Below are 72,089 nucleotides of genomic sequence, written 5' to 3' on the forward strand. Positions count from 1 at the left end.
AGTATCAGGGTGGCCTTGCTGGTGGGGTCTTCTTAGGGAAGATTTCTCTGACCAGTGACTCAATGGTGCCCCTCCACCACGTATCACATTCTGCTGTTGTATTTTCCCATAGCACGTAATCAGTACCGGAAATTATTGTTCTTTACTTATGTGTTTCCTTGTTGACTGCCTGTCTCCCTTTTGCATGTAGGCCTCCAAAGCCCAGGAATCCCGTCTGTCTTGTTTACCTCTGTATCCTGCACCTAGTAGAGTGTGTGGCACAGGGAAAGCATGCAAGATAATATTTGTTGACTGACTGACTGACTGATTGATTCAATGAATGAAGTCCTGACTGAAGGATGTAAAAACGCAAGAGCTAAAAGTGTTTTAAGAATGAGATCTGATCCTATGTGAAATTCTCTGCTTGACCTTCATGCAGCCTTAAAAGAGACTCAGAACCCAGGCTGGATAACTGAATCGGCTTTAGCTAATGGGCTTAAATCAACTCAGGCAAAACCAGATTTGTCCACAGGAGAATTTGGACCAAATCAGATTTGGTAGGACATTTTGCAACTACATCATGGGACGATATTTCAGCTCTTTATTTATCTTTTGTCAATTTGGTCTGTTTTTCCAAAATGTTTACTTTTTTTCTTTCTACTTTTTAGATTTTACATAACTTTTGGCTTACTCTCTACAGAAACATAACATAAACATCCAACATTGAAAAAAATTATCGAGAAAATCAGATTTCCTTGAGTTCTATGCATGAATTTAGAAACACACTTAAATATGCAGCTCAGTCATTCAATGGATAGCAAACATCTCATTTCTATCAGGCCCTGTGCTGGGCATTGGAAAATACCTTGGTGAACACGTCCCTACCCTCAGACTTCTGGGAGAAATAGATGTAAAACAGACCCCCCCCCCCCAAAAAAGTCAAGTTTTGATAGGCATTATTGAAGGACATAAACAAGGAGCCGAGATGGGCAAGCCCATTTTCATTAGGGTGATAAAGAAGGCCTTTTTGAAGAAATAAAACGTAGGAAATGATCAGAAGGAGCTACCTTTTGTAGGGTAGGGGAAAATGTATTCCAGAGTGAAGATACCACATATGCAGTATCACTGAGGTAGGAAAGGGCTCAGCTTGTTTCAAGAACTGAAAGAAAAGTGTGACTGGATCACGGTGAGTGAAGAAGACAAGGCACAAGGACCACCTGGTCACCGGGGCTTCACAGGCCATGGTAATGAGTTTGGCAGGGGTTTCACAAAGGGGAATGATGCCGTCTGACTTATGCCTACAGAAGATTTCTCTAGCTTCTGTGTAGAGAATGGATTGTTGTAGGGCAAGTGTAAAAGAAGGGAGACCTGAGAGAAGGCTGTAGGAATGCACGTGGGAAGCGATGGTGGTCTGGACTGGTCCTGGCAATGGAGGTAGGGAGCGGACGAGAGGCTGGAGTTACAGTTTGGCAGTAGGAGGAGTTATTGGGGAATTTGATGCAGGAACTGAGAGTACGTAGGCATATCAGTCAGTCTCCAACCGAGAAAACAGACATCATTCTGGGTATTTCAAACAGAGGGAGCTCAACTTAAGGAATCCGTTACAAGTGTTGGAAAGATTAGAGGAATGATAAGGGGGGAAGGTGTGGTAACCTGGAGTAAGCGTCTGCAGGAAGTCAGGACCAGTCCTAATGCTGGAGGGGAGAAAGGGAGGCGGCGATGGCCTCTGACACCGCAAAGCTGCTCCTGCTGTGGGAACTGGCCACTGCCCCAGCCACCGATACTGTTGCTGGAGCCCCTAGCTGCCGGTCACGGCCACAGCCACTGCCAGAAGCTTTTAACAAAGGGGAGGGTGCCTCTCCATCATTTCCTCCAGTTTCCTACCAGTGCTTCCCACTGGCAGCATCTAACTTGGCCAGCTGGCAAGGGGGCTGGGAAATGCAATTCACAGGACCCCAGCCACCTCCAGCAGAGCGCTGTGCAGAATGGCGGGAATGGTCCTTGGTACCCCACAAGCCAATGACCAGCACATGGAAGAATTAAAGATTTGTTTTATGTAGGAAAAACATTCCTTTATCCTTTACAAATATATATCTCATTGTTTTTACAAAAACAGTATGTGCCCATTAAAGTTAGAAACTACAGGCAAATAATAGAACATAACAAAACTTTCATGTTCCCACTTAACTCAGAAATAATTATTAATAACATCTTGGTCTCAGTCTCTTTTTCTCTCTCAAAAAGCGACTCTTACTCTACGTTCAGTTTTATAACCTGCACTAAACTTATGCAATAAACATTTGCTGGACACTTAACTTTGTTCCAACTAGCTCCCAGTGTTGTTTATGTTTTACTCACATTTTCCTATTATAAAATATAAAAAAGGAATTATTGCCTGAAAACAAATTTGCAATTTAAGAAAACAGCTCATGAAGCATACGATTGTAACCTCCAATTTGACTATTATGAGATTATTCACTTAGGTAGAGGAAACTAATTACTTTTAACAGAAGGTGAAATGCCAGGTCTTTTCTCATCCTGTTCATTTCCTCTGTTGGGGAGAAGACAACAGAATTTCCGAGATGGAAAAGTGCAGTCTGGAGAGGGAGAGGCGCATGGCCGGACTACCCTAGAACTGTCCTGCTACCCATCTGTCCAGTCCTCTGGAGTGTACAGAGGGGTGACACTGAGCCAGGGTGTCTTTAAGAGCAGACGCCATTTATGACAGCTACAGGATGACAGTTTCTCTGGTCACCTGTTAGAATGCTTCTCAGTACTAGTTGCTGAAAACCATGACTTGAATTGGTTTTTAAAATGAGGAAATGGGGGTGCCTGGGTGGCTCAGTCTTAAGCGTCTGCCTTCGGCTCAGGTCATGATCCCAGGGTCCTGGGATCGAGCCCCGCATCGTGCTCCCTGCTCCACGGGAAGCCTGCTTCTCCCTCTCCCACTGCCCCTGCTTGTGTTCCCTCTCTCGCTGTCTCTGTCAAATAAATGAATAAAACTAAAAAATAAATAAATAAAATGAGGAAATGTGTTATCTCACATTCTCACATAACTAGAAGTCCAGAGGTAGGACAGATTCCCGGAACAGTAAGATAAGCCACTCACTGATGTCATCAAGGTCCCAAGTTCTTTCAACACTAGGTTCCGCCTTCCTCGGTGTTGGCTTCATCCTGACACTGGCACCCTTCACGGTGACTAGATGGCTGCCAGAGGCCACAGAGCTGCCTGTTGCTTTTCTCCACATTCAGCATAAAGAAAAACAGAGACATCTCCTTCCAATATAAATTCTTTTCGGTTCAAGCCGACCAGTGGTTCTCAATACTGCTACACATTAAAGTCATCAGGACTGCTTTATTATTTATTTATTGCTATTATTTCATTTTAATTGATTGATTTTTAAATTAATTTATTGTTTAGTAATTGGTGATGGTGATGATGATGTATTATTTATATACTTGCTATTTTACTTTTTTAAACTGCTGGATACCTACACCTTATTGCTGGAAATAATGACTTATTAGTCTGGGGTGGGCCCTGGCTGGAGGTAGTTTTTAGGAGCTCCCAAGTGAGTCCGATGTATAGCCAGGGCGGAGAACCACGGGATTAGGCTGGTTAAGGTCACCTGCCCACCCCTTGCACTAACAGTTGCCAGGGTGATGTCAGGAATAGATTGGCTTAGAAAAGTGAATCTCAAAGTGTGACCCAGATGAGCAGAAGCAACTACTGGGAACCTGTCGGAGATACAAAGTATTGAGCCCCACCCAGACCTACTGAATCAGAAACTCTGGGGGTGGGGCCCAGTAATCTGGGCTTTAGCAAGATTTGACAGGTGATTCTGATGGATGCTGATGTTTGAGACACATGGCCTTAGACCAATCAGGCTTCTTCTCTGGAGCTAGGGAGGAGATAAATATGTGAACAAAATCAAGGTCTGTTAGAACAGTGAGCCCCAGGTCACGGGAGCCTTTAGTACTCCCTCCGTTCATAGTCAGGAAGAGGGAGGAGAGGGGAGGGATTAGTGACCTGAACCCCAGAGACCCCTGGTTGTACAGAGAGGGTTTCTCAATGCCGCCACCAAGGCTCAGCCACCACAATGGGCTGGTAGGATGGGAAGAAGACATGTTCTATTGGTATCTGTTCCTGCAGTTTCTGCAGGAGCCCAAGGGCTGAAAAGACTGTTTTGGTCTATACTTTCCTGAAAACACTGTGGACTCATTTCAACCACTGTACAGTCTCAACAGGATCCTGGAAAAGGAAAAGGCCATTAGGTAAAAACACAGGAAGTCTGAATACAGTAAGGACTTTTGTTAAAAATAACGTATCGATATTGGTTCATAAATTGTGACAATATACCATATCTGTACTAAATCAGGTATTAATAGGGGAAACTGGGCATGGGGCATATGGGAACTCTCTATAAATCTTCACAACTTTCCTGTAAATCTAAAACTACTCTAAAATACAAAGGTTTTAAAACCACAATATATTAAGGGATACCTGGGTGGCTTAGTCAGTTAAGCATCTGCCTTTGCCTTGGGTCATGATCTCAGGGTCCTGGGATCGAGTCCTGCATCGGGCTCCTTGCTCAGTGGGGAGTCTGCTCCTCCCTCTGCCTGCCGCTCCCCCTGCTTGTGCCCTCTTTCTCTTTGACAAATAAATACAAATCTTAAAAAAAATACGATACATTAAGCTGTGAAATTCTAATAGATGAAAACACTTTTGGAAAAGGCTTTATGAAATTAAGCATAAAACAGTCTTTAAAATACTCCATATTAATATAAACTTGACCCTGCTGTATTTTTATGATCAGTGTCATGTTTTTAGCCAGAGCAAATGCTTTTAAAACATTTTCAGCTTAAGCAGGAGTTGAATTGGAAAATACTAATGAAGATTCCTGATATTTCACACTTCCCAGAATCTGCACATGGCCTGAATTATCAAAGAACAAATGAGAGAGGCTTAAGCTTGTCCATATGTTAGAACAATTAAGAACCCATATAGGGACGCCTCCACTTGATTTCGGCTCAGGTCATAATCTCAGGGTTGTGAGATCGAGCCTGTGTCGGGCTCTGCAATGAGTGTGGAGCTGCTTAAGATTCTTTCTCCCTCAGCCCCTACCCCCCTCTAAAAAAAAAAAAAAAAAAAAACCCCAAACAAACAAAACAAAACAAAACAAAACAAAAAGCACATATAGAAAGTCGCTTTCTTTGCCATCCCCCAGACCTGGAAAATAGTAGGATGGCTTGATTCACGGAATGGGACATAATCATATGCATCTTTCTTTAAATCCAATTCATAGCAGGGAGCTGGAGCATAAATTCCCTTCAGGCATTCTCCTCTTGTTTCACTAGCTCCATTTAAATTAAATGCACTTTCTGTGTCCTGAAGGGTAAGCCACGCAACCCAGTGGACTGAGGTGTGGCTTATTACCAAGGACTACTTGACTACTGTCAGCAGACTGTGTATCACTGGATTTATGTGGGATTCCTGGAAACAATGGGCCATAGCTGGTGGAGTGGGGCAAGGAGCAAATCTTAATTTGTAGTTTGGAGGTTTGAAAGATTACTCTTAATGCAGTTGACTAATTTATGGTAAGTTTTGCTTATCTCCCTTCTGTACCAAATATCAGTAAGGGAACCAATAATTAAAATTGTCATTGCAGAGTGTTATAATTAAGAGTTATAAAAAAAAAAGAGTATTTAAGGGCGAAAACATTGCTATGCCAAGCAAGTGGCCCAAAATGATTTTTCCCCTGATTTTACTGCATTGGAATCTCTCCGATTTTGTCCGGTGCGGTTATACTCTCTTACTTTGTGACTTGGACAAGTTCCTTAGGCTCTCTATGTCTCATTTTCATCATCTTCACGATATGGAATAATAATAGTAGTACCTATTTCTTGATGGTGTCATCAGAATTAAGGGAAGTAATATTTGTAACACTTCAACACAGTGCCTGGAATGTGGTAAATGTTACAAGTAAGATAGCCCTTGCCCGCTTTCAAGTCATTCAGTGTAAGGATCAACGTCTTGATGTGTCATGGCAAAAACACAAGGAAGAATATTCGGGTAGCAGCTAGGAGAGAGGGAACATCAGGCACGGCAGGACACTGAAAGGGCAGAAGAAATGTAGACAGTGTTCATCAGAGATTAAAAAAAAAGGAGGAGGACAACCGGGTGGCTCAGTTAAGTGTCCGACTCTTGATTAAGTCATGATCTCAGGGTTGTGAGACTGAGCCCCATGTCGAGCTCCACACTGGGTGTAAAGCCTGTTTAAGTTTCTCTCCCTTCCTCTTTCTCTGCCCCTTCCCGCTGCCTCTCTCTCCCTCTCTAAAAAAAAGAAAGAAAGAAAAAAAAAGGATGTGATGGACCTCTCCCACTCTTCCGTATTGTTGGTGGGAATGTAAAATGGTGCAGGTGCTGTGGAAAATAGTTTGGTGGCTCCTCAGGAAGTTAAACATAGGATTACCATATGACCCAGCAATTTCACTCCTGGATATATACCCCAAAGAATTGAAAGCAGGTACTCAAATACTTACATTTTTATGCTTATAACAGCATTACTCAAAGTAACCCAAAGGTGGAAACAACCCAAATGTCCACTAGCTTATGAATGGGTAAACACAAGTGGTATATCCATACAATAGAGTATCATTCAGCCATAAAAAGGAATAAAGTACTGATACACGGTACAACAGGGATGAACCTGGAAAACACGCCAAGTGAAAGAAGTCAGTCACAAAAGGTCCCATATCCTGTGGTTCCACTTATGGGGACTATCCAGATTGGAAGCAGACTGGTGGTGGTCAGGGGCTGGGAGGAGGTGGGAATTGGGAGGGTAACTGCTTAGCGTGTACAGGGTTTTCATGTGGAGTGATGAAAATGTTTCGGCACTAGACAGAGGCCGTGGTTGCACAACATACGAATATACTAAGTGCCACTGAATTGTTCCCTTTAAATGAGTGAATTTTATGTTTTGTCACTTTTACCTCATTAAAAAAAAATACATAAGAGGATGAGAGGGAGCGCTCTCTTTGTTCTAGCTGAGAAGACAAGAGGCATTCTAGGTTTCCTCTCCCACTTACCAGAGACTCCTTACTTAAGAGCTGATGTCCAACCCCTTGGGGCCTTGGTTGTCTCATCTGTAGGAAAATGAAGTTGGACTGAGTGACCACTAGGATCCCTTTCAGTTCACACGTGAAGGCAAAGAAATTCAACATGCTTCTTTCTCCCTGACTCAACCACATGGTTGAAAATGACGGCATCTCTACCGCACATGTACTCTGGAAGACAATATCATTGTAATTAAATGACATGGACATTAATTTGTTTTAGTTATGAATATAAAAAGCATCTTAATATTATTCTAATGCCACAAATTAATGGGTAAATAACGAAAACACATGTACTTTAACACTTAGCTTGGGGTTTGCCAGTCTGAGGCTCAGCCTCCGAGTCTGCACGCGGCTCCAGCCAGTCTGCTCCCCTCTGTGTAATCACACACTGTGTTTTTTGCCAGGCACAGTATCTCGGGCTCCTTTGCCAAGTGCGGTGCTGGCAGCCCCAAATGGATCGGGGTTGGGGGCGGGGAGGCTTGATTAATAGGTGCCCTTGCGGAGCAGGAAGGGTGGCGAGGGATTGAACACCCTTCTAAACTGCGCACATTGTGCAACCAAATCATCTAGAACAGTTGAAGGCTGTCAGTCACTAGAACTTGTTTATAGACTCTTGTTCTAGTTACAACCAGACTAGTTACAGCTTTAAAACTATTGAAACATTAGTTGCCTAGTAAGCCTAATTTACCCAGTCCTGGGATTTAAAGTCCTGGGTCGATATGTTCATTCTGGGAGATGGGTACGCAATTTTCTGTATTTTGCTGACTGCCACTTCCCCCACCTGCTACTGCAGATTTCCAGCCCTCTGTAAGTTCCCTCCTAATTACTACTCTGAGTGTCAGGTGTATCTGCAGAGAAGTTTTAGCTAGAAAAATTTCAGCCAGCTACCAAGGATTATCTGTCATTTCCTCCTTTTTCCATTCAGGGTATCAGCTTCTAAAGTCTACAACAGACCCCAAAGCTGCAAACACTACAAGCCACAGCCTAACAGGACCCATATTCAGGCCACCTCAGACCACATCTCTCCTGGTTACCCCAGTATCCATAATGCCCCTGGAGGAGATCACTGAATGGGCCAGAGCAGTTCCTGGCTACGTGGGCGATCCGGCAGAAGTGGGAGAAGGGCCTTCCTCCCTTTCGGTATGGCATCTCCATTTCCCTCTTTGCCACAGATGAACAGTCGGTCCTTCAGCTTTCGCTTTAGGTCTCCTGCTCCCAGGACTTGAACATCTACCGTGGCTGGATGGGGAGACAAAGCCAAGAGACAAATACCCTGCAGAATGCCCAACTGCCTCCTTCACTGGCCTCCACGGTTTTGTTCTGGACCAGGCTCATCTGCCAGACACTCTTCCAGTGGCTTCTCTTTGGGGACATTCCCCAGGTCCTCAAGCAAATGGACCCTTCTGTAGCCTTTCAGACAAGTCCAGACATGCCCCCAAACCCTCGTGGAGGTTGCCATGGCTCAGGGTTACACACCAGGTTCCTAGTAACTGTTTATCAGGCACATATTAGGTGCCAGGGACTGGGGGGGGGGGGCAGGAGGATGGGCCCCTGTCATCATGAAGCTGCTGTGGAAATTTGGACAACAGCTCCTTGAGGCTGGCCAAGTCAAGACTTCACCCCATTTGGTGCAGCTCCTGTTGAAGGGTCATGCTAACAGTACCAACTAATCACCATCCTGACAGAGAAACTCCTCTCAGGATAACAGAAGTTTCACCAAAGGTTTCTTATTGACCGCTCCTCCGGAACATTCCTCAGGTTCTTGCTCCACCAAGTGCCCCTGTCTGCTTCTTTCCATCACGTAGCAGCAGCGCCTTTCCTATTCTACTCTTTGTTCTTGGCTAGGATTTCACTGTTTCTTCCTTTCCTATTTCTCCCCTAGCATGCAGAGTGGAGAGGACTATTGGAAGGAGAATAAAAGTGAAAAAGCTGTAGAGGATGTGTACAAATACACAGTACCTGTAAAATTTGTACATTCTTTTGTTCCATTTAAATGAAGAACCTGAATGCAATCTAATGTAAAATTTAGAATATGGAAGTGACTTTGCATGTAATTTAGGAATCTTTTTTCCCTGATTCTAATCTCTGGTGTTCAGTAGGAAAGGGAATGAAAAAACTCCATAAATCGGTCAGCTTACCTTTGGATAACTAAAAAGTCTTTTAGGTGGTGTCCATCCCTCCTATGTAAGTGTAATTTCTTGTAGAAAAAGTGAGATCGGAGACCTAGCATTTAGTCTGTCTTTTGGCGGATTATACCTAGATGGCTGTTACATGAGCATGTGATTAATTCTGAAGGCAAACTTTCAGAACACCCTTTTTGAGTAAGAAGCTCGAAAGAGAAGTCGATGAAAACATCCAGCAAAAAAAAATACAGCATTTTCAGGTTATTTCAGGATATTCAGTCAGATAATATCCTGCATTTCTTCACTGTGCATATCTACTTCTCTCCCTCTCCCTCCCCGCCCCCCCATCGAAAAGACACAGGGCTTTGGGGACACAGGGGTTAGGGAAATGTTTAATTTTAGTTAAAACTGGATTTCTCCCAGTCTCTCAGTGGCTTGAGTCTCCTGACCTGGGTCAAACAGCAGAGGCAAGGGGAATAAGGAAAGGCACCAGGTAAAGCTAGAACGAGATCACTGTTGAATACACATACTTGTTACGGAGTCTGTTACTCTGTTCAAGAGGTGACCAGCCCAGAACGTGGCCGGAAACCGTGCTAATTTCATTTACATTTTCAGAGTTGAGATCCAGGTTTTCAAGTTTGTGATGGTATTTTATGCCAAACATATGCAAATCGATCTCAGTCTAAAAATTCCGTATGTTCTCCAGCCTCTCCTCTAGTCACAAACAACCGAGGCTGGCGCCGGGCAGCGGTAGCCGGGCAGCGGTAGCCGGGCAGCGGGGGACGGGCCCGGGAAGGGCAGTCCCGGAGGCGGGCCCGGGGCGGGGCCTGGGCGGGGCCCGTGACGCGCCGAGTCGGCCGGCTTGGAGGCCGGACCTCATCCTCTCCCCGCCTGGGGCCGCCGCGGCACCAGGGGTGGGTCGGCATCTCCAAAAGGGGCCCTTCGACTCCACGCTGGGCCAGTCCGGCGCCGGGTCGTGGAGCCCCGCGCAGCTCCCACTGGTCTCTGAAGGGATCCCTCCTCCCAGAGTTTCGCGCAACTTTCCCCTCTCCCTGGCGCGGCGGCGGCGGCGGCGGCTCGGGGACCGTGGCCGCCGCAGGTAGCTGAACCCCGGGCCACGCTCTCCGCGCCTCGGCTGCGCGCGCGCGTCGGTCGCTCCGGGTCTCCGTGCACGCTGGGGATCCCCGGGCTCGGCTCTGAGGGCGAGATGCCTCTGGGACACATCATGAGGCTGGATCTGGAGAAAATCGCCCTGGAGTACATCGTGCCCTGTCTGCACGAGGTGGGCTTCTGCTACCTGGACAACTTCCTCGGCGAGGTGGTGGGCGACTGCGTCCTGGAACGCGTCAAGCAGCTGCACTGCAACGGGGCCCTGCGGGACGGCCAGTTGGCGGGGCCGCGCGCCGGCGTCTCCAAGCGGCACCTGCGGGGCGATCAGATCACGTGGATCGGGGGCAACGAGGAGGGCTGCGAGGCCATCAGCTTCCTCCTGTCCCTCATCGACAGGCTTGTCCTGTACTGCGGGAGCCGGCTGGGCAAATACTACGTCAAGGAAAGGTCCAAGGTAGGACGCGCGCGGGCTGCCCGCCGCCGCTGTAGCCCGCGGGGACTGGGGACTTTCGGAGCCCGTTGTCTGTTGCCTTCGCAGGGCTGCAAGTGAACTTTAGTTTTTCACCGAGAGCGAGCAGTCGGTCTGGCTCCCCCTCCTCCACCCCTCCTCCGAGCGAAAATCCATGCTAAGGGACTCAGGTGTATCGTTACGATGACCTTCTGTTAACTGAAATAATGGGTCTGGTGGGTCAAACCGGACAAGCTGTGGGTTTGTTTGTTTGTTTTTTTTTTTGGTCTGAATTTAATACGTGAAGGTTCTCAAAGGTCCAGATGAGGGACAGGTTATTCAAAACACTGCGTATGATCTGAGACACGTGTGAATTCATATTAAATGGCCACTTTAAAGGCACCTACTATTGTACTTCATTGTGTTCAGAGGGTATTCCTAAAAAAAAAAAAAAAAAGGCACTGCTCAAGAATTCTGGAGACAGTTGTGATTTTTCGGTGTGGCATTTGGTGTGTGGAGTTTGACAGGTGAGAAGAAAGTTTGACCTGTGAAAGAGTAAAGCTGCTTTTCACTTTTGAGTGAGTGGTGCCCTTGGCTTGTTGCACCCAGGACACTAGGAGATCACCCACTTGATTAGAAGATTCTCTGCTGCTGGGTGCTGAGCCCTACACCACCACCTTCCCTTTCCTAACTATCAGATCCACTCAAAACAACTAGTTAAGCGATGGGGAGAAGGAAGTCAAGTACCTCTGGGAAGAGACCATGTTTTTGTTCACACAGCCAGAAGTGACTCCCTGGGTGGTAATTTATCTTGGAAACATTTACAGGTACACTGGCAGAACTATGGGAACGTGAAGTACAGCCATGCAGGTCCATGTACATTACTTTGGGATAGTCTGGCTACTCAGTCTTCTCTACAAATGATAATCCAGTGCTTTTCCCGTGGCAGTTCTGAGTGATTTGCCCTTTTATTGCGCACTGGTCAAGGTGCACGGGGAGCTGTAGAGAACTTTAACACAGTGAGGCACAGCGTGCTAGCATGAGAAGAAAGGGGCACCATTCTTAACCACATGTGTAGTATTTCTCAGTTCAAGATGGACCCTTTGATAAAACGTACCATTATCGTCTCATTTGTCTCGTAGACTGAGGGGACATTTTTAATAAAGGGTGAAGACTGGCATGTGTAGGAAGGAAGAGGTTGGAGTGGGGGAACAGAGTAGGGGAGAAAACACATTGCTGTATTCCTTTCAAGCCAGGAGGACAGGAATAGAATGAGAGCACTTATTAATCAGACACAAAGTAAATCTTGAGAGAAAATGCTGCTTTCTAAATTTTGATTTGGGGAAAATTCAGTTACCTGGACTCTGTAGAAGGTTGATGTTGAAGTGTTTCTTTACTCTTTTATCATTTGGGTGATTAGAAAGCCATTTGTCTTGGTTAGTTTTGTTTTTGTACTGAGTGACCTTGCCTCCTGGGGTGGGAATGGTGGGGGGGGGGGTGAAGGGCTAGCCTCAGTGTTACCTAAGTGCTTGTTGCTTCAGTCTGGAAGAGCAGATGACTTCTTATCAGTTTTTCAAGTTTCATTTCAACTCAGGTGCTAAGAATTTTACCCCCCGGCATTCTGGGAAGTAATTTGCTCAGAGGGAGGTCAGAATTAATTGGTAGAAAGATGTCACTAACAAATTTGAAAGTTAAGGATTTGTATTTACCTGTGACTTAAAGGACTGTCCGTGGTAGGGTTGTAGGCTAGGATTTGACTCGACAAATTGAATGAGAAACACTGTGTACGTCTGGGTAAGGAAAAAGAAAGATCTCTAGATCTAAAGATTCTTCAGTTATAGATTATCTTCTGGATAGAACAAATAACTTCTCAGTTAACCCTTTCAGAGGGTCACTGAATTGAAAAGAGAAATTCATCTTTCGTCCATAACCTAGATCTCCAGCTTTTCTTTGGTTGTCTTGGCACAAAGCTCTTCATTCCTGTCCTTTAGAAAAATCATCTCTAGGTTGGGATATTCCGTGGCCAACTGGAGCCGAATGTAAACCAGGCTTGACCAAACAATTATTAGAGTCAAAAAATAAAAAGTTTGATTTGCTTGTTACATAGTTCTCCTTAGCTTTGTGCCCTTGGGTCTTATTAAAGCATCTACATGATGTACATTAGTTTCACATTAATTTAACTTTCTTCTCTTCCCTCAACTGAGTGCCTTACTCTGTGCTGCTTCCCAGAGTAGTGATATAAACCCAGTTTCCTGCTGCATCCTCCAAGCAGGTGTTCAGTAGAAACTAAATTTTTAAAAGGTAGAATGTGTACATTTATTTTCAAATTTTATTTATGATGTATTATTATGGAAAATTTCAAACATGTATATGAGGTACAGAGGTTGGTGTAATGAGTTATGCTCCTATGACCCATTTTCAACGATCGCCAATTTATACATTTGTTTTAGACCAGTTGTTTTTTAGATATTTCTTGGGGTTATCCTAATTAAATACTTTTTTTCCTTGGACTTTTAAAGGTCATTGAATAATGCAAGAATGCCCTTTATCTCAGTGAAGCAAAAGCAAAGGCATGGGGAATAAAATAGAAATATATATGTTGGACCTAAAGTTGAAACCGTGGAAGAGAATGGAAAGAAATATTAAAGGCTTCTCCCTTTCTGCCAAAAAAAAGTTGTTACCAGTCAGAATTTATCTTCCTTCACTTTGTTGGAGAAAAATCCAAGGGTGCTGGAGACCCTCTGGGGAAGTGGTTTCCTAAAATGCACAGCAGCATGGCGCCCCCTAACTTCAAGCATGGTCATTGCTTCCAGGCTATCAAGAGATTTCTTATCTATTACTGCCTTTTGGAGAATTTAGACCATATCCAAGATAAACATTGGTCATAATTTGCTCCTTTTGCTTTGGCTGCCTAGATCTTGGAAATGGCTGTTTTCCAGAGAACGTGTAATTTATGGAGCCGAATGTTCTTCCTGCTTGAAGCATCTCAGTGTAGGCTCACTATTTAGTAACTTTAACAATAGTAACTACTTTTTATTGAGCAGTTTGCCTGGTCTGGCCCTGTGCTAAGCACTTTATAAACACTGTCTATCTGATTTAGTCTTCAGAATCAGAAACTTCAGCAAATTGAGTGATTGAATTGTTCCCCCAAGGTCACAAAGTGAGTGGTAAGCAGCAGTTTATCTTAGGTGTTAGGGGCTTAGGCTTGGGCTCAGGAACTTTGTGGCCTCAGGTAAGTTGCTTACTTTTCACCAAGTGTAAAACGAGGGGTAATAATACCTTAAAGCTTTTTTGGGGGAAGGAGCATTAAATAAGATAACGCACATAAAATTCTTAGCGGAATTCTGTGCCCCCGTGAATGTTATGAGGCTGTAAGCGGAAGATTTAGAATTCTAACCCAGTTCTGTCTGACTCCAGAGTTTGGGTTCTTGACTATTCTCTTTTCCGTCCTTGGATTTGCTCAGTGGCGTTCGCTCTGTGTGGGGGTACTGTGCAGGGGCTGGGGATACCAAGGTAAACAGGCATAATCTCTGCCTCATAGAGCTTCCATTGCCATGTACTTTCGAATGGTAGGATCCTGTAGTTCCCACTCGATTAATTCCCAAGCTTACAACAGCAAAAAGACAAAACCCAAACATTGAAGAGGAAAGTGAAGCGCTGGGCTAATGTTTTCCTACTGTTATTTGCAGGAAAAGTATTTGCTAACAAGGTTGGTTGTGAGGATCCCTGACCAGAGTAGTTCTGGACAGTGGGGTCACGGGAGTTGTACTGTGAACAGATAGATCAGCCCGCCTGAAGCAGCACAGACAAAAGATGCCTCAGCAGTAAGTTATGAGTAAAAGAAAATGGGTTGCAAGGTGGTGGGTGAGCAGTAACAGTTGTAGCCCACCCTTCTCATGTGATATCGGGAATATCTTTTACTCGAGGGAGCTTATCATGGCTGCAAGCTACTTTAAGCAAAAATGGCATAATACACTCAAAGATCAGGATATGTCTCAGGACCCAAGTGCAGGAAATGCGATCAGGGTTCGCAGAAGACTGGGGCCATGAACCAGGAACCCGAAAGTCCGAAGGACAGCTGGTGTGTTAGTTGTTTTCTGCGGAGCTTTATGGCCCTCATCTTTGCTTCTCTGCATGTGCCCTTAATTTCTGCCCCAACCTACTTACCATCTAGCTTTGGCTGCTTCTCCGTGCATATGGCTCAAGATGGCTGCCTCACAATGGCCACCCAGCCTCAGTTGAGACATAGAGAGACTCAACTAACATTCCAGAATCCCTGTTTTCATTCTCTGGAGTAAAGTCTGATGGTTTCACCTTGGTCCAGGGGACCTGTCAGCCTGGGTTGGGGGTGGTAGTGGGAGTGTAGAATCCTATGAAACCATAGTTGCCGGGGCCAACGAAAGGTCCCGTTCTTAAAGAGCACGGTGTTTGAGGACTAGACACCGTACACGGTGTCTCTGTAATTAAGATCTTAAAAATCTATCTGTGAAGAAGATATTTTAGGGGGACGAGTCACTGAGTTTGAAGCACTGGAATATCTTCTTGTAAGGATGTGAGGAATTTCTAGAAAAGGTTTTATATTTCAAAATAACTTAGCTCCTGGAGGAAGGACATTAATTCAAGGAAATAATTTATAGGATACAACCTCAGTGACAGGGAAGCAAGTTTCCCCACTGGGTGAGCTTTCATAATGTTCTTGGTCGATTTTGTTGAATGACACATGCGAGCAAGGAAAAGACAGTAGGGGTGTGTGTGTGTGTGTGTGTGTGTGTGTGTGTGTGTGTGTGTGTGTGTGTGTGTGTGTGTGTGTGTATGTGTTTACCTTGTAATTTCTTTTGCTCAATTTTGGGCCCCTGGCCACTCCACCACATCTTATCTGCTTGCAGTGATGTGACAAATCAGCAGGTATCAGTTTATTTATCCACAAATCATTAAATGCCTTGCACTGCGGTGGACCTGTACACGGACAGGCAAAGGGAGGTGGAAAGTGATTATAAAACCACCTAGAGAAGAAGTATGCTGAAAACAGAGTGGGGTGATATAGTTGTCACCAACTTTGCTTTCTCTTTTTCTGGTTAAACAGTCCCCCTGTACACTGATTTGTCACTTTTTGTTTTCTCCTCTTTGGGCTTTCAACAATTTCTCTGTTTACTTAAAGTGAGAAGTGACCAAAAATACACAGACCTTTAATAATACAGGAGTTTAGAGCTGGAAAGGTATGAGAAATCACACCTATCCAGTCCGTCAGTCACTCAGCAGGTAAGGTGTTTTTGTATTTGGAGAGATGAGGTCTTATGCAAGCCCTCAGAGAAGGGATCGGGATGTGTCTCGGGCCTGAGCAAAGAAAGGTACTTTAGAGAGGGGCTTGCTTCATGAGTCAGGTAGGCTAGGAGACAGGGTTGTTAGGTTAATTCAGTCACATCAGCATGTGATTTGGGAATTTTAAGTATAGTGATGACTTAAAAATGATAAACACCCTTAGGTGGAATTATGTGCGTTCGACTTTTGGGTGTCATGAATTATTTCCCTTTCTGACCTTGCTCAGCTCAAGCAAAATTTGTAAATTCCTTCCTGTATCCTGACTCTGGCTAGAAAAATTTCAAATTTGTAAATAACAAGCAGCCTCGCATGTTACTATTCCATTCCGTAAACACACCATGTATGGAAGATTTCTCTGCCGAAGCTCCAAGGTGGGGTGGAGTTTAACCCATAATGAGCAGAGCACGTATGAGAAGCATCTCCAAGCACTCCAGCATCGTGCCCTTCAGGATAAAACGTAGAGGACCTTGCCTGTGGGCCACGTTTACTCAGTTTGGCAAGACCTCTGCCTCTGACACACCTTTGTGGCCTTGGGTACATTAAGTGACATTTTGACCCAAGTCTGTTGAGCACCCAGGAAGCAGCTTGCAGCTTTAGCACTATGGAGAAGGTTATTCATTCTTTGTTAATTATTACAGCAACAGATTTGACCATTTCTTTGTAGTAGCACTTTGTAGTTGTTAAGTAATATTGCTCTAAGAAATGGGTGTCATTTTTCTCTAGTGTTTGTCAAATGCTGACGTTCTGACAGTAATGATAGTTCAGATGTATTCTGCTGGGCAACTGCCAGGGGTGCCCAGCGGGTAGTGGAATCCAGAGGCACTGGAATTGTAAATGCGACAGACAAATCATTTTATGATGCCAGACTAAGGAATTCAGTTTTGGCTGGTGGCCAGGAGCCGTTGATTTGGCTCAGATTCAGAGCCGTGTGTCTGTTTGCCAAGCGAGATTAGTTAGCTTGGTTCATTATACATAGAATTTATACCCCGTTTCCCTCGATTATCTTAATCTCAAACCAGGGTGGCACTTACCTTAATTTTGTATCTTCTTTTGATGGTGATTTGTGGGTTATATTCGTATTCTTGGTTTGGTGAACTGGGAGTGACTGAGGGTTTTATTTTTCACCCCCTCCCCCAACTCGATCCCAGATTTACGGACATGTGGGTGTATGGTCATATGATGTGGGCTTTCAGATCTGGGACTGGATTCATTCAGTACCTCCTTACTGAGCGTCCCTCATTTTTGTGCCATGTGAATACCTCCTTATTAGGCCATGCCAGGTTTTTATCCTTCAGGAGATATAGTGATCGATGTTTCTCAAGTTCTGGAATAATTGTGTCTATTTCATACTAAATATTCTTTTTCCTCCCAAAATGAGGCCAAAATGCTATTACCATGTAAAACAAGTTCCAAGCTACAAAGGATCAAAGACTATGATGGTAGTCTCGGGTTTTTTTTTCACTGGGAAGAAAACAAAACGACAAACTCAATTCCAGGTGTCAGTGACATCTATTTCTGGTTCTGCTGGGGGAGCTTGAAGCTGTTTTGAAGTGTTCAGGATAATACTCTTTTGAGCATTGCTTGAAAGTAGTAAGGACATACCATTTTAAACAGTTCGCTCTTCTTCGGGAGCTTGCTCTGTGTTCTCCCTACACAACACGTAGAACAAAGATTTCTTCCTGTGCCCCTCCCTCCATGCCCCCTCCTATTTCTCCCCATCTTTCTAGTTAAATCTGAGGGACTATTACTCAGAGAGCTCCATACCCCCACACAGAACTGACAGGGAGTCTTTTTTTGTGTGTGTGCTTTTGGGTGTTTTTGGATGGCTTCTTTCGGATTCATACTGTTTTGCAGGTTAATTTGAATGACCGGAGTGGGTGGATAAGCAAAACCTTTTTATTTATATTTTTATTCTTAATTTTAATTATTTATTTCTTTTAAGATTTTATTTTTTAAGGAATCGCTACACCCAACGTGGGGCTCAAACTCACAACCCCAAGATCAGGAGTCCCATGCTCTACTGACTGAGCCAGCGTTTTAAAACCCAAAACATTGAACACTCTGGCAGGAACATGCAATATTATTGGTTCAAATTTGGCCTGTTTTGGACTGTTTTGGATTTTTGTTTTGGTTTTGTTTTAGGTTGACTGTGGAACCTCAGGTTTGTCTTTTTTTTTTTTTTCTTTTTCTTTAACTAAATTTTGTTTTGCTTTCATAGTAGGTAGGACTCCCTGCGGAGGGAATTATTTTAAAGAGACTTATTTTAACCGTAAATCACCTGCCTTTGTTTCCTGTTCTCCCTGTGATCCATTTTAATGTGATTTTGCCAGACTGTAAGTAGTCCAAAACCCAACACTAATCATGTTGTCTCCATGCTTTCAGCAGACCCAACCATGCTCTCACCCCAGTGTCTACCGTACGTGCTGTGAACTTCTTACCATGTCATTTAAGGTCTTCCATGTCTGACCCCATTTGACCCCATCTGACCTACACTTAATCTCCTGCTGACCGACTTCCCTTCCCTCCCACTCCCTGAAATGCTGGAAGCTGATTTGCCAGGCACACTGAGCTTCCCTATTGTCTTCTGCTTTTCAGAATCCATCTTAGTGCCTTCTGCTTCCCAGAACTCTGTGGGTAGCTCAGTCCATGCCTCCCTGCTACATATAGACGTACCTGTATTTACTTACTTACTTAGTTACCTTACCCTCCATTTACTTATAAATGCAGAGACTCTTAAGCTTGATACATACTTTTAGTGCCTCAGAATAGTCTCTTACAATTCATAGGTGCCTGACTTAATTTCATCTTCAAAAGGAACTTTGATTTCAAAGGCTGTCAGGGTGTCAAAAAAGCTATAAATATTTTGTTAGGTGAAAAAAAGATTTCGCAGTGTGGCCCCTAATTTGATGTCAAAGTGTTTAAATATTTTATTATATTAACATGCTATGAAGGAGCCTCGCAAAGACAAGACTTTGGCTTTATGAGGTTTTTTTTCCTCCGTTGTGAAATTTTATTCTTGGCCCCAGAAAATACCCAAGGCACGCCTGGATCCTGGCAGCTCATACCTACGGGGCTGGTGCCGGGAAGCAAGAAAATCCAGGACCGTGAGCTTGGAGCCCTGGCTTCTGATCCTGGCTCTGGCAAGTGGTGTCTCAGGACCTCCATCTCCGTTTCTGCATGCATGAGATAGATTTTTATTTTTATATTTTAATTTAATTTAGTTGGTACCAACCACTAGGCCCTAGGATGGGCAGATTACATTTTAGTTCATCTCGCCGTGATCTGGGGCAAGTCTGTTTTCTGAGCCTTGCTTTCCTCATCTATACCATGGATGTGATACTATTTCTCTGCCTCCGGGATTATAGGGAATTAAATGAAAATTGAGACTGAATTTCCATCTGAGAGGGCAAATAGGTGCTCTCAGTGCTTCTTATTTGATTCCCGAAGAGACTCCTACCCGCGGTCACACTCCAGCGCTGACATGACAGTAATCCTCAGCAATGCCCCAGAGTTACAATTGGAATGTTCCCTGCCAGCTTTAGGAATCACACTGCCAAGCCTGTGCCAGAAACTGCCTGAGGAATCCCTGCTGTGCCCACCACCTCCTCCGTCTACCCACCAGCCTCCCCAGATTAACCAGCGCCTGTGACTAATGACTCTCCACCTGCTACCATCTAGGGTGAGGCGTTGCCCAAAAACTCTTGGTTTTTGCCACGGAATCGTCATGGTTCGCAAAGTGGGGTTGTTGGACCAGCTGCATCGGCATTGTCTAGAAACTTGCCATAAATGCAAGTTCTTGGGCCTCTCCCCAGACCTTGTTAATCAGAAGCTCATGAGTCCTCCAGGTGATTCTCACACATGCTAAAGTTTGAGAAACACTGAGTGTAATGAGTAAGGAGGCGGGGGGAGGGTGCTATAGCTTCCTACACTTTCCCTGTTAGTAAGAAAATCAGAGTTCAATCGTTTGCTCAGATCTGAGTTTATTCGTTGCTACAACGAAAACATACAAGCACGTGAAGTTTATTTGGGAGATTTTTTGAGAAAAACCCACTACCTGTTAACATGTTAAGACACTTTTTTCTGTTATTTGTAGCAGTAAACTTAAATTTTCTAGAGCCAGCTTTGGAGCGCGGTTTGGATCTGATTCCCTCCTGTTCACGTTAAATGGAGAGGGGGAAGGAAGAATCTTTGTTAATGACCTCATGAGGGTATTGCCGCCCTCCGTGGGCCCAAGAGTCTCGCGAGAAGTGTGAGCTGAAGGCACCAGGAGGAAGGAGACAGGATCCTCGTGATTTTGGATGAGCACAAACTGGAAGCACAGACTGCTTTGGTTATGTGTTAACTGTCGTGCGCTCCCCATGAATCCCACACAGAAGCCCAAGGTGGTGTCTGGCCCTCTGGGGTCGGATGGCTGCCCCATGGGAGACCTGAGAAGGCCGAGGTGAGGAGCTCTTTCCGGGTGGGGAGGAACGCTGACAACCAAATCCATCGTGGTGGGAAGTCAAGGGTAGGACCTGGAGAAGGGCGGAGAGTAGCTACCGCTTGGCCCTTTCTTCCGCCCGGAGTGTATCTGGTGAGTCAGGAGAGTCATCTGAGAATCAACCTTTTTGCTTTATCTTGGAGCTAAAGCGGTTGCTCTGGAAATAAGAGCACCTGTTTCAGTTAACAAATGCTTCCTGATACTTTAGAAGCAGTGTTTAGTAGTGGAAAGACCATGCTTAGTTCTGTAACGTTCCATGAGTTACTTCGGGTTTCTCACCCTATGTTTGTGAAATGGGGCTTTGTATATTCCTTGGAAGAACATGGGGACACAAATTAATGATCCCTGTCCCCCAGATTCAGAGCCAGCCACTCCTTTATTTCTAGTCCCCTTGCCGCTCCCCCAAATAGTTTCTACTTTGCTCTCAGAGGAGCCTTTTACTTTCTACTCCTCGAAGTTTCCCCTCTGCATCCCACTCCTCCCCTAGGCCTCAGTGGGTCTGTATCCAGTGTATTCTAGTTAACGTGCTTTTCAGAAAGTTCTGTATACAGTGGATTCCAGTTGACACGCTACTACTGGAGTTGTCTCCTGAGCAAGCTTTGCTTGTGAGTAAGGACAGCTTATCTCATCTCTGGCATTCCTTTGCATTTACCAGGTGCCGCTCCTTTGACAAAAACACTTTTGTATTTCCTTTAAAATGTTTTCTCCCTTGGTCATTTATCTTCTGACTTTGAAACAAGTGTGAAAACCTTGGCTGGAGCTAACAAGGAAAGGTCCCAAGACGCCGATTTCCTCCCATAGAACCTGGGCCTGGGAAGAGCAGCCTGGGGATGACCTGGGCTAATTGTTGAGCAATTGTATCCAAAGCAGATGTGGGTTGTGCTGGGGCTGCGGAGAGTTTAGAGTGGGGGTGAGTTTGCTGTGGGAGTAGCTGAAGCAAAGACCATGTGGACAGCTGGTACTTTGCACCAGGAATGAGTCAGGCTCCTTTGCCCTGTGCTTTTGTTAACACCGCCCCCCCCCCACCCCAAACCATCTTGGAGCTTTCGTTCACAGACTCAATACCAAGCACCCTCCTTTTTCATATTTTTGTCTTTTTTTTTTTTTTTTTTGCCCTTTACAGTTTTCTATGATTAGGGAAAGGGTGCTAGGCAAGGGTGAGAGGGATTCAGATACTTAAAGTAGAACCTAAGATCTTTGTTCCCCCCAAAATGGATGACTTGGTTCATGGTAGACATTAGGTAGGTGGTGCTGATGAAGCATGACTTGATGATGGAGGCCTCACACTCTGCAGCCAGACAAACTGGTTTCGAAAAGGCAGGGGACCGAACCTCCTGGTGCCTCAGTTTCCCCATCTGTAAAATAGACATAAGGATGTCTCCTGCCATATGGGGTTATTTATGAATATTGAATGAGGGGGGCTATTCAGGAAACACATAGAACAGTGTCAGGCACGTAGTAAGCACTATACAAATGTTTGTTCAGTAAATCAGTGTGTCTCCTGAATGTCATAGGTTCTCATTCCAACTGATTTGCTGTGTGTCATTTCTTTCATTGAGCAGATAGATTTTTCCAGGTGCTGAAGGGCACATGTAAATATAAGATCTGGCTTCCTAGAAAGTTCTCTATTTTTTCCAGCATAGTTGCCGTGTCCCTAGGGAATTGCTGGTAAAGTGCCTGGTTTTTCTTAGCTTTAAGAAGATTGTTGCATTTTTCATGTGTTTTGACTGGTAACTTTTTTTTATTACCCGTTTATAAAATCTTGTCTTACCAATTATATTTGAGTTATGGATTCCCTTAACATATTTGAGGATTCATGGCAGATGAGAACTTAAGGACAGCCATATTTAATTTTCTGACAGTCCTGCAACCGCAAACATTCTTGTTTTCCTCTTATTCTCAGAGCCTTTCTGAGAACTGCAGGTGAAGTTTTGTTTTTCTGAGAAGGCTGTTTCTCACAACAAAAGAAGTTAAATACTGTGAGTCCCTACCCCCATATTGCCTTAAGGATTACCCATGAATTTGTTTTTCTATACAAAGACGGTAACTTGGAGGTTCCAGGGTTTTAATGACTTTTCCTGAGAACTTGTGAGCAGGGAGACTCGAGCTGCTGCTCACCTTCCCCATAATCAGGAAACGAAATGGGATGGTATGTGGAAAGCACCACCCCAAGTGCCACCTGGCCGCATAGGTCCTCAGGAAATGGCAGCTGATACAGTAAGGAGAAAGGCGTTGGAAAGGTTACTGTTAAAGGCCCCTCTTAATGTCCTTCACCCTGAGTCTGGCTGACTTTTGCTGATTTCATAAGTGCAAGGAAGCACTTATTCAAAACATTTCTCTGGTGACTCGGGTAGTGCCGGGGGAGGGCTGTCCTGTGCCGGTTCCCTCGGCAGTCTGCCCTGCTGTGTGCTCGGGTGTGGGCTGGCTGCCACCCTCACGCAGCGCACGTAGCCCTGTCACTCAGCCGGCACCCTGCTGGCGGGGAGCCAGGCCTCGCGGGAAGGGCCGCCTTTCCAAACCCAAACAGCCTGTATTGATATGTCGATGTTTCCTGGCCTGTTTACTGTGCTTAATTGCAGAGCTCTGGCTGAATCCTCTCCAAGGAGAGGAATTAACCACAATTCAGAAAGGAATGACAATAGTTTCTTAAATTCTTGGCCTCGCAGAGTTTCAGTGGCTTCTCCTGGGAGGGTGATTCACTCAAGTTCATGCACGAAGTGCAGGATTCCCTGGAATAGAATCTTGATCTAGTGCAGTCAGACTTTACAGTGAATCCCCTGTGATTTTATGCAGGCATGTGTGTGTGTGTGTATGCACGCGCGCATATTTTTGAGGTGGGGGTGGCAGCCTAACTCTTTAATGAAGAATTTCAAGGGGCTTTGGCATCTGGTAAAACTGCCATCACTGAGCTAGGAGAACTAAATCGAAGGTTCTAGAGTCTGGGTAGTTGGTGGTGGTTTGGATGATCCCAGAGCTAGGACCAAATTCATAGTAGAGCAGAACAAGGGCACGGATGGAAAAGTCTACTTGGGGACAGGTTTTCAAGTGAAGATGGTAAATTCCTATCCCCACAGGCACGATGCTGTCACCTGACCGGAAAGGGGTGGAGAGATCCCCATCACCAGAGCAACTGAGAATTGGTTAGACCTTCTTACTTTTATTTTCAGAATTACCAAAACTCTTGCATTTCAACAAAATTCATTCATGGGGGGGTATGATGATTATTGCTCTAAACTGAAAGTGAGGTTTTGTGTCGCAGTGCCCTGGGTTTGGGAAGAGGCTTTTTTTTTTTTTTTTTTTAAGTAGTCTCCACAACCAGCGTGGAGCCCAACGTGGGATTTGAACTCAGGACCCTGAGATCAAGATGTGAGCTGAGACCAAGAGCCAGATGCTTAACTGACTGAGCCACCCAGGCGCTCCAGGAAGAAGTATTTTTAGTGTGGATTTAGAACAAATGAGGAAGGCAGAAGTGGTTCTCAGTGTAGAAATAGAATAGCAGAAAACATTTTAATGAATAACTTGAGGCTTGTTGAAAGGATTACTTACCTTACAGTTGTAATTTGTCTGGTGTTCTGACTCCCCTGAATTGTCGGATACTGAAACTTTGGGAAGGAGAACATGGTAGTTGGCCAAGGCTCACGTTATTGCTCACCAAAAGTATATTTCCTATATTTTCCTCATTTTGTTACATCAGTCTTTAACTAGAAGCACTAGGCAGAAGGAGAAAGGTAGGTTTGCTCTTAACCAACAGGATAGATAACAAGCAAGATGCCAAGGTAACTCGTGACAGTTTGCAGAGTTTCCTACTTCTCTAAAGTGCCTACGTTATCTACAACTAATGTCTTCATGCCAACCTGGATGAAGTTAGAGTGAATGTAGAAGTTTCTAAAGCAGTTTTTATGTTTATGAGCGGTTCATCATCACCTTGAGAGCTTGCTTTTTTTGGTTCAGTTTCAGATGAAGGATGGGACTGACAGCGGTGTGAACTTTGCAGAGTGACATTTTCTGGAAACTCTTGTATTTCTTCTAAAGTCTTTACACATCGGGTTCTCCGTGTAGTTAATTGTCTCATGGTGGAGAGAGGAAGGACCCTGTCCAGAGCCGACACGGCGGGAAGGCTGGAGGAGGCCCATGGAATGTGGATGCCACTGAAGGATGAGGCCGTGCCATTGGACAGGATGCATCTGAGCCAGGCGAGGAGAGATGGGGGAGTGCCCACCTGGCGCTCAGGAACTGTCCCAGAGTAGCTTGACTGCTTAGGAGACCACAGACGGTGACCTCAGAGTAGAGCCTGTTGTATTTTTTAGTGGCCCTGGTTAAAAAAATGGGATAAAACCTGTTCAGGAGAGTTTGCATGCACATCTGGTTCCGTTGCCTGTCTCTCTCCTAAGGTCTGCAGATTTGGAACACCGGGCCTTTGTTACAAAGGACAGCAGACTCCCTGCTTGTAGGCAGCAGAGCGCACTCACCGGAGTTCTGACACATCTATTCCTGATTGGCTTTAATCATTTATGTTCCTTGGAAGCACCAAAAGCTGTTTGAGTTAGCCAGTCCTGGATTTGAAGCTACAGAGCACTTAAGTAGAGTCCGGTCCCTGAAGAGGAGACATTCAGAAGCCCTGGCTGAGGGGAATAGCTTAATATATATAGCTAAAGAAGCAGCGTTTGGTGTATGCCAGGCCTTGCACTCAGCATTTTACACGACTTAACTCCTTCAGTCCTCATAAGCCCATTTTACAGATGAGAAAACAGAGGTATGAAGAGGTTAAGTACAGGCTATCCTGTATTTAGGTTGCATTTTATTCAAAGTATGCTTGTGCTCAAGATCATTCATAATTCGAAGCAAATCCTTACAAAGACTGACTGGTCCACTGAGTGGACCAAAATACGGGTTTGACCGTCACTCAACCAGGTAGCTTTGAAGTTATGCTATTCTTGACACATTTCTTTAAAATGGATTCACATTGATTGCAAATTAAAATGAGTTGATTAATATTTTTAATTTGCTAAATTAAATTTTACGTAAAAGGCCCCTTTATAACTTGTTTAAGACCAAGTCATACTAGTGAATCTGACTCCAAAGTCATGAACGATGTGAAATACGTTTCTATCAAAATCTAGATCATTGTTATTAGGGAGGTGGTTAGTCTAACTGGAGGCTGGATGGGTCAGGTGTGCCCCCTTCCCACCTGGGGGTCTGAAGTGATCATCATCGCTGGATGGACAGTGGAGGTTGCCGATGGCACTTTTTGAAACTGGTTTATACATGCAGTCAAGCTGTGGCTGCTTTCAGTCAAGAGCATTCTGTGTAGGCATTGGAATGGAAATCTTCAGCTTTCCTTTTCCAACGTTACCTTTGGGATTGTTGAGATATGGTTTCTTAAGCCAGCTCAGTGATAACTCCAATAGAACCACTGTTTTTGATTCTACCTGTGGTTTTGGGGGAACAGATTTTGTTACTTGGATTTGGCTATTAAAATTCTGTGTATCTGTGTGCATCTTCAAAGAATGCATAGACAGTCCCTGCCTGAATGTGGCCACCTAGATGTCTAGAGCACCTAGCTCTGCTCTAGAGCTAGCCTGGGAGGGGTTCACCCCTCCGCTCATTTCCTTTTGCCACAGAGCTCTAGAAAGGCCTCCAGGGGTGGTGGGAGGGGGGACTGTGGGGTGGGGGCACAGCAGCGTCAGAGGAAGAAATGGTGGATGCCTTTATATATTATAAATCCCTTCCCAGGCTTGATGAGGCTTAGATAGCCCTGCAGTCGAACCGCTCCGTTTCTGGGGTTTGTTTCTGTCCTCTGCACAAATTGGCACAGAAATGCATGACTGGTTGTTGAAGGGAGTGTTGCTTCTCAACACATCCTTAGCCTCCTGGTTCTAGACTGTGTCAGAGACCAACAAATAGTTGGGAATGTGCCCAAGCCTAAGACCTATCTCCTATGGCTCTTGTCCAGAAAACACTGATAAAATTGGCCTGTGTAGTTTCGACGGGCCCACCGAGGCCCACAATAATTTCCTTCCATTGTTTCAGATTTGATGCTGTGGCTTCAGAAACCAGGAGAGAGGGTGAAGATTGGCTCTGGCCAGAAAAATTCCCTCTGTTGCCCTCCCCTAAGCAGTTAGATACTTTGCTGACACTTAGGAGTTTTGTGCTAATAAGTCCCTGGGAGGTGCTAGCTCTTTTTCTGCGTGTGTGTTTTGTAGATGCAGGTATTCGTAAAGGAGGTACTACTGTGAGTTTGTATCTACTTTTTTCAGTATTTACTGCAAACTGAATTCTGTGGCAGACAGGTGCTTCATAATGCCCTGAAGAACCCTGTTGCTCCTTCTGGGGTTGCTGCTTAGCTAGAGTCTCAGACCTTTGGAGGCCCTCCAACCTGTGCCCCTCCTTCTAGAAAAAAAACTAGGCCTGGGATCACACAATTCGTTGCTGAGGGAACCAGATGGCAGGCATCCAGACCACTGACCTTTTCCGTAGAGTAGGACTGTTTAAGAATATAAGATTATATAGTATGGATGGGGCACTGTGCTTTTCAGGGCCTCACAGTGGGGGGAGGTTGAGAGGGTAGGGAATCTAGCCTATAAATGTTTGTGGCTTAAGTGACTTTCATTATTGGCTCAGTGGTGGCTCTTACAATCCTAATAGCTGCTCCCAGGGATGAGTAATTCCCTAGTCAGTATAGGTGACTTCATTTATCTCTTCTTCCCAGCCAGGCCCATCATTTCCGCCTGCTACCAGTCAGCTTTCTTCAAGCCATCCTTTGCTTGGTGGTCCCATCATTTGTTAAATCTTGATTGCAGTGGCCTCAACATTCCACTTTCTGGACGAGGTTCGGGCCAACAGCCTCACTTCAGCTCCAAGATACGACATTGCATTGACATTGTTAGATGCTCAGAGGCGGGTTGCGGGGATTGATAGCCACATGAGGGATACGGTGATTTAAGAGTTACGATCATTGTTAAAGCCAGGTTGCTGTTGAGCCTGATTGTTCTAGTATGCCGTGTGCGTGAAGCCTTTGAAGCTCCGTGCTTTGTTCATGTTTTCATGCTGCTGCTGGGAGTGACTTGGCGGCCACAGTGTTGAAGCTGATTCGTTGAGCCACTAATGCCTTAGTTTGAGCCTCTACCTGACTGATGGTTTTACCAGCGAAACAGCCCTGCCCTTTATGAGGGAAAATACCAACTGGATCACTAAGTGTATGTTTGAAGATAGGTTTTTAAAAATGACAGAAATCTTGGGGCGCCTGGGTGGCTCAGTCGGTTATGCCTTCAGCTCAGGTCATGATCTCAGGGTCCTGGGAATGAGCCCCGCATCGGGTTCCCTGCTCGGCGGGGAGTCTGCTTGAGATTCTGTCTCTCCCTCTGCTCCTCCCCCCGACTTGTGCTGTCTCTCTGAAATAAATCTTTAAAATAAAATGACTAGAGACCGGACACCTGGGTGGCTCAGTCAGTTAAGCGTTTGCCTTCGGCTCAGGTCATGACCCCAGGGTCCTGGGATCGAGCCCCATGTCAGGCTCCCTGCTCAGCGGGAAGCCTGCTTCTCCCTCTCCCACTCCCCCTGCTTGTGTTCCCTCTCTCGCTGTCTCTGTCAAATAAGTAAATAAAATCTTAAAGAAATGACAGAGACCTCTTATCCTTTAGAGGACAGAGCCATTTGCTTATTTATTCACTTAATCAAATTTTTAACAGACACCTTCCATGTGGCAGGCACTGTTTTAGGCACTAAGATTGCCTCAGCCAACAAAATAGGAAAAATACCCCTTTCCTCATCTTATGTTGTCAATTCCAGTATCTTCCCTGCATACGCCTCATCCCTATGAGAATATTTGAGAAATAAGGCAGTGTCCTGTGAAGAGAACTAGCTTTTGCATTTTGCCCCTTGTTTTCTATTCCTTGCTATAATTTTCCCATGGAACAATTAGAGGTTTGATACCTGCTTAATAGTAATTCTCTAATAGTAATTTTTAGTAGGATTTGTTTTTATGGCTTTCTACTTTATTCCTCCACCTGGCTGTTACAGGTAGTGCCTGGGCAAAGGAAGAGAACTTCAGGTTATTGCCTGATGGGATAGTTATCAGTAGGCAAGACGATGAGCATTGTGAAACATACCTAGATGTGTCTGTGGCTTCCTCTATGAATTGGACCTGATTGTGCTGCCTGTGGTAACAAATTGGGGCACAGTTTCCTTCCTTCCGACTGACCTTTCCCTTTTCTTCCTGTCCTAAGTATTTTATTGAGCAAGCCTGATCTTTTCCGCCTTTGTGATTGGTTCCTATCTCTTTGTCAATGCACGGATCTTTAGCCATTGTTCTAAGACAGCTGGTGATTCGGTGATTGAGGAGCACTTATTATACCAGGCATAATCCCTAAACTCCATTACCCAGTGAGTCTGATTTTGTGGGTCTAGGATGGGAACCCAGAATCTGCTTTTTCAAAGAGGATTGGAGAAAAGCAGGGCATCCTCATGATGATGTAGCTGGGTTACTGTCTGAAATGTTCTAGAACTGTGGGAATATTGCTGAACCACTTTCCACTTGGGCTGAGCCATAAGGTATGACTTGGCTGTTAATCTTACACCACGACGGTGAGTCTCGATTTATGTACTGTCCATGCAATTAAGAAGCCCGTGGCCGCCTGTAAATGTCACATAGCACCCAAAGAAACTGCATTACTCAGCTGTTCCCCGGTGGGAGAAGATGGTCTCGGCTTTGTTTAACCAGCTTTCTTGGGATTTCTCCATAGGCAATGGTGGCTTGCTACCCAGGAAATGGGACGGGTTATGTTCGACATGTGGACAACCCCAACGGCGATGGCCGCTGCATCACCTGCATCTACTATCTGAACAAGAATTGGGACGCCAAGGTACTCTGGCATAAAGGGAGTAGAACGTGGGGCTAGAAACTCTAGGGGAAATAATTCAGATGACTTAGAGGAGGGTTTGGAATTCATAATTCCCACGGATGAATTTTGTCTACTTCACCATTTCCTTTTTGTCTCCTACTATGGTGTTAGTACTTAAGTTGATCAGACGAAAATAATGGATGTGAAATTAATCTGGTGGGGGCAGCGGGGGTGGGGGGCAGTAGGGAGGGTCATTACTAGGTTGTGGGAAGGGTGGTTGATAAAGAGAAGGTAATTTATTTTAGGAATGGGGATAAATTTTTTGGGGGGGATCTAATCCAGAGCTGGTAGGACTTTCAGTGCACAGTAAGATACATACTTCTTCCTTCCAGCAGCAATGTTGTGAGAGAATTCCACAAAAATAGAACTAACTGTAGGATATAAAACCGGCCCCAAGTGAGGTTTCCCACACAGTTCTCTTGGGGTGATATGTCTCATTGGTGGCCGCTTGCCATGGCTCACCATGGTTTGTGAATGTCAAAGGCTTTCTGGCTTATTTTTGTATTTTTGAACATATAGATAGAGATATGAAGTCTGGTTCCACGCTTACAGACATTTGTCTGGAATTTGTATGCTTTCTGAAACTTAAGGATGATTTAGGAGTCAGAAGTCAGAGAACTTTTCAAGCTCATTTGGCATTTGAACCTTCTGCATCTCCATTTTCTGTTCATTGGGGCAGATACCGGTCATCCGAAAGCACAAGGATATTTTATCTGGTGTCAGGGAAACAAAACCTGGGAAACCAGTGAGTCAGATGTCTCTTCTCCCTATTTGGTAACATGATTGGAATACATCCCTTAGTTGTCTTTTAAAATCTTGAAAGGTAGTGTTATAGGCAAGAGAGTAAAGTTATCAGGTCAGTGATAGTAAATCATGAAGTATGAAATCATGCAACAAATATTTGAGTGCCTGTTAATGCCAGGCATTGTGCTGTGCAGAAGCATTGATGTGTGAGGCCTGGATTCTACCTTGATATGGTTATCCCAGCAGGAGATTTGGGTGTACATATTTTTAAAAAGAAATCAAGGAAGAGAGTGATGCATGTACTGAAAAGTGTAGATAAGGTAGTCTGAGTTCAGAAAAAGAATATGTAACTTCCAGCTGATAAGATCACATAGGAGCTGGAGAAATTCAAAAGAAAGCCGTAAATTCTAATTGAAGGGGATGTTATGTGTGATGACTGTCCTAGGAAGTTCTTAATATTAGATGGAACCATATGAAGTTGCCGGTGGGTTTTTGTAGGTCAAAAACAGATGTTGACAGGTTTGTGTGATTGGATGTAATAGCACTCCATTTTGTGTCCACGGGTTTCATGACTGGGGTAGGAAGGCTTCATTCCGTATGAGGTGGATAAGGAGAGATGACTAGCTAAGTTGGAAAGAAAAAGAAGTACAAGGTGTAAGGTTGGAGAGAATTTTGGGAGTAATATACACCTGGACTGGAGGTTGGAAGATGGCCTTGTTTCCAGATGAGGCTGAAATACCATTGTTAGCCAATTATGTGTGAGGCTAGGAAATAATCCATCTTCTTTGTGGCCCTCAGCTACACGGTGGGGTCCTGCGGATATTTCCAGAAGGGAAATCATTCATAGCAGATGTGGAGCCCATTTTTGACAGACTCTTGTTCTTCTGGTCAGACCGCCGGAACCCACATGAAGTCCAGCCTTCCTATGCGACCAGGTAATAGCCAGGGCCATGATTCCTCCTGAGAAGCTTCTGTATAGAACCCAGTTCCCAGAGAAGTCCCTAAACTTGCATCCTGTGTATATGAGGGACCAATCACACTCCAAGGCTGATAGCAAACCTGTTAGAAGGCAATCACAGTTAAAGGGGAAACTAGTATTCCTTAGGTTCTTCACAAAACCTAATGTCAACTGGAACTGTTAACAAATTGTTTTCCATTAGGTGAGCGTGGTGGGTTCCAGATTTCCCAGTGTTTTTCCCTTCTTCCTTTGCCATTCCTCCCTGAAACAAATCTAACATTGAAGTAGCCCTAGAGACTGTTGGCGCTCACATATCAGGAATTCTGATGGTTAACTCCGGATGGGTTTACAAGTTGCCTATTGCAAACAGAGAGAGAACCTTGAGAAAAGAGAGAGGAATTTGTTCCGACTTCTTTTCCTTTTTACCCTTTCTTTCCCTTAAAATTGGTTTGGGCCCACTGTACCCATCATGTTCCAGGAATGGGATTTTTTTAAAAGCCCCTTCTTTAGCTCAAGCATGAGAAGGTTTTCAGAGTAACTCAACAATTAAACTTGTTAAGATTACACCAAGAGTTTCTAGATTAATACCAATTTCGGAATATGCCTCTCATTACCTTTGTTTTATGGCCTGAGCTGGAAACCAGGTGGTGGCCCCATGCTGTGGGGATGCAGCTTGAACTGGGAATCACAGTTGGGGGCAGGGGGAGAGAACTTTGGTAGGATAATGACTTGAACCTTAACAAGCCTAATTAAATTAGAATCACATGTGTGAAGTAGTTAAGATTTATAGGTGTTCCCCTCCAGAAATCACCATCTGAGCCCCACACAGAGTTGCATATTAAATGTCAAGTTGGAATGTGCCCTAGGTGAGCAGGTAACTAATTCTACCCCCAGAGCCTGGTTGTGGCTTGTTTAATAGGGTATGAAAATTGGCCCCTGTCATTTGTGCCCGAATTCCCTCAGGATTCCCCAATCTCTTGATGACCTAAGTCACAGGAGAAACATTAGCAGATGTTGATGGGAAGCCCTTGAAAAAAATCAAGGGCTGTAGAAATTCCAGTAGTTAATAATAATTAGAAAATGAAACTTTTTGAAAACTCATGCATGAAATGATTCCTATTACAGTCTGTCCCATAGATGGGATAAAGCAAATTAATGGAAACACAGTAGAAAGCTTGAGGGCATCATTATTCTGTTGCATCCTTGCCTCAGTATCCAAAACTAAGGAAAGCAAGCCAAGAGCTTTAAGCGTTCTGTCATTTAAATAATTTACTCTTCAAAGCTTTACTCAACTGTCACCTCCTCTTCTCTGTGTTCTCCCCAAAAGCTTGGGTCTCTCGAGTCTTGATTAGAATGACTCCCTTCTAGTCCTATCTGTGTAGATCATCTTGACCTGTCACATTATTTGTTAAATTGCCTGTCTCCCCTGTGAGAGCCTGAGCTCCTTGAGAAAGCGGCAGATTTATTCACAGGATCATTTGAATTCCCATTGCTCAGGATAATGCCTGCTGCATACTTGGAATTCCTTACGTGTTTTATTACATTTAAATAGAATTGAAACCAGGGAAGTTTATTTTAAATTAAAATTGGGACGGACTTCTAATAATAGGGAAGACTTTAAATGTTGGCTTTACGAATGCCTCTGATGTGAGATTCATAGTATTTTTTATTTTTTGGTAGTATTTTTAAACTTCTTTTATATCTGCTTATCACAGATACGCTATGACCGTTTGGTACTTTGATGCTGAAGAAAGGGCAGAAGCCAAAAAGAAATTCAGGAATTTAACGAGTAGGTGTTTGAAATTTTTCTGTGACTTTTAGTCGGGTCAATCTATGACTTTCAGTTAACATTTGTATATATATTCTGATATATACTTGACCCTTGAACAATGAGGGTGGGGTTAGGGGTGCTGACCCTCCCTCATTGAAAATCTGCATATACCTTTTGACTCTCCAACACTTAACTAATAATTGCTTCCTGTTGACAGGAAGCCTTAAACATAAACAGGCAATCAACACACATTTTGTATGTTCTGTGTATATTCTATATTATATTACAATAAAGTAAGCTAAGGAAAAGAATGCTATTAAGAAAATCATTAGGAAGACGTTTTGTTCCCCCCCCAAAAAGACGTTTTCTTTTTTTTTCCCCAAAGATTTTATTTATTTGAGAGAGAGAGCATGAGAGAGAGAGCACGAGCAGAGGGGAGGACAGAGGCAGAGGGAGAAGCAGACTCCCCGCTGAGCAGGGAGCTGGATGTGGGACTCGATCCCAGGACACTGGGATCATGACCTGAGCCGAAGGCAGACTCTTAACTGACTGAGCCACCCAGGCGCCCAAGAAAATACATTTTCACTACTGCGCTGTATTTATCGAATACAGTTTTTGTGGACGTGGAGCCATACAGTTCAAATCCATATTGTTCAGGGGTCACGGCGCTCTGTTCAGTCCTGGGCTGTGGCTTAGCCTCACGTGTAATGACGTCTTGATGGGCTGAATCCTGAAACCCTGGCCTTAGCTCCCCTGGAAAAATCAGAAAAAATGCAAAGGACCTCCCCTGCGAATGTCCACTGATTGTGTGACAGTAAATAGTTAACCTTTTATCATTAATGTTCACCCCTCAAACATAGCATTCAGTTTAGCCCATGATTTTGGCACATTTCATAGGGGATACAATGGAGTGCAGCTAGAATGGTTAATGTATTATATTGGTGTGGGACTGTGACTGTCTCTACAAACACTGGGCTCACGTAATACAAACTGAGTATGACTTAACGCTGTTCCCTCCAACCTTAACGCCATTCCTGTCTGCCTCCAGCTGTAAGGCAGCGTTTCCCAAAATATGTTGTCTCGAAACACTCATCCCGCTAGTGGTCTTGCCAAGTTGGTTTGTGAAAGGTAAATTTCTGGCCCCCTAAATGTGGGAAATGTTACATACTGTATCCTTCTCTTGAAGAGTCACAGTGGTCATTGGCATGTTAATCAAGAGAAGTTCATCTAAGATTGAAATAAAGATGTATGCAACATTGCCTGTTACCCATTTGGAACCAAAGGAAACACATTATGCTAAGTCCTATGGGGCAGGGGGCATTGTGCTCAACTTTGTATTATAGGATGGGAAGTCTTCGCTGGAGGCTTTTTTGATGCCATTTGTGGCATTAAACTCATCAGATCTGGCTCCTTACCCTCTTTATTTTCTCTTCTGTCCCCAACCCAGGGAAAACTGAATCTGCCCTCACTGAAGACTGACTGTGCTCTGAAATCTGCTGGCCTCGTTCATTTTAGTAATGGTTCCTGAGGTCTCTCTAAGAGTTGAAATCCAAAGAAGGCCTCTTCCATGACTCGGTGACAAGAAGCCCCCCTCCTGCTTGCATCCCTCACATCCCTGTCTTACGTATGGTACTTTTGTGTTTTCTTGCCAAAACTGCGTCCACCTTCAGACACTCTCTTTGCCAGATGAACTCATTTGCTAACTCCAGAAATACCTGCAGACGACCTAGCTGGCCAGCGGTTGAACCGATATATTTGGTAATACTGGCTATCAACACAAGATCCTGGAAGCATGGGCAAGGGAATGAATCTTACTTGCACTTTATGTACACTTCCTGGTTTGAAAGGAGGAGGTTTGCAAAGAAAAACAAAATGGCGACAGATGCCACCGAGAGGCATCCGTGAAGCCTTCACCGCAGGAGACAGAAATTGGTGTCATCTGAACAGTTTCCAGATGTTCTCAATCCCGGGCTTTTGGGGTTTCTGGAGAATTACCACAACCTAGTGACATTATTACCTCTAGAAAGGGCTAGAGGTAATGTCCTAGTTCTCAATTTAGAAGTATCCTGTGGGTGGACACCCTCTTTTTCCTGGTCCTGCAACCTGGACTTGCTGCCTCTGCCCCATTTTGCTGAAAGTAGGGCTTTCTGGTCACAGATGATCTATCATCTATCTTTTATTTTCACTTCTTACTTGGAGAACCTAATTCCCCAGAGGCAAAAACTAGACCTTAATTGTTTGGGTTACTTTGTTGAAATGGAATTTGAATTTCAATTGAAGGGGAAAAGAACCCACCTGGCAGGTAGCTTCAGCAGCAACAACCTCTGGTAACTGGTATTGAGAGACGTGGGTCTACCAATACACGATAAACCTGTGTGCATCTTGGTCCGTCGGAGAATGGCAGTGGGGTTGGAAATGTAGGCATTCCCGTGTTTCAGTTTTCCTTTTCAATGCGCTCACCCTTCTTGTTTAACAGAATGAGACAGTAACAAAAAATGGGGTGTTGTATTTTAAAAAGGAAATGGAAAGTAAAAATCCCAGAAGGCTATTTGAGTTTGTCCACGTTTTCTGTCCCTAGTAGTCTTTCTTCAACAGAACTGAAGCACAGGTTCCACTGCCTCAAGAATTCTGAATTGTGCACCTATTCTATGAAAGTTTAGTCTTCCTAGTTTTCAATTCCATTTTCGTTTTTTAAATCCCCTTAGTGTCTTGCATACAAATTCCATGAACATGAAAGAGCCAGAAATATATTCTTCTTTTGTCATTTATAGGTATATACACTTTCCAAGAAAGAAGCTTATTTTTTTTTTTTTCCATTTCTGGTTTTGGAAAATTCCCAGATAAGACTTGTCTTCATTCTCACAACTGCTCTATTTTTTTTCATAGTGCTTATCACCTTCTAACTTCCCATGTAATTTACTTATTTATTATGTTTGTTGTCTCGTATCCTTTCTCTAGAGTGTAAGCACAATGAAGACAGGGATTTTTGTATGTTTTTAATCAACGGAATGTATTCCCAGCACCTAAAATAGTGCCTGGCACACTAAGGGCTCAGTAAATACTTTGTTGAATAAACTTCCTCTCCTACCTTAGTGTTTTCGTGGCTTGATTCATTTCCTCCATCCTTGGCAAAAAAGGCTCGCTAGAAGTTTTTATACACCTCTTTCTCTCATTGACTTACAGATTGAGGCTAAGAGTGTTAGAAAGCTTTGGTCCTAGTGTCATTCCGTATCTGTTTCCCTGTTGGAATAGGTCTTTGACCACCATGAGTCTGAAAACTGAACAAAGAAAAATTCTGCCCTTCAGGAGCTTGGGACTGTAGGGGGAACATGAGAATAGCCTCAGACAGGACAGAGTACATCCCTCCTTTGGAACAATTTTGAAAAACAAAAGGATGAGAGAAGGAAAGAACGTTGTTCACTAGGAATTTCATATCCCACAAAATTGTAATGAAGTTTTTCCCACGGTTACTAATGTCATGAGGATGCTAGTGACAAGATTCTGAAGGAATATCATGTCATTTCAATAGTATGTGTTGTATCTTTCACCTGAGTCATTATTTTGACTTGCCAAAAGATCCGACCTCTTGGGCCTTGGCTTATTCCTTTCAAAGGTCCTGTAAACTAATAAGCTAAATACCAGATCAATTTTGAATGCACTGATTTTTCTCGTGGTTGAATCTGAGCCCTAGAAGATTGAACCTGGAAAATAAAACTAATAGTGTCTGCTTTTTGCTTCTCTCTTTGACAGCCCACTTAGGGGAGGACTCAGCCCCTATGAAGAAACATTATTTGGCAAATAATCCGATCAATTTCTTTTATGTTCCTGGCAATGAAATGTTAAGAGCCCACCTCAGTGTTACGTCACCTATATGGTGCAGAGTCCTCGGTAGGAGATTCAATTTTGAACCAAAGATCCAATTTCATGGAAATAAAAAGTCTTACCTAAGTGCATTAAATAGATCTACTAGAGTAGTTAATATCAATTAAATGCTGGGCTGTCTGAATCATGAATTATCCATTCAGACGTGATTTTGTTTTTCTTCTTTAAATAGCTCAGGTTTTTTTCGAGGCTAGGTCATCCTAATTTCTTTTGGCCATTCAGTCCCGAAATTTCCTGTGATTTAGAAAGCAATGATGGGAAATGCCATGCTGGGTCAGCAGTTTGTATAAAAGAGGAATTTGGACATGTCAGGTACTTTTGTATTTGATTAACTATAAGGACTAGCCCAAAGGATGTTCTTGGTCAAGTTATTTTAAGTACAAAGAACACAAGATTGACCTAGCTTCAGTCTTGAATCCTTTGAATGACATGAAAAGAATACTACTGGTCAGCGAGGTGGCGAGAGACTTGTCAAAACAGAGTAGAGACAAATAGTTTTTTTCTCAAAATGAAGCTGGTCATAGTTGAGCTCTGTTGGGTCATAGACGCTGGTTTAGATTCAAGAACCAATCTACTCTCAGACCCACTCAACTCCCATCCGAATGTGAATTCTTTAATATGTTGCTGTTTCTCCATGTTGATAGGTCCTTGGAGAGGCTGCATTTGCCAAGGCCTGTCTCCTTTACGTTTGCAAGGCCAGGGTCAGAGGTTAAAGAGTCTGGACAAAGAACAATTGGTAAAATGACTCTGGGGCATCTGAGAATACCAGTAGGCCAGGCCTGCACTATGGGCTCTCACAGGTTTCTTTTTTGCCACTGCTGTGACACAGCTCTTCTCTCCATACAACACGGTCTCAACAGTGAGGTGGCTCGTCTAGGGTGACAAGGTAATGGAGTAGCACCCAGGATTTGACTTGGGACTTGGGGGTCCTCAGTGACCGTGGTCTTTGGTGGTCTCTGCTTCCTGTGGAGGAGAGGGCAGACAGAAGAGAGGGAATGAGTGGAGTTGGGAGAAGGGGGGCTTGCCTCTTGCATTTTTACATAATGTTTTGGTTATCAACAGGGGTCTCCTGCCCAGCCTCCTAAAGGAATGTCAGGTATTCCCTGTAAACCACAGGAACAGAAATCACCCAATTCCTAGTGGTGGTCTCCCTTGACTTGGTAATGGGATCTTTCCTGCATGCCTCTCCCGGATCCTGGAGGAACTTTGGGTCTGTGTCCAACATTGGCCTCTCAGGCTCACGCTAGACAGGAGCAGGGCGGGGCCACGAAAGGGAAAACAGTGGATTTCCTGGGTGCCACTTGGAGGCCTCCCAGCAGACCACAGTGCCTCATCAGGATGTTTGGGCAGTGTGCAAAATGCTGCCCTCCTGTCCCTGTTTTGATGGACTCGGGGGGAGGAAAGCAGATTTTTCTTTCTGATGCATCTTCCCAATTTGGGGTTGAGGTCGAGCTGAGATGTCAGTGTTCTGATACTGATGATTCTCCATTTGATAAGTAGAAACTAAGGGAGAAGACAGAGCAAGGCCCCTGCATTTCAGCAATACTTTCATCACCTCTGAGTGACCTTGAGTGGGGATTTAGAAACATTTTTAATTCTCAAAGACACTTGGGCAGTCTCTGCCTAATCTTTTTAAGGTGGCTTGTAGAAGGATGTCATTTAAATTTTTTTCACACAGCTCTTTTGCTTACTTAAATACTTTGAGTGTCGAAAAAGCACCAGATTTCTTTCTTGAATCCTGTTTGTTTGACCTTTGATAAACTTCGCACTTGGAAAAGTCAGCTTTTTTGGACGTGGTTGCTGCTCATGCTCCCGAGTGCTGAGATTTTTCAGAAAATTTATAAAGACCATTTTTGTGATTCCTTTTTTAAAGGCAGAGAAGGAGCTCGGAGAGTGGTTGTTGTGCTGTATTGTCACTATTTTGCATTGCAGATTTAAGAGCAGTTGTGGAATGAAATTCATAATTTTAGGAGCAGATAAACACTGGGTCATTAAAAATTAACTTAACAAGGAGTCTTTGTTTTGTGCCCGGTTTTTTTTTTTTTTGAGGGAAAACAGCGTAACCCTTAATGACAGGTGCCTGGTGGATGTACAAGGCAGAAGGTGACTTGGGACGGCGAAATGGAAGGAGCATTTTGTTTATCATCCCTGAGCTTTCAGGGAAACGGGAGTTAGAAGAGAACAGGGGCCGGGTGTGGTCGGCCTGTTGCAAAGGGAGCTTTGGGAGTTGGTCTCAGAGTAGGTCTCCGGCAAGCGGTGGGTGGTGGGGGTGGGGGGTGAGCAGCTGTGCCCAGCGCCTAAGGGCTGGGCAAGGTCGACTGAAGCAGTAACAAGCAGCTGGGGAAGGGCTTAAGCACTTGCCAACTTCTGGATTTTTGAACAATTCATGGGGGACGAGGTTACCTGCCATAAAAATGCTGGTAAGTAGGAATTCCCCAAGAACCTTTTCCATAGACCTCTATTTTTTTCTGAAAAGGTAATAAAGGCACATGGCGGGTGGAGGGGGGGATTTGAAAGAGGGATAGAGGGAAAGAAATCTATTTTGGCGCGAGAAACAGTCCATTGGCCCATTTGTTGGGTACCCCCTTGAGGGTTCCTGGCCTGTCCTGGAACCTCAAGAAAGGCCCTCCTCCTGCAGAGTTGGCACGTTCGCATGGTCATTTCCTCCTATTTTTATGCTTATTCATCCTGTGGCCTGTGTTCTCCTTGACATGCCTATTTTTTATTTCCCACCCTCCTGTGGGGAGAGATAACATTCTCCGGACTTAATTCTCATCTGATAAGTTTTATTTTTAACCAACCTCTACATCCTTTCTTCTTCGCTTCTTATTTTCCTGAGCCCACGCGTCCCTTGGACTTCCCTGGCTTTCTCAGAAGGTGTGAACACGGCGTCTGGTAACAACATACGGCCCCGGGACCGGGTACCGTCCTGGAGCCGCTCAGGGTGCTGGGAACCTGGCTTAGCATCCAAGGGGAGGGAAACTTTCTCCTCTGCACATGTTCCTCTTGTTAACTGGGCAATTCACTCTTACCTCCTGCTTCCCCTCTGGGCTGTCTGTAAGTTTCCTTTTGTCAGTACATTTCTGTTATCTTGATGAAGGAAACTCGCTTTAGAAAAAAACAAAACAAGACAGCTGTGACTTGCAGTGATTAGCATGGGCTGTCTTCCCGGCAGCCAGTTAAGGCTCCCAGCAAGTGACAAAGCCATGACTGGACATGATGTCTCTTGGATTGAGATGAATGAAAGCAGCCAGTGTCCACCCAACTGAAGGAGAAGGTTTCTGTTCTGGTTGGTTTTGTTGGCCACATGACCTCTGACTGAGGCTTTCCCAGACCCGTATGCTAGGAGTAAACTGATCTCAGCTATGGAAGTATATATAATATACTGTCTTTATTTTTCTTTTTGGCTTTTGATCCGCCCCTGCCTCCCTCCTCCCCAAATATGACTAAATATGGTTGTGGCTCAAAAGTTGTCCAAACAACACCAGTAGGGTGAAGAGGAAGTTTTTAACCTGCAGAGGGGAGCGGGCCCTGCAGCTACTGTGGCCGCATTCCCCAGAGAGAGGGTTGTGCCTGGGAATGCCGCTCAAGACTTGAACTCCATGGCCTCCAACTGCATTTTGTTCTCAGTGGACCAGTTGTCTCTCAAGCATCGCGTAGCTCCATCATGCATCGTGTGTATGGTCATTGCATTTCCTGTAACCCCGTCAAAGCCCTGGAAACGAAAGCTAAAATAAAAACGAACTGTGATATGGCTTTATAATTTCACAGGATGGGGGACAATTATCAAAGGATCTGAGAATACCGCTTAATACAATATAAGCACTTTAACCTGGTGTACCAAGCAGGGTCCCAAGAGGAAACAGATGACCCATGCAAGTTGGGATAACTGGAGAGGAGTTACGTGAAGGGACTTTTTCCCAATGTGGGGAGGGTGGAGGGAAACCACGAGAGAGAGAGAGAGAGAGAGAGAGAGAGAGAGAGAGAGAGGTACCCACCGCTATCTCAGCAGGTGGGATCACCCCAGGCACGAAGGGAAGGGGGAAGGCAGGGGAAGAAAGTGGTAACCAGAAACAGAGGCAGGGGTGGAGAGGCTCCCTGACAGGAGCTGGGATCTTCGCTGGAGGAACCCAGCTGGCTCATGGGATCCTGCAAGAAGGGAGCCAGGGCAATAAACATCCCACCTTCCTGCTTTTTCCTCTTCAGACCTGCTGGAGTGGACCCTTGGCTAAGCGCATCGAGAAGTCACCTGTCACCCAAGCCCACGGACAGAGACACAGGTCAGGCTCCTGGAGCCCAGGACAGGGGCATAGGGGTGAAGTGTGTGGAGGGACCAAAAGAAATCAGCACAAATGGCCTTCAGAATGCTACAAGATCCAGCCCCCCGGCTATCCCTCTCTCTTACAGCCTCTCACTACTCTTTTCTTTGCTATGTGTCCACAACACTAACAGTATCCTGATTTTCAAACAAGCCAGGCTTGTTCCTGCCTCAGGGCCTTTGTACTGGTTTCCTCTGCCTAGAGAATTCTTGCCCTCCTACTTTGCCTGGATCCTGATCATCTCAGCTCCGTAAAGAGATTTTCTCAGCCTCCCATCTCAACCTCTGGTCATACTCTATCTCACTATCCGCTTCTATTTATTAAGGGAATTAATAGGACAGTTTTATTTTAAAATGTCAATATACTGTAAGTGATATTGTTTGCAACAGTTTAAAATCAAAATGAAATATTTAGGTATTAGCAGAGCTCAACAGGGATCATGTGAAGGAGTGAGTGGTCCTCCTCTACGGGAGACAGCATGCCTCTGCTTTTTAACGGGGACACTGACACTGTCTTTATCCACAATCTCACCCCCACCCCCCCACCCCTGAGAACTTCAGAGAGATTTTCTCCCTGCTCTGACGGCCACACCCTGCCTCATTCGAACTCGTGTGGATACAGAGCAACCAAAATTTGAAGTGACTACTTGAGTTCCACCTGAGGATTTGGTCTGTGTGCCAGACCAGGGAGATTTTCCCTGTGTTTCAGAAGGGCCCCACCCCCACTCCTTTCAGGCACCGTGGAAAGTGGGGTGATACCAAAAGGGCCGAGTCTGGGTGGGAGAAATGTGAAGACCGGATCACACTTGCTAATTTATGGTAAGCTCTTGCAGCATGATCTCATTTAGGGAGGTGTGAAGCCATTGTCGAAGGCCTTCTTTCGAGGGCCATGACCGACCGCCCGCCTTAAGCTGGAGGCCGGTGCACCTCCGCTGGCGTCTGCTGGGGAAGACCTCCATTCCGATGAGTGGGGCCTCTGCCATACAATTGTTGGGTATTTTCATGATCGCCCTTACATCGGTTTTGGTTTGGAGGCCAGGATTTTGCTTTAAGCTCTGCTGCTAACGGATGGACCTTGTTCACCCTCTAGGTAGTGCTATCACAGTGTTGAAATTCAAGAGGAAATGTCATGGACATCCAAGAACAGGCCAAGAGGAGGGGAAGTCTCCTTGGACTAGCTCTGGAAGCCTAGAAAGCAACCAGGGACTCAGGAAACTCTCAAGGCAGCCATCCCCCACCCCCCCTCTCTTGCCCTCCTTCTCTTGGCTGAAGAGTTTCTTCCGGACTGTGATACCCTAGCTACCTGCCATTCTAGCTGCCTTCAGTTTTCCAATTCTCCTGAAAAAAATACAATTTGCAGAGTTCACCTTTTTGGGCCAGACTGGAAGTCTGGACTGACTACTCTGTGGTCAGGTGTCTGCCAGTGCCGTGGGTGGAGGGGATGGGGTTCTCTATAAGGCTGTTTCTTCAGAAAGGGGATGTGGGCAGTGCAGGCCCTTCCAGATCCCGTAGGGTCACACACACTCTTTCTTTCCTTTCTTTTTTCTTTTCTTTTCTTTTCTTTTTTAAAGCAGAAATGAAGTCATTGTAATCACTTGTCCCTTCAGAGGTGAAAGCTAGATTTTACTACAGATCTACTTAGATGATGGTACATTGCCTATTTGTCGCTTCACACGTGCCCTGATTTGTGAATCAGGTTCACCGCGGACATCTGGGGTCTGAGGGCGAGAGACGAAGGACATGGGTTGCAGGGCGTGGAGGAAGCAGACAGGAAGGGGGCCTGTCTCCACGTACCTGGAGGGAGGAATGCAGGGGGTTGCGTGGCGGCAACCCAGCTGGATGCCAGAGCTCAGGGCACTTGTTCTCATTCTACACCATTTCCCAAGATGGGCTCTGCCTCGTCCCTCCCTTGACTCAGTGGTAAAATGGAATGAGTACATGAGTCATGCCTGACCCTGAGTGAGTACTTAGAGCCGCACAAATGAGATCATGTTTCTAAAACCCACAGTGGAGCCTGGTCTTGGGGCTGACCCATGTGCTCCAAAGTTGTATTGTTATGAAGTTTCATCTTCAAAGGGAGTAACTACATCAGGATCAGCTGCTTCTCAAAAAAAAAAAAAAAGGACTCTGTTAGACTCAGCATGATCTGTAGGATCTAGTTCGGATCTTTCCCCAAATCTGAGCCACGTGTTTCTCCTGCAACCATTAGGGCGCCTCTGGGTTAGAGATCACCGTAGTGCCGAGGTCTTGAAGCTGCGCCAGTCACGCCCACCACGTCCAAGGAGAGGCGCTAGTTAGCTCACCACGTGGAAGGGCTCCTTTGCAGCTGCGGCTCTTTGCCCGAACAGCCACGCTAGTGCTTGGAGGCGGTCTCCGAGGTCAGCGGTTCCTCCCTCAGCAGCTTAAAGTTTCTCCTGCTCGTCCCTGTTGTGTGCCTTTTCTTCCTTGCAAAATCACGGTCGCCGCCCTGGAGCCAGACTCGGCGTCCGCCACGCACCGGGTGGGAAGTGTGGTCAGACCGTTGCTGGAGGTCTGGCCCCGTAGCTCCGAGGAAGTCCGACTCTGACATAAGGGGAGAGCCCTCTCGCTGCACAGGTGGGGCTCCCGGGCTCAACATTGTTGGGTAAATGCTGTTTTGGGGGTGATGAGCAGCACGAACAGGGAGGGGAAGCTGCAGGCAGCTAAGCACGACTACAGGCGTCGTGTGTCTGTGAGGTGTAGGTGATTCTCTTGGGTGCTGAGATGGAGCCCCGGAGGTCGGGGTCTGATGTCGTGGTCATCGCTCATACTTGACAGCAGCCTGGCAGATTAGCCAGGAGGCCACATGGTATATTGGAAACAACGTGGATTTGGGAGCCAGGCGTGGTTTTGAGTTCCCGATCAGCAGTCTGTAAACCGTGCAACCTCTGCGAGGTATCTAACCTTTATGTGCTTCGGTTTTTCCCTCTGTACCTTTCCCTCCACTCCATCTAATGATGATATGATAACTCACTTACAAAGTGTTTCCTGTCCCTGTGATTCTGGGCTCTGCGAGCCCCGAGGTGTTCGCACCCAAAGGCCACATGCTTCCTCCAGGAGGCACAGTGATATTTCTCTTGAATTTGGATGTTGAGAGAGCCACCTGGCCGTCCTGGCTTCAGGAGTCATACCGGGTAAATGGGCAACAGTGACTGAAAACAACACAACCCACTGTTGACTGGAGTGATTGATTAAACTATCAAAGGAGAGTTTCCTTGCCCAAGGAAGATGTGGAGAAATATGGACAGCAGACATCTAGGGCTCCCCGTGGGTTCTGTCCTGGGACCACCAGGTCCATAATACAGATTGGCAGATGGCTCCAGGGGCACTCTCCAGACAGCACTGCCCAGGGCTAACCCCACTGGGAATGAAGGTTTAGGGTACTGAGCCAGGTCAAGAGCCCCAGGACAGCTATAGAGCTGGGTGAAGGAAAGGGGGGTGCAATGGAGAGTGAATAAGTTAGTTACCAATTTACTGCCTCCCCACCCCAAACGTGCCCTTCTCTGCCTGGACAGTGGAGCTAGACTCTGTAAACCTTTCTCCTTTGCCAGCCGGCACAATGCCAACATTTGTCGGTAGAGGGTGCTGGAGGGACGTTGCAGGAGGCGGGGGCGCCTTCCTGCTGGGCTTGTCTCCTGGCTGTCAGTGGACTATGTAGGACACTGAGAGGTGCTCACCCTCTAGCAAGTTGTGTCCCCAGCCCCTAGCCCATCTGCTCGGCTTGTGGGCACCCAGCCAGAGGCTTCCTGATCCTAGCCTCAGCTCCCCCACTTCGGACCAGGTCTGACCCTAGGCATCTAGAGTGCTCCTCCATCATCCAGTGGGCTGTAGGCTTGTCCTCTAGAAAGATATCTGAATCTGGGGATCTCTGGTGAAGGGGCTGCCCTTTTACGTTTGTTCCTTCCTTGGTTGCTCTTCCTTAGCCCTGTTCTCTATGAGTATAGCCTCCCTGTAGATAGTTCCTCTATATTAATCTTCCCTGATCAAATGCCTATGTAGTTTGTCTCTTGCCTGGGTCCTGAATGATAGAATGGTACTTGGATTGGTGCCTGGGTCCTGAATGATAGAATTGGTACTGGGAGTGGTCCCAGAAGATAAATCTCTCTCACACACACACTCACACACACTCACACACACTCACACACACTCACACACACTCTATCTATCTATCTATCTATCTATCTATCTATCTATCTATCTATCTATCTCTATTTGGGGATTTGTCTAGGCTTAAGTGCGGTGCTCTGCTCCTGCTAATGGGAAATGGGATGCTGCTAATCTTTGGCATGCCGTGGAATCACAAGGAATCGAGCTATCACCTGTGGTTAATTGTGATGCAATGTCAATGGAAGCAAATGTCTTGAGATCTCAAGCAACTGCTGGACTGGACTGTTAGATCAGTAATAAGGACTAAAGAACACAGCTGTAGAGGTGGATTGGCCTGAGTCTACTAGAGTGCTTACAGAGAGGAAAGGACAAGTTCAAGTCCATTAGTTCTCAGCTCAGATCCTGGTGTGATTATAGGATAGCAGAGAGCTTTTATTATAGCCCTCCAAGGATTAGTACTACTTGTAGTCACAGGGCTGATCTTGCTAAAAGTCAGGTACAAAATTTAATTGTGTGGATTGTTGAGTTAGGAGTGCTGAGTTCATAGTGTTAAGTTTCTTTTGTTCGAGTTTGGGGCATCGACTGGGAAAGGATGGGATTCCGAAACTTGGAATGGAAATGTCAGGTTAGACTCTGATGAACAGTCTTAAAGCCCCAAATCACCGCAAGCTTCCCTTGTCCCTGGAAGTGTCCTGCCCACCAGTAACTGAAGAGCTTGCCCTTGTTTTCTTGAAACCTACGTGATCACCTCAACTAGAGCAGGTGTCTTGAAAGGGGATGCCCATTCTCCTCAAGGCCTGCCACGGCCGTCCTTGTTACCCTTAGCTCTATCAGTTGTCCGTTTTTAGCATGCTCTGGGGACAGAAGTATACAGACACCCGAGAAAAAGTAACTTACACACTAAACAACTTACAAGACTTTGCTAAGAAATGAGAAAACTGGAGAGGATATATAGGGGAGGATTTCAAGGATATTAGACTTTGCTTATAGATTTTCCTTTCTTATATTTTTGTGAAGATTTTTTGCTTTCTGTACTTGGAAATTCTGGGGCTAAAGCACAACTGTGTGTGACTATTAGGATTTTTGTGGATTGTGATTTTTTTTTTTTAAATATGTGCCTCTGTTTTCTGTTAGTGACTCTTGCCTCCAACTCTGTATTATCTGAGATTACTGTATTCTTGTCGCATTTTTCAGGTGTTTTTTTCATTTCTTTATTTTTACCGTCGAGGTGGTGGTTTATTTTGGGGGTATCTCTTGTAAATAGCTCCTAGCTTTGTTTCTCCTCCTACAAGCCCTCCGTTGGAGTCCCTGATGTGCTTGGAGTAACATACCTTATTTTACCGTGCTTCTTGTTTTGTTACTTTCCTGTCTTTGATCAACTTCTTGTTTGCTTTTGTTCTTGCTCCTGTTTTTTACTCAAGTCAATCAGAAGCAAAACACTATATTTTTCTAGTAGTTAACCTTGAATTTTTGATGTGTGTATAAATATTTCTTTATCCTCTGGAGTTCATCAGAATCTATAGCTTCTTTTTGTGCAAAATAACCATGTCTGCATGCCTTCAGTTCCTTCTCGATTCCAACCACCTCTCCTATTAACACAATCTCAGATATTAGTTCTCAGGTTATTATTTTCTTCTGTAATGAAGAATTTTCAGAGGGCTTTTTTTGTTTTGTGTTTTTAATTGCTTTCTTGGTTGCCATTGGTTTCTATGTCTTCCTTTTGGATTTATTTTTTTCTTTAGCAAGGGAATATCCCAGCGTATTTACTAATGAAGAACAGAGACCCGGACTCTTTCCCCGCCCCCCTTTGGTTTTTCATTTTGTCTGTGTGTCTGTCTGTAGTCTTTTTCAAGATCCCAGTTCAGTTTTTTTTTTTTTTTTTTTGCAGGGTATCTCTCTATTTGTATTTGTCTGACTCCTTCCCTGTCTCCGCTTAGGCCTAGGTAAACATTGCTGGCAGGAGTATGACCCAGACAATGCTGTGTTCTCATCAGCGGGTGTGTTAGGGGCACATGGGACAGTTTGTCACATTATAATAAGTTTGAGTCCTGGGTTAAGGTAGGTGTCTGTAGGGTTTCTCTACACTCTGCTCCCCCGCAATCTCTTACCCCATATTTTATCATCCACTGGTGATTTTTACTCTTGCAAAATAATGATTTTCGATTTCTTTCCTTCCTTCTACAGTTACTGGTTGGCATTCTAACTCTCCAGAAAAGCTTTCCCTTTGTCTCCTCTCTTGCCCCATTCCTTTTAAAATAAAGTTTTAGGATCAGGGTGGATTCGTGGATGATTTTGTTGATTCAGTGTTATAATCTATTCCTGTCATTATTCATTTTGAGGTGTAAATTCTCCCCGGTTTGGCCATCTCGAGCTCTTTAAAGCTCCTGTGTCGAGGAAACCTGTTTTCTCAATACCCACCAGGTTTGAGAGCACTTCTTTACTCTTCTGGGACAAGATCTTCCAAGCTTCATTTTCACTTCCCCTGTCTCAGCCCTGCAATCTGTCCTTTCTCTAGGATGTCAGAATGTTCCTTTATAGTGGGGAACAGTGTTCATAACAGGTGTAGATGCCACAGCGCTCTTTGGTACAGAGATGTAATTGCTTCTAGGTCCTTTCTGTGGAAAGCTAAGCAATCTCAAGTTGACACTGATAAGATCTCTTAATTCTATTATAGTATCACAGGATTTTTTTCTCTTCTGTCCACCTTCAATATTTGTACCTTTCATCTCCCACAGTGAGAACCTGGGTTCCCAACAATATGTTGGTTCAGTCCTGTGATAAGTTCAGAATATTTCATAATGGCTTCATCAACAACAAACTTACTAAGTCATTTAAACATTTTCTTTGCAGCTTTCTTTTTGTCCTTAGACTACACTGTATTCCACTGAGGGTGTATTGTCAGACTACGGTGGTCAGAAATTATTTAACTTTTTTCCTTCTGTGTAATTATGTGTATAATTACAGATACAGTCAATGTGATATATGGTTGGGTTCTTCTGTTTCTATTTGCATTCCACTTTCGTGTTTTCCCCATTCTTGTTTTAATTTAATTTTTGAATGCATAAAATATTAACATGGTTCAAAAGTCAAAACTCTAAGAACAGGTAGATTTAGAAGTCTCTTTCCCTTCTCCATCCCTTCTACTTCATAGATATTAATGCCCTCTTCCCCCAAAGGCCACTGATTTTCTCATTTATCTTTTGCTTTATTTTGCAAAAGTAAGCATGAGCATTTCTATTCTTTCTTCCACAAAAGGTGACAGGTAATTTTTTTTTTTTTTTTTTTTGCCTCTTGCTTTGTCACTTAGGTGATTTTCAGGACATATTTTTATCAGCTTGTAGAGATTTTCTTCATCCTTTTGTATATGTTTCAATTAAATGAAGTGTGATCACTTTATTTGGCTTAAATCGAACCTTATTTTGTGCTTTATACTTCTGTGTTTCACTTTTTTTCCTTTCTTGCATCTTTTAAATTTTTTTATAATTCCATTTTCCCCCCTACTAGTTTAGATATTATATATTCTTTCTCTATTCCTCTTATATGTTATCCTGAAAAATCACAACCTGTATCATAATCTAAAGTTAATCGGTAACTGTCCTCCTTCTAGAAAAGGTAATGACTTTTCTGTATTTAGAACCCGCAAGATTACTTTATGCGTTCAGTGTTTATTTACATGAACTCACAAATCCTTTTCATGTTTCTCATCAACAACTTTGGATCATATTTGCTACTACCCACAGCACATTTGTTAGCTTTTTTTTTTGTTTCGGTGATAAATTTTTTTTCTGAAAATGTCTTTACTTCACCTTGGTTCTAGAAATATTTTCACTGGGAATGTTAGGTTGATAAATGATCTTCAACATACTAAATGATTATTCTACTGTTTTCTGTCTTGTTGCTGTCAGTCCAGCAGTTCTTTTAAGAAAATCTATTGTGGGGCATGTGGGTGGCTCAGTTAAGTGTCTGCCTTCGCCTCAGCTCATGATTCCAGAGTTCTAGGATCGAGGCCCACGTTGGGCTCCTTGCTCAGCAGAGAGCCTGCTTCTCCCTCTGCCCCTTACCCTGCTCATGCTCCCTCTCTTGACCTCTCTCTCTCAAATAAATCACTAAATAAAATCTTTAAAAAAAAGAAAATCTATTGTTTTGGGGGGCACCTGGGTGGCTCAGTCGGTTAAGCATCTGCCTTCTGCTCAGGTCATGATCCCAGGGTCCTGGGATGGAGCTCCACATTGAGCCTGCTTCTCCCTCTCCCTCTGCCTGCCACTACCCCTGCTTGTGCTCTTTCTCTCTCTCAAATGAATAAAATAGTTTAAAAAAATCTGTTTTTTTTCCCCTCAGACTTCATTTAGGAGTATCTTCCTTGTCTTTGCTTTTTAGAAGTTTTACTATGATGTGTCTAGGTATGGACTTATTTTTAGTTATTGTAATTCGAATTCACTGACCTTGAATCTGGATAGGTTAAGGAAGATTCTCAGCCATTATCTTTTCAAATGTGGTCTCTGTCCTTCTTTGGGGACCCTGACTGGATCCCCTTGTTCTTATATCTGTACCTCTTACACGTTTTTCTGTTTGTTTCTCTGGGCTATATTCTGGATAACTTGATTTTTATCCCTGCTTATGATCTTCTGTTAACTTATCCACTGACTTCTTAACTTTGGTTATCACATTTTTTAATTGTAGACGTTCTATTTGATTCTTTTTCTTATTTGCAAGATGACTTGATGAAGACTTCTCATTCCCTGCATAGGCATAGCATACATATTTCATTAATCATAATCAATTCTCTCACAGGCCAAATCTTTCATGGATTTGTGCACAGGTTTGCACGCGTGTGTGTGTACACATGGGTGAGCACGTATGCACCCATGCCTGATTCTGCTTTTCTCTCTTGAGGTAACTGGTTTTAACATGCATCCTCATCATTGATTCCCGACTATTGCACTTGGACTATCTCTAAGAACAAGTGGCGAACTAGAATAAAGCTACAATGCTCCAGAGAGCATTCAGGTGCTTCTGCTTGGCACCTGAGGGCAATTCGAGTCCAGGACTACCCTAATCCTAGTACAAGCCTGGAGTTCGGGGTCTATCTCGGATGCAAGATCTCACAGAAGGCCTGGATTCCTCTGGTTCGCCCTCCCCTATGGGTCCTGGCTTAGTGAGGGGAGAGTCTCCCATTAGATATTCCATCTCGTGTGAGTCTGTTTTGACATATGTCCCTTTTGCCACCAAAAGTCTTTCAAATGCAAGTTCAAGTCTAATGGGAGAAACCGATCTCAGGACAAAAGTGGCTTCCGTGCTCGTTTATCTCCAGAATTCCCTTTGTTCTGGTTATTTCTGTGTTCTCAGCTCCTCCTACTTTTAAGAAAGATGTATCTGTGTTTTTTACTTTTTAACACTTTACCAAGTAATTTTAGGGTTTTGTTTTGTTATCAAGAGGGCTTGTCCAAATACCCTAGCTTATTATCATAGAGGCTCTGAAGTCTTATGGTTTCCTCTGACAATTTATTTCTGTCTACTCTGACTTTTGGAGGGTGGATAGTCTTCAGTTTTTGGTCTGCAGATGGCTGTTTATTTGCCAGTGCTGTGTGTGTGTATAGAACGCATATGAAATGAGAGAATGAAGTAGTCTGTACCTTAGTAAGTGCTTTAGAATTAGTTCTTACAACTTCAGGAGACGCGTGGTGGTGGTAGCTATTGTTTCCCCCATTTTCCCTAAGAGGAAAATGAGGTTAAGTAACTTTACCAAGATCCTAAAACTAGCAGATGGCCAAGCCATAGCCTCAAGCCAAGATCTGATACTGCAGCTACCTATGACGGTAGCTAGGCAGCAAGCAGATAAAAGTGCTGGTGGATGTGACTGTTTTCTTGGAGCTCTTTGTCTCTTTCTGCCTACACAGAGCAGAGCAGCTTTCCTGTGGGGATTCAGCTTCAAAAGCAAAGCATTCTTGTCTCTGCCTCTCGGCCTACATTATTAGCAGTAATGGAAAGGCCCTGTTTTCTAAGGCTACAAAATCAAGGGAGCACAACCTCCGCATTTAACTACCTGTGCGCAGCCCGCTGCCTCGAATGCCTTCCCCTTGACTCGAAGGACTTTCAAGGTTGCTCAGTGCAGGGTTTGGATCTGCACCAGGAGAAGGAGTTGATTCTTAGTGGCAGGCTTTGTCGGGTGCAGCTCTGAACTCCTTTCCCACGTGGGCACTGGTTTTTGTATAACAATGACATCCTTGGTCCAACACCCCCCCCCTCCCCGAGATTTGGGTTTTGGAACTGTTGATCCAGGAGCAGCGATGGGTTTGTTTTCACTTCGGGATTAGAGTATATCTGAAAAACAATTAGCTAGTGGAGGAGGAAAAAAAACTTGACTCTCCTGTCCTTTTACCTGCCAAAATCTTACCTGTTGAAGACAAAATTAAATACTACTCCAATTTTATCCTGGGTCTTAATTTCCCATTACATTACGCTATGAATTTCAAGGAACTCATCACAGACTGCCTTTGTGGCTACTAATGAGCATGTTTTATGTTACTTGGTTCTGTATATACCCTTGGGGAAACAAAGTCCCTAAGCTGAATTAGCTTTTATAAAGTAGCTGCTTAATAACAGTTGCGTAACTGAGGGACGACTCTCCTGATTCTGCTTCTGATCCCAGTGACTATTATGACACCAATTCTAATGTGTTTGTGTTTTCTTAACACACCGCCAAGCAATCCTCTGACACCAGTGGGGTGTCTTACAATTTCTCTCAATTCTGACACTACCTGGGGATAGTGTCAGATCCCACAGATTGAGGGCTCAGTCCTACAAGAGTGTCCCCCCCGCCCCCATCCCCGACTTTAGTCACCAATTTTGGTCCAGGTTGTCAGTGGGGGTTCTGAAGAGCTGTAGACAGGAGGTTTCAATAGTCCCTTCTTTGGGTTTGACTGATTGGCTAGAACAGCTCCTAGAACTCAGAGAAGGATTTTTACTAGGTCACCTGTTTATTACTATAAAAGGCTATAACTCAGGAACAGCCAGGTGGAAGAGAAGAGTAGGGCAACGTAGGGGGAAACGTTTCCATGCCCTATCTAGGGACACCACTCTCCTGGCATCTCTGCAGGTTCACCAGCTGGGAAGCTCTCCAAACCCTCGACTTACGGGTTTTTATGGAGGCTTCATTACACAGGTGTAGTTGATTAAATCCTTGGCCATTGGTGATTGATCTCGGTCTTCAGCCTCTCCCCTTCTAGGAGGTGTGTGTTGGGGAGGGGTGGTGTGCAGTGGGGCTGAAAATTCCAACTCTCTAATTGCTTGATTGGCCCTACCAGTGACCAGCGCCCTTCTGTAGGTGCTTTCCTGGAGTCGCTTCATTAACCTAACAAAAGCTCCCTTTATTGTTCTCATCACAGGAAATTCCAAGGGTTTTGACCCTCAACAAAGTAGGTATAGAGGCAACATACCTCATACCTCAACATCACGAAGGCCATATGCTAAAGCCCCACAGCTAATATCATCCTCAATGGGGAAAAAACAGAGCTGCTCCCCTAAGGTCAGGAAGAAGACAGGGATGTCCAATCTCACCACTGCTATTTAACATAGTACTAGACGTGTTAGCTTCAGTTATCAGACAACAAAAAGAAATAAAAGGCATCCAAATTAGCAAGGAAGAGGTCAAGCTTTCACTATGTGCAGATGATTTGATGGTCTATGTAGAAAACCTGACAGACTCCACCAAAAAATTGCTAGAATTAATACATGAATTCAACGAAGTTGCAGGATATAAAATCCACGTGCAGAAATCTGTTGCATTTCTAGACACCAATAGTGAAGCACTAGAGAGAGAAATCAAGGAAGTGATCCCATTTATAACTGTACCCAAAACAATAAGATACCTAGGAATAAACCTAACTAAAGAGGTAAAAGATCTGTACTCTGACAACTATAGAACACTGATGAAAGAAGTTGAAGAGGACATAAAGAAAAGGAAAAACAGTCCACGCTCATGGACTGTAAGAACAAGCATTGTTAAAATGTCCATGCCACCCAAAGCCATCCACAGATTTAATGCAATCCCCATCAAAATACCCGCAGCAGTTTTTTTTTTTTTTAATAGAGCTAGAACAAACAATCCTAAAAGTTGTATGGAACCGTAAAAGACCCCAAATAACTAAAGCAATCCTGAAAAAGAAAAGCAAAGCTGGAGGCATCACGATTCCAGACCTCAAGCTCTATTACAAAGCTGTCATCATCAAGACAGTATGGTACTGGCTCAAAAACAGACACATAGATCAATGGAACAGAATAGAGAACCCAGAAAATGACCCACAACTGTATGGTTAACTAATCTTTGACAAAGCAGGAAAGAATAACCAATGGAAAAAACAGTCTCTTTGACAAATGGTGTTGGGAAAACTGGACAGCAACATATAAAAAATGACACTGGATCACTTTCTTACACCATATACAAAAATAAGTTCAAAATGGATGAAAGACCGAAACATGAGACAGGAAATCATCACAATCCTAGAGGAGAACACAGGCAGCAACCTCTTTGACCTCTGCTGTAACAACTTCTTACTAGACAGGTCTCTGGGGGCAAGGGAAACAAAAGCAAAAATGAACTTTTGGGACTTCCTTGAGAGAAAAAGCTTTTGCGCAGCGAAGGAAACTTTCAACAAAACTAAAAGCCTGTGGAATGGGAGAAGAGATTTGCAAATGACATATCTGATTACAGAGTTTGGATACTAACCTTTTAAGAACTTCTCAAATTTTACACGTGCGCATGTGTGTGTGCGCGCGCACACACACAATCCAGTTAAGAAATGGGCAGAAGACATGAATTGACATTTTTCCAAAGAAAACCTATAGATGGCTAACAGGCACAGAAAAGATGTGCAACACCACTCATCAGGGAAATGCAAATCAAAACCACGATGAGATCCCACCTCACATCAGTCAGAATGGCTAAAATTAACAACTCAGGAAACAACAGAGGCTGTCGAGGTTGCGGAGAAAGGGGAACCCTCTTACACTGTTGGTGGGAATGCAAACAGGTGCAGCCACTCTGGGAAACAGTATGGAGGTTCCTCAAAAAGTTAAAAACAGAACTGTCCTATGATCCAGCAACTGCATTACTAGGTATTTACCCAAAGGATACAAAAATACAGATACAAAGGGGTACATGCACCCAGTAAACATTCCGATAAACATAACAGCATTATCAACAATAGCCAAACTATGGAAAGAGCCCAAATGTCCATTGACTGAGAATGGACAAAGAAGACGTGGTGTGTATGTACAGTGCAATATTACGCAGCCATCAGGAATGAAATCTTGCCATCTGCAAAGATGTGGATGGAGCTAGATTGTATTATGCTAAGTGAAATAAGTCAGAGAAAGACAAATACCATATGATTTCACTCGTGGAATTTGAGAAACAAAACAGATGAACATATGGGAAGGAAAAAAAAAGAGGGAAGCAATTCATAAGAGACTCTTAAGTATAGAGAACAAACTGAAGGTGGATGGAGGGCAAGGGCAGGGGAATGGGTTAAATGGGGGATGGGCATTGAGGAGGGCACTTGTTATGATGAGCACTGAGTGTTATATGTAAGTGATGAATCACTAAATTAAAAAAAAAAAAAATTCCAAAGGTTTGGGGAGCTCTGTGCCATGAAGAGGAGGAAGAGCAAATACACATTTCTTACTATAAATCACAGTATCGCAGTGATCAGATGTGAAGTATTGTTGGTGCTGTTTAGTAAAGTGCTGTCCCCACCTGAGCTAAGCAGCCACTGAGCAAAATCGTGTATTTCCATTAGCTTCCCTTGTAGGGCTTGTGTGCACATGTTGAAAACTGCTTTTAGTTTTGTTTTAAACATAATTTGGGGTACTTTTCCCAGGTGTCAGAGGGTTTGGGAGGAGGTACTGCCAATGTTTGCCTTTGCCACTTTCCCTTTTCTCTTTCCTGTGGCTTCCCCTCTTTTGATGAACTGTTGGTGTGTTAAGTTGTATCTACTGACAGTGTGTAGTCACTTCCTACAGGCCCAAGAGTCATTCTGTCGCTTTGACCATCTGTCTCAGCCTTTTTTTTTTAAATTTCTAGTTTAACCCAGTCAAAGGTTTTAGGTGCCAGTGTCCTACAGCCCCCAATAATAACCAGGTGATCATATCAAATTAATAGATAGTACTCTTAGAGTCATTTCTACTATCATATGGAATGAATGTTTTTCCTCTCTTTAACCAATGACTTGGAAACCTTGTCCAGGTCTCTACTGGTTAATCACTCAACCAGGATTTTGAGTATGGTCAATATGCCTTGTATCATTATATACACTACACACCAATGTGTATACAGAAAAAGTATGTTCCCTGAAGGAATGTCCAGTCTAACTGATTAGGCAATGTATACCCATATGAAATACTGAGTGGTATAGGATGGTAGTATATGAATCAATATTATCAACTGCTTTAAAGAAACTCTTCATCGGTGTTTATTATGCCGTAAGTCTTCACAAAGTACAAATTGGGGTTGGGAGATGGATAGTCTCTACTATCTTCCCATGGTGTATAGGAAGCCAACATCGAGGGGAAGGCTGAGGCAGAAAGACACAAGGGCATAGAAGGTTCCCTTTGGGTAGACCATGAATGAATGGGGAAGATGAGATTCACACCAGCAAGTGGGGTGATGATCCAGGGATGGTATTAATGTTGCCTCAATAATAATTGAGTCCTCAGGAGGGTGGGGCCTGAGGACACTTGGGTTAAAATCTAATTTCTACTCCTTCCTTTCCATTCCTGTTGCCACTATTAAAATGTAGGCTTTTACTATTTCACACCTCCACTCTCCTCTCTGTAATTGGCTCTCTACGGGTCTCTCAGTGGGCCCCAATCCATTCTGGTCCACTGCCAAATTAGTCTCTCTAAAATGCTGCTTTTGTCATAGTGTTAGAAACTCTTGAAAATAGGAGATGGACACACTCATTGGGGCCTCAGGGCAGAAGTGATGGAGTGATAGCCAGGACAGCGGTGCTTGGGGGGAGCAGGAGACCTCTCTTGTCATCCAATCCCTTCCTCACTATTACTTCACAAATGTATAAAAGGGAATATGACTTTCATAAAAACCCTGGCATGCCAGTTGAGTTCAACCCCTCCTTTGGTTTTTTTAAAAAGCTCATTAAAAATATGCAATAGCACTGGGAGAAATCCTGAACTAATGCTATTGAACAGCCAACCTTCTTAAGTAATGTATTAACCTTAGTAGAAATTGGTAGCAATAGTCCCATCTGTCCACAGATTTTCAAATAGGAGTCCTACCAGTATCACAGATGTAAGTTTGGCTCTCCTTAGAGTAGACTGTGAGACAAGGATTCAGGTGCATATATTTTATGAAAGGAAAAAAGAAGAGCAAGGGAGGGGGGTATGAGGAAGGGAAAGAGGTAAGCATGAAATGTATTTTCAGGTAAAGTGTAGCTCATCGCTGGGGTAGGAAAGGAGTGGTCTGGAGCATACATGACGTTGTCTTTGTTCATAGGAGTGGGGAGGTGGGAATTGTAGCCTTCTGGGAAAGAGAGTTTCCTTTGGTTGAGGGCAAGTTTACATAAATGGCATATCTATGAGCTATTACCAGCCAACACTCACGGCAGCTGAGAGAACTGGGTACACAACCCTGTAAAAATGATTTGGGTGGGACACTAACAGCGTCAACTGCAGTCTACCCTATTCAGATGCACTGCTTCTTACATTAAATTCATTTCATTAAAGCATAGATGCTCCATGATTCTGTTTGGTTACCATTTCTAGGAAAGCATGCAAGAGGAGAGTGAATGATACCTCCACTGATCAGCTAGTCCTGAAGTCACAACGAATACTCCTCATCTCCCTTTTTTTTTTTTTTTTTTAATCCTTCATTCTAGATTCTTCATACCCTCAGCTATCCCTTCTGCTGGCTGAGATGGCTTGTTTGATGGGATGACCCAAACTCTCATCTCTGAGGTGTCTGACCCCAAGAATCAAACTCATGTTTTCCTTCCTTTGTTTGTTAGCTGATCTTAGGGAACTTGCACCATAAGGTCATAGGTGTGAGTCAAGGGAGGGGCATCTGTACATTACTGGTAGGTGTCTTGGGAATCTGGGCTACCTGTTTTTGCAGATTCTTTGTGATCTTCGGGCCTGCTTTGGGCCTGATCCCAGATGTCCCATTTTAATTATATGGTGGATTGCTTCTGAGCCTATGTGGATCATGGTGGGCATTCACGGTACATGGTTACTGGATATCCCCTGATAAGATGCTCCATTGCTAGCATGCCAGGAGCTGTTTTTCAAATAGCATTTAATTCCCTCTACTCCCTATACATGTAGAACCCTAATGATCTGTGTGTGTTCTCTTCTTGGATGTTGCCCGAGACTCCATAAGATAACTTTGGCTACCCCTAGTACCATTAAATCTGCCCAGTAGTGTGTCCCAAGTGTCAGAGTTGCTTTTACTATAGTCTGAACCTACTATTGATCCCTTTCTTACTCTGGGACCCATTCAAAACTGTAAGCCTTCAAAATAATTTGATAGATGAGTCAGAGCAGTATTCTCAAGTATGGATGATACTGCCCACAAACATCCAAAAGGGCTATCGAGCATTGGGTGTAGGAGGTACAAGGTAAAATAAATTGTCTTTTACTTTGGAGGTGATATCCTGGAATGATCCAGAGCATTGGATCCCAAAACGTTGGAGGGAACAAGACTCTGAATGTTCACAAGGTTTATATCTCTTCCCATAAACCTCCTATATCTTACAAAGACATCAAGAATACTTGCCACTTGTAGCTCATCAAGACTGGTTAACATGATGTCATCAATATGGCAGATCAATGTGATGTTCTGCAGGATGACCAGATGTTTTAAGTTACTTTGGGAATATGAGGTGCCAGAGAGCAGAATTTAATAACCTAGGACAAGACCACGGGTGTACGTTGTTGTCCATCACATGGGGATACAACCAGATTCTGACTTTTCTTCTTGATAGGTATGAGAAAGGATGCATTAGCCAGAGGAGTTGGGGAGCAAGATGACAGAGGAGTAGAAGACCTGGATTTCATCTGGTCTCAGGAATTCAGCTGGCTAGGGATCAAACCATTCTGAACACCTACGAACTCAACAGGAGATCGAAGAAAAGAATAGCAACAACTCTCTGAACAGAAAAGGGACCACTTTCTGGAAGGTAGGACGTGCGGAGAAGTGAATCCGAGGTGATATTCAGGAGGATAGATGGCGGGGGAGGTGGCCTCCGTCGGCCGCTTCTGGCAAGTGCTAGAGCCGCGGAGCACAAAATTGGAACTTTTACAAGCCGGCTCCGCTGAGGGACGTCACTCCAGTAGCTCAGCGGGGGGTGGAACCCTCGCGGGACAGTGGGGTCTCAGGACCCTCGGGGTCACAGAAAGACCGGGGGTGCCTGACAGCGGCAGAGCTCCCAGGTATTGGAGCGGGGAAGCCGGCTGCAGAGACGGAGCCGAGGCACGGGCTCTCAGCTTGGGGTTGCCATAAACTGTGATCCGTGGCCCAGTCGGGCTACTGCTCCTCCAGCAGGGACCCAACAAGCGGCAGAGCCGGGGAGACTCCCCTTCCTCCCCCGGGAGGGGTGGCGCGGGAGCGCACCGCAGGGATCTGCTGGGTTTGGAGACTCCACACGGGGTCGGGTGCCAGAGATAGAAATGCTCGGTCACAGGCCGGGTGAGCACGGAGTGCGGCCAGAAACTGGGGACACGGGAGTGACTGACTGCTTTTCTCTGCGGGCGCACTGAGGAGTGGGGCCCCGAGTTCTCAGCTCCTCTGGGCAGAGATTGGGAGGCCGCCATTTTCACTCTCATCCTCCAAAGCTGTACGCGAAGCTTACAGGGAACAAAAGCTCCCGAGAGCAAACCCGAGCTGATTACTTAGCCTGGACTGACAAAGGCGGGGCAATTCCGCCTCCGGCAAAGACATTTGGAAACCACAGCAACAGGCCCCTCCCCCAGAAGATCAGCCCGAACAGCCCGCCAAGACCAAGTTTACCGATCAAGGAGAATGGGAGAACTCCAGCGAGAGGGGAATACTGCGCATAGAATTCATGGCTTTTTTTACCATGATTCTTTAGTCTTTCAAAGTTAATTTATTTTTAAGTAAGATTTTTTTTTAAGATTTTTATTTATTTATTGAGAGAGAGAGAATGGTAGAGAGAGAGCATGAGAGGGAGGAAGGTCAGAGGGAGAAGCAGACTCCCTGCTAAGCAGGGAGCCCGATGCGGGACTTGATCCTGGGACTCCACGATCATGACCTGAGCCAAAGGCAGTCACTTAACCAACTGAGCCTCCCAGGCACCCTCAAAGTTAATTTTTTTAGCTTTTTTTTAAAATTTTTCTTTTTCCCTTTTTCAACCAACATCTTATCAATCCCTTTTTTAAAAAAAACATTTTTATTTTTCATTTTTAGAGTAATATTCTATCCCTTCATAGTAGTTACCCTTATTTTTGGCATATGTATATATATAAGTTGTTCTCTCTTTAAAATTTTGAGATAATTTCTTCTAACATATCAAAATATACCCTAAATCTCTAGTGTATGGCTTTGTTCTAGTCTCCTGCCTGATCACATTCTCTCCTCTTTTTCTTTCTTTTTTTTAATCCTCTTTTTTCTTTTTTCAAGCACGTTATCAATTCCTTTTTTAAAATTTTTTTATAACTTTCATCTTTACAGTCATATTCCATCCCTTCATTGTATCAACCCTTATTTTGTACATATATGTCTTTCTTTAAAATTTTAGGAGGCACTTTCTTCTAACAGACCAAAATACATCCAAAATCCAGTGTGTGGCACTGATCTATGCACTAGCCTGATCATATTTGATCATACTTTGTTTTTTTTTTGTATTGTTCTGTTTTTGTTTTTTTCTTCTTGTTTTTTTTTTCTTTCTTTTCTCTTTCTTTTTTCTTTCTTTCCCTTTCTTTTCCCCTGGTTTCAGGTCTTTTCTGATTTGTTTAGAGTATATTTTCTGGGGTTGTTGTTAACCTGTTGCATTTTGTTCTCTCATTCATCTATTCTCCTCTGGACAAAATGACAAGACGAAAAAATCACCTCAGCAAAAAGAACAAGAGGTAGTACCGTCTGCCAGGGACCTACTCAATATGGACATTGGTACGATGTCGGACCTAGAGATCAGAATCATGATTTTAAAGATACTAGCTGGGCTTGAAAAAGGCATGGAAGTTATTAGAGAAACCCTTTCTGGAGAAATAAAAACTAAAATCTAACCAAGTCGAAATCAAAAAGGCTATTAATGAGGTGCAATAAAAAATGGGGGCACTAACTGCTATGATAATTGAGGCAGAAGAGAGAATCAGCGATATAGAAGACCAAAGGAAGGAAAATAAGCTGAGAAAAAGAGAGATAAACAATAACTGGATCACGAGGGCGGAATTCGAGAGATAATTGATACCATAAGACGAAACAACATTCGAATAATTGGGATCCCAGAAGAAGAAGAAAAGGGGGGGGGGCAGAAGGTATATTAGAGCAAATTATAGCAGAGAACTTCCCTAATGTGGGGAAGGAAACAGGCATCAAAATCCAGGAGGCACAGAGAACCCCTCTCAAAATCAATAAAAATAGGTCACCACCCCGACATCTAATAGTAAAACTTACGAGTCTCAGAGACAAAGAGAAAATCTTGAAAGCAGCTTGGGAGAAGAGAGATGTAACCTATAATGGTAGAAACATTAGATTGGCAACAGACCTATCCACAGAGACCTGGCAGGCCAGAAAGGACTGGCATGATATCTTCAGAGCACTAAATGAGAAAAATATGCAGCCAAGAATACTATATCCTGCTAGGCTGTCATTGAAAATAGAAGGAGAGATAAAAAGCTTCCAGGACAAACAAAAACTAAAGGAATTTGCAAACACGAAACCAGCCCTCCAAGAAATATTGAAAGGGCTCCTCTAAGCAAAGAGAGAGTCTAAAAGCAGCATAGACCAGAAAGGAACACAGACAATATAGAGTAACAGTCACCTTACAGGCAATACAATGGCACTAAATTCATATCTTTCAATAGGTACCCTGAATGTAAATGGGCTAAATGCCCCAATCAAAAGACACAGGCTCTCAGATTGGATTAAAAAACAAGACCCCTCAATATGTTGTCTGCAAGACTCATTTTAGACCCAAAGACACTCCCAGGTTGAAAGTGAGGGGGTGGAAAACCATTTACCATGCTAATGGACACCAAAAGAAAGCTGGGGTGGCAATCCTTATATAAGACAAATTAGATTTTAAAACAAAGACTGTGATAAGACATGAGGAAGGACACTATATCCTACTTAAAGGGTCTGTCCAACAAGAAGATCTAACAACAACAACCAAAAAAAGATCTAACAATTGTAAATATCTATGCCGCTAACATGGGAGCAGCCAATTATATAAGGCAATTAATAACAAAAGCAAAGAAACACACTGACAACAATACAATAATAGTGGGGGACTTTAACACCGCCCTGACTGAAATGGACAGATCATCTAAGCAAAAGATCAACAAGGAAATAAAGACTTTAGATGACACACTGGACCAAATGGACTTCACAGACGTATTCAGAACATTCCATTCCAAAGCAACGGAATACACATTCTTCTTTAGTGCCCATGGAACATTCTCCAGAATAGATCACATCCTAGGTCACAAATCAGGTCTCAACCGGTACCAAAAGATTGGGATTATTCCCTGCATATTTTCAGACCACAATGCTTTGAAACTAGAACTCAATCACAAGAGGAAAGTCGGAAAGAACTCAAATACGTGGAGGCTAAAAAGCATCCTACTAAAGAATGATTGGGTCAACCAGGAAATTAAAGAAGAATTTAAAAAAATTCATGGAAACAAATGAAAATGAAAACACAACTGTTCAAAATCTTTGGGATGCAGCAAAGGCAGTCCTAAGATGAAAGTATATAGCAATACAAGCCTTTCTCAAGAAACAAGAAAGGTCTCAAATACACAACCTAACCCTACACCTAAAGGAGCTGGAGAGAGAACAGCAAATAAAGCCTAACCCCAGGAGGAGAAGAGAAATAATAAAGATCAGAGCAGAAATCAATGAAATAGAAACCAAAAGAACAGTAGAACAGATCAACGAAACTAGGAGGTAGTTCTTTGAAAGAATTAACAAGATTGATAAACCCCTGGCCAGACTTATCAAAAAGAAAAGAGAAATGACCCGAATTAACAAAATCATGAATGAAAGAGGAGAGATCACAACCAACACCAAAGAAATTCAAGCAATTATAAGAACATATTATGAGCAACTCTATGCCAGCAAATTAGGTAACCTGGAAGAAATGGTTGCATTCCTAGAGCTGTATCAACTACCAAAATTGAACCAGGAAGAAATAGAAAACCTGAACAGACCTATAACCACTAAGGAAATTGAAGCAGTCATCAAAAATCCCCCAACAAACAAAAGCCCAGGGCCAGATGGCTTCCCAGGGGAATTCTACCAAACCTTTAAAAAAGAATTAATACCTATTCTTCTGAAACTGTTCCAAAAAATAGAAATGGAAGGAAAACTGCCAAACTCATTTTATGAGGCCACCATTACCTTGATCCCCAAACCAGACAAAGATCCCATCAAAAAGGAGAATTACAGACCAATATCTTTGATGAACATGGATGCAAAAATTCTCACCAAAATACTAGCCAATAGGATCCAACAGTACATTAAAAGGATTATTCACCACGACCAAGTGGGATTTATCCCTGGGCTGCAAGGTTGGTTCAACATCCGCAAATCAATACCATACCTTAACAAAAGAAAGAACAAGAATCATATGATCCTCTCGATAGATGCAGAAAAAGCATTTGACAAAGTACAGCATCCTTTTTTGATCAAAACTCTTCAGAGTATAGGAATAGAGGGTACATACCTCAATATCATAAAAGCCATCTATGAAAAACCTACAGCGAATATCATTCTCAATGGGGAAAAACTGAGAGCTTTCCCCCTAAGGTCAGGAACACGGCAGGGATGTCCACTATCACCAGTGCTATTAAACATAGTATTAGAAGTCCTAGCCACAGTAATCAGACAACAAAAAGAAATCAAAGGCATCCAAATCGGCAAAGAGGAAGTCAAACTCTCACTGTTTGCAGATGATATGATACTTTATGTGGAAAACCCAAAAGACTCCATCTCAAAACTGCTAGAACTCATACAGGAATTCAGTAAAGTGGCAGAATATAAAATCAATGCACAGAAATCAGTGGCATTCCTATACACTAACAAGAAGACAGAAGAGGGAGAAATTAAGGAGTCAATCCCATTTACAATTGCATCCAAAACCATAAGATACCTAGGAATAAATTTAACCAAAGAGCCAAAGGATCTGTACTCAGAAAACTATAAAATACTCATGAAAGAAATTGAGGAAGACACAAAGAAATGGAAAAACGTTCCATGCTCATGGATTGGAAGAACAAACATTGTGAAGATGTCAATGCTACCTAGAGCAATTTACACATTCAATGCAATCCCCATCAAAATACCATCCACTTTTTTCAAAGAAATGGAACAAATAATCCTAAAATTTGATGGAATCAGAAGAGACTCCAAATAGCCAGAGGAATGTTGAAAAAGAAAAGCAAAGCTGGCAGCATCACAATTCCGGACTTCCAGCTCTATTACAAAGCTGTCATCATCAAGACAGTATGGTACTGGCACAAAAACAGACACATAGATCAATGGAACAGAATAGAGGGCCCAGAAATGGACCCTCAACTCTATGGTCAACTAATCTTTGACAAAGCAGGAACGAATGTCCAACGGAAAAAAGACAGTCTCTTCAACAAATGGTGTTGGGAAAATTGGACAGCCACATGCAGAAGAGTGAAACTGGACCATTTCCTTACACCACACACAAAAATAGACTCCAAATGGTTCAAAGACCTAAATGTGAGATAGGAGTCCAACAAAATCCTAAAGGAGAACACAGGCAGCAACCTCTTCCTAGAAACATCGCCAAAGGCAAGGGAAGCAAGGGCCAAAATGAACTATTGGGATTTCATCAACATAAAAAGCTTTTGCACAGCAAAAGAAGCAGTCAACAAAACCTAAAGACAACCGACAGAATGGGAGAAAATATTTGCAAATGACATATCAGATAAAGGGCTAGTATCCAAAATCTATAAAGAACTTACCAAACTCAACACCCAAAGAACAAATAATCCAATCAAGAAATGGGCAGAAGACACGAACAGACATTTATCCAAAGAAGACACCCAAATGGCCAACAGACACATGAAAAAGTGCTCAGCATCGCTCGGCATCAGGGAAATCCAAATCAAAACCTCAATGAGATACCACCTCACACCAGTCAGAATGGCTAAAATTAACCGGTCAGGAAATGACAGATATTGGTGGGGATGTGGAGAAAGGGGAACCCTCCTACACTGTTGGTGGGAATGCAAGCTGGTGCAGCCACTCTGGAAAACAGTATGGAGGTTCCTCAAAAAGTTGAAAATAGAGCTACCCTACGATCCAGCAATTGCACTACTGAGTATTTACCATGAAGATACAAATGGAGGGATCCGAAGGGGTACGTGCACCCCGATGTTTATAGCAGCAATGTCCACAATAGCCAAACTGTGGAAAGAGCCAAGATGTCCATCGACAGATGAATGGATAAAGAAGATGTGGTATATATACACAATGGAATATTATGCAGCCATCAAAAGGAATGAGATCTTGCCATTTGCAACGACGTGGATAGAAGCGGAGAGTGTTATGCTGAGTGAAATAAGTCCATCAGAGAAAGACATGTATCATATGACCTCACTGATATGAGGAATTCTTAATCTCAGGAAACAAACTGAGGGTTGCTGGAGGGGGGGTGGGAGGGATGGGGTGGCTGGGTGATAGACATTGGGGAGGGTATGTGCTATGGTGAGCGCTGTGAATTGTGCAAGACTGTTGAATCACAGATCTGTACCTCTGAAACAAATGCAATGTATGTTAAGAAAAAAAAAAAGAAGATGGCAGGAGGGGAAGAATGAAGGGAGTAAATCGGAGGAGGAGACGAACAATGAGAGACGATGGACTCTGAAAAACAAACCGAGGGTTCTAGAGGGGAGGAGGGTAGGGGGATGGGTGAGCCTGGTGATGGGTATTAAAGAGGGCACATTCTGCGTGGAGCCCTGGGTATTATGCACAAACAATGAATCATGGAACACTACCTCAAAAACCAATGATATATGGTGATTAACATAACAATAAAAATTAAAAATGGGGAAAAAACAAAGAATGCATTAGTCAGATCAATACCTGCATGCCACGTTCTGTAGGCTGTGTTAATTTTATCTAGTAAAGATGACCACATCTGACACAATAGCTGCAATTGAGTCTACTGCTTGATTAAATTTATGGTAGTCCACTGCTATCCACCATGATGCATCGGGTTTTCGTAGGGGCCATACTGGTAAATTAGAACATCAATGGGGATGTGGATCATCACCACTGCACCATTTAAGAGTGGCCCTAATCTAATTTTCTCTGGGAAGCAATATTGGTTTTTAATTTATTGGTTTTTCTAAAGATAGGGGTAGTTTTAGGGGCTCTCATTTGACCTTTCCTACTATTATTCTTCTACTCTACTGCTTAAGGAACCAATGTCAAATGTGAGAGTTTTATAAATTAGTATGTCCATTCCATTTACACATTTAGGAATCACAGAAATGACCACTAGGTAGCTCTATGGACCCAGTAGACCCATTGTGAGCTGGGTAGGATTGGGTTTGAAATCCATTTATTACCTGATGCCAAATACCTCTGCTCTAGCAGGAGGTCAGGAGAGGGCTTTAGTTTTCTGGGTAGCAAAGACCCTGTGCACAGCAGGCTTCTAAAGATCTGGGTCCTCTACTTCTTCCCAATATATGTTTATCTGAGTACATGACCACAGGCCTCTTTTAGGAAGGACTTTGGCAATCACTACTATATACATTTGTTGTGGTATTAAAGCATAATTTCCTCTCTATATAATTTTTACCTTATTTAAAACTTACAGAAAAGTTGCAATAATACAAAAAATTTCTGGATTTATCTTTTATCCAGATCCCCCTTATGTTAACTACATTTGCTATATCCTTTTCTCTGTACATAGATGGATGTGTAGTGTGTGTGTGTGTGTGTGTGTGTGTGCGTGTGTATGGATGTGTATATACACATTTTTTCTGAACCGTTTAACTTGAAACATGATTTCCTTTTATTTCTAAACACTTTAGTGTATATTTTCTCAAAGCAAGGATTTCTCATAACCATGGTATGATGATCAAAATCAGAAAATTAACATTGATACGATACTATTATCTAAACTTGCTAGGACTCTAGAATTCATCCTGCTAGAGTTTTGGTGGTCTTACAATTGATTCCTGAGCTTGGGAGCAGAGAGACCACAAACAAAACAAAAGAAAACAAAAAACATGTAAGGGTGTTGGAAGGTAGGATTGGGTGTCTGTAATAGTCTAATTTTAGAGGCTTCATGAGTAAGTTTCCGGTCAGTGCTTGGCTACAAGATACCAGTATCCACAGGAGCCACAGATTAGATGCTGGCTGAAAGGCCCAGAGCTGGCAAACTCTTCAAAGTGGAATCTGGCTCCCCCTGTGTAATGTTACCCCCAGCTCAATAGTCTTCCAGCCAGGCTGAAATCCTCAGGGTCTGGCCAATTGCCATGTGCATTGCTGAGCCATTTCTTCTTTCATGCTGTTCTTTCTTTCCAGAGTAGCTTGATTCCTGCCCGGCCCCCGCCACCAGCCGTCTGAAATCCAACTATGTTTTTAAGCCTGAAAACGAATGGACCTACCTGTGGGTTTTTAAAGGCGTCATTCCTAGATGGGCAACATCTCTCCCACTGGGTTGCAAATTCTGTGGTCCATCATTTTACTTCAGACATAAGAGTTGAGCAGAACTGTCTTCCTTCCACCTAGCCAGATCCCAGCTTGCTCAGTTTTCCTTAAGTTTTTTTTAAAAATAGAACTATATTTAATTGATTATGTGGGTATAGTTTTTGGTCAAATAGTCTTCTTTCCCCATTCACATTTACGAAAGGTTTTTTTTTTTTTTTTTTTTTTTTTACTTTTAAAGCTGTTCCTTTGGATATTTACTTTCATATTTCTAGATGGCATGTTTATACTGTTATTTCTTATTTGACTTACGTTTGGAATATTGTTGGCTTCATACTTTAAAAAATGAGGATTTATAGGGGTGCCTGGGTAACTCAGTCGTTAAGCATCTGCCTTCGGCTCATGTCATGATCCCAGGGTCCTGGGATCGAGCCCCGCATCAGGTTCCTTGCTCAGCGGGAAGCCTGCTTCTCCCTCTCCCACTCCCCCTGCTTGTGTTTCCTCTCTCGCTGTCTCTATCTGTCAAATAAATAAATAAAATGTTAAAAAAAAAGAAGAGGATTTATATCCTCCTTCACTACCACCAACCATCACCATCATTCCCCTTCCTTCCTCCATTGTCTCAATAAATTTATACCATGCCTTTTGATTAGTCTAATGTTCAATGTTTTAATTATTAGGCCTGTGGAAATGTTACTTGAGACAAGCCATGCAGTGTTCTGTGATTACATTTTCACGCTACATAACTGCTTTCCCTTAAGGTTAATATTTGTTTGTTTATTTGAGAGAGAGAGCGCGTGAATGAGCACAGGCAGGGGGAGGGGCAGAGGAGAGGGAGAAGCAAGCTTCCCGCTGAGCGTGGAGCCCAAAGCGGGGCTTGATCCCAGGACCCCAAGATCATGACCTGAGCCAAAGCAGACGCTTAACCGACTGAACCTCCTAAGCGCCCCAGCAGCATCTTTTTATAGTTGAATGGATATGAAATCTTTTCTCAGGTTGTCTGAGGATAGTAACTATACAACTTTAGACTTTGTTCCCCCCCCCCGTCCCAGCTCCCTGCATGGTCTCTTGTTCTTCCAATTCTCTTCCTGCTTGATTGACTCACTATCTTTTTTTCACAGAGAAGTCCTGCTGAAGTTATCTGCTGATTTTTGGGCTATCTCTTCCTATTTAAAGAGTGAAGTCCGTCAGATCTGTCAGAAGCTCTATTGGCTCTTTGACTGATTATCAGTCTCCTTAGGTCTTTTGTATGGAGTGGACATTTTTCCCTAGAGGGTAAGGTTAATCCCTTGCCTTTAAAATGTGCATTTAGCTGCTAGGGATCTTGGAGACATGGGAGAAGGGAACTGAGGTATCTGATCTGATATGAAGATTTTCATGTAATACACCCATTGTCATAATGCTACCTCTTAGCTCCGCTGTGCTTGGTGTGCCCGAGTTCAGTGTGTCAGACCCCACAGGGGAGTGGTCAGTACTGAGGGTGGGCTCAGGCCACTGCTGTTAACGTTCAACCTGTTAAAGCCCTCCTGCCTTCAGTTCTATCCACCATACCATACTTGAGAGATACTTGCCTCCACTTTCCTGAGTATATGTATATTTTTAAAGATTTTCCTAATTTTTTGAGAGAGAGAGAGAGAGAGAGTGAGTGAGCATGAGGGGGGAAGGGCAGAGGGAGCAGCAGACTCCCCACTGAGCAACGAGCCTGATGCAGGGCTCCATCCCAGGACCTGGATATCATGACCTGAGCCGAAGGCAGATGCTTAACTGACTGAGCCACCCAGGCGTCCCCTGAATATATTTTTGAGGGCAGTGGTCCTGCAAAGAGAATTGGCTTGCTTCTGGGTTCCTCCCATGTCCAGGTCACATTTCAACTAAGATACTAGTTCTACAAAAATTTTGTTGCTCTTACCTCTTCTTTTCTTTGTCCTTATTATTTCGTGCCATTTAAAAAAATTCCCTGTACTGTGATTTTAGGCAATATCAGGAAGGAAGGAATGTGTTCACTCTGGCATATTTAACTGGAAGCTCCTTTTCCCTGAGACTTTCTATGAGACTCCATTCCAGATGAATCTTTCCTTTTTCTAAACTCTCAGAGTACTTGCTGTCTGTGTACATTAATTTTGCACTCATATACTCTTAAGATTTTCTTATAGTTTTGTGCATGGGGACTTGTTTCTAGATCTTCTCTTTTACGACAAAATAGTAAATTGACTTAAATGATTTTTAGATTTTCAGGAAGTAAGGATTTTTGTCTAAGTATCCATATTTTAAAAATAATTAGGGTTTGACAAACTTCCTGTTGCGGTGGCCGTCCCCTAGGCTATCAACTTAGCTCGTGGCTACTTCTATTTCATAGTAGTGAAAACTGTCTACAAATCAAATGTTTTACACTTAGAATCACATTTCTTTTTTTTTTAAAGATTTTTATTTATTTATTAGAGAGAGAGAGAATGAGCAGGGAGGAGGGGCAGAGGGAGAGAGAGAGGGAGAAGCAAACTCCCTGCTGAGCAGGGAGCCTGATGTAGGACTTGATCCCAGGACCTGGAGAACATGACCTGAGCCAAAGGCAGATGCTTAACCAACTGAGCCACCCAGGTGCCCCTAGAATCACATTTTCTAAGTCTTAACAGAGGAAAAATCTTTACATAAAGCAGATTATCACCTCATTTTATAATTTTCATATACAATATTTTGGTTAATAAATGCTTAAACTAACCTATGCTATGCCAGTGTTTGTGGGGTACAGAGAAGCTTTTGAGGGTGGGAACATGTCTTTACCTAACTGGGGGATTGTATTAGATTTCTGTTGCTATGTAACGACCCACCCCAAACCTAGTGGCTTACACATTTAAACAACAACATTTAAACACTCATGCAGCTGCATTTAGCTGGTGGGTGAGCTGGAGGTAGACGCTGGGTGCTGGGAGCACTTGAGACAATCTGTGCCTTTCTCTCCCCAAATCTGGCCTCCCTCACAGCATGGTGGCCGTCGGGTTGCAAGACAACAAGCTGCAGAGTGACATCACTTCTCTCGCCTCGGCTTGCATCACCTTTGCTGATGTTCTGTTGACCGAAGCAAGTCACATGGCCAAGGCCAGAGTCAAGGTGGGAAGGGACTAACAAGGGTACGGATACTAAAAGGTGTGATTCACTGGAGGTCATTACTATAGGAATCTTCCACAGGATACAGAATATATGTGTGTTATAAACATAATTTACGTATCACTAGAGATCACTATAAATCTTCTAGCTGATATATGTAATATAAATACAATTCCCTGGAATTGCTGCACCTTTATTTTAGTATGATGGGGAGGACTGATATATGACCTGCAAGTCCCAACCCACTGAGAGCAGTTGGGCTTAGTGCGAAAAGACACAGCCCGTTTACAGTTCTGCGGACGTGCCTATCCGTCACTGGGGCAATGGCCTGTACCAGGCTGTAATCCAGCATGGGGCATCTGATGCTTTGGTCACCGGCATTTTCTGGTCCCTACATTCCATCACCATTCTCCTCAGCTTTCAGCAGCACTATATTGAGCCCCACTAGGCTGCAGGGCTCTGGCACATAAAGGTGCCTTGTGTGTGTGGCGGGTGGGGGCAGGTGGGGTATGTTTGGAAGAATCCAAAGAAGGACCCTCTAAAGCACAGGGTCCAGGGCCAGAATCTCCAGTCTAATGGCAGTATTCTGGAATAGGTGAGATTTAGCTATTCCTTTGCAAATTCACCACCATGTTATAGTGAAAGCAAGTTTTCTGATCCAGTTTTGTCAGATGGTCACTTTTTAGTAAATTGAAACAAAAGCACCTCTTCTATAATCTCTGTCAAAGGCTGATATTCTGATTATTTTTGATCCCTGACCTATCTGCCCCAGTACCTACAATAGTGCATGATGCCTAAATTAATACCTAGTCCAGCATCAGGATTCAGTTAACTATGTCAGATAGTTCTACTGGAAGCCTAGAATCTACTGAACCAGTGCAGCACCCAAGACCATTTAGGGATCAAACTCAGGGCACCATCTTTCAATGACCAGTGCTGTCCAATGGAAATATAATTTGAGCTATATTTAATATATATATATTAATTTGAAAAATATATTTTATATAATTGAGTGTATCTGAAATATTATGTTAACGTTGGAACTAGCTACCTTTCAATTGCTCAATAACCACATATGCCTACCACGCTGGACAGCACGGTTCCAGATTCTTTTTTTTTTTTTAAAGATTTTACTTATTTATTTGACAGAGAGACACAGTGAGAGAAGGAACACAAGCAGGGGGCGTGGGAGAGGGAGAAGCAGGCTTCCCGCTGAGCAGGGAGCCTGATGTGGGGCTCGATCCCAGGACCCTGGGATCATGATCTGAGCCGAAGGCAGACGCTTAACAACTGAGCCATCCAGATGCCCCATGGTTCCAGATTCTTAAACCCTGTTCATTTTAAGGGTTGGGAAGGCCTCTAATACAGTTTGGCCACTGCACATGTATTGGATACTATTACTTTCGCAAATGAGAACCCAATTTGAACATCTATTGTGTTAGCAAAATGTCTGATATTGATGAGAAAGGAATAACTGAAAATCTGGTGGTAGCTACTTTGGGAATAGACCTTCTTGAAGGACTGTTCAGCTAACAGCGACTGGGATGTATATTCTTGACCAGCACAGATAACTAGCCCTGAGTGAGACTTAAAGTAACAGTGTAGAGTTTATTCTAACAGACGGTATTTGAAACATAATTTTAGATTGCCATTACTTTGGAAATAGTTCTAAAGAACTCTGAGACAGATCTTCAAAAATTTTGTACATACACAATTTTAGAATGCCTCTTTGATAGGATGGCGTTTGAGCTCAGACCTGAATGAGGAGGGAGAATCCCTTAAAGTCAAGCTATCTTGGGTGTCTAAAGCTAAAGCTCTTTCCTTTAAC

The 72,089-nt window shown here is 43.7% G+C and overlaps 1 protein-coding gene across 1 annotated transcript; it reads left to right on the forward strand.

Annotated features, from left to right (window-relative positions):
* Positions 1-10,099: 10,099 nt before the first annotated feature.
* Positions 10,100-36,040, forward strand: EGLN3 (egl-9 family hypoxia inducible factor 3). The gene is made up of 5 exons (XM_027571653.1): positions 10,100-10,782; positions 29,317-29,436; positions 31,018-31,154; positions 32,893-32,966; positions 34,396-36,040. Exons 1-5 carry the CDS (start codon positions 10,426-10,428, stop codon positions 34,425-34,427), a joined length of 720 nt encoding a protein of 239 aa, XP_027427454.1. The 5' UTR covers positions 10,100-10,425; the 3' UTR covers positions 34,428-36,040.
* Positions 36,041-72,089: the final 36,049 nt, after the last annotated feature.

The sequence above is a fragment of the Zalophus californianus genome, chromosome 6 (genome assembly GCF_009762305.2).
Source record: "Zalophus californianus isolate mZalCal1 chromosome 6, mZalCal1.pri.v2, whole genome shotgun sequence".
Lineage (NCBI taxonomy): Eukaryota > Metazoa > Chordata > Mammalia > Carnivora > Otariidae > Zalophus > Zalophus californianus.

What these genes read in the sequence shown, in the direction of transcription:
- EGLN3 (XM_027571653.1), top strand. Translation starts at nt 10,426, where the DNA reads ATGCCTCTGGGACACATCATGAGGCTGGATCTGGAGAAAATCGCCCTG. An exon ending in ACGTCAAGGAAAGGTCCAAG is followed by an intron (nt 10,783 to 29,316) that starts GTAGGACGCGCG and finishes ATTTCTCCATAG; the next exon opens with GCAATGGTGGCTTGCTACCC. An exon ending in CAGCCTTCCTATGCGACCAG is followed by an intron (nt 31,155 to 32,892) that starts GTAATAGCCAGG and finishes TGCTTATCACAG; the next exon opens with ATACGCTATGACCGTTTGGT.